Source organism: Lycorma delicatula, chromosome 2 (genome assembly GCF_047948215.1).
Source record: "Lycorma delicatula isolate Av1 chromosome 2, ASM4794821v1, whole genome shotgun sequence".
In the NCBI taxonomy this organism is placed as follows: Eukaryota; Metazoa; Arthropoda; class Insecta; order Hemiptera; family Fulgoridae; genus Lycorma; species Lycorma delicatula.
In genome coordinates, this window is record NC_134456.1 from 215,476,419 (window position 1) to 215,548,507 (window position 72,089).

Here is a 72,089-nt window from a genome sequence, read left to right on the forward strand (position 1 = left end):
TAATATTTTCTTCTCAGATACTCCGATCGTCCAAGTTTCACTTCCATATAAAGCGACGCTCCAAACATATATTTTCAAAAATCTTTTCGTGATGTTTAAATTAATTTTATATGTAAAAAAATTATATTTATAACTGAAGGCGCGTTTCGCTTGTCCTATTCGGCATTTTATGTCGCTCCTGCTTCGTCCATCTTTGTTATTTCTACTACATTTATATGACATTAGGATATATATGACATGTAAATGATCTGTAGTCTTGTACAGACTTTGGTTGACCATTCCTGAGACGTGTGATTATTTAATTGAATCCCAACCACCAAAGTACTCCGGTATCCGCTGTCTGCTATTCAAATCCGTGTAAAAGTAACTAAACTAATTTTTACTAGGATTCGGCCTTCAGAATCTTCGACTTCGAAATCGGCTATTAATCAAGTGATTTGCAACGACAAATTTACTACTAGATCAGCCCGGCGGGCTATTTGTAATATAATGATTCTTAATATACAAATAAGTTAATGAAAATATCAGATTAATTTTGTTTTTATAATTAAGTTTTCAACAAGGGTATAGAAATTTTAACAAGTTAGTACAAGTAGGTGAAAAATAGGAATTCTTGCTAAAATTCTGACTTAGATCAACTTATCTAGAAACCGGCGTACTCACAAAAAATAAAATTGTTTTGTTTTTTTTTAAATTTAATTTTTTCTTTGCGGGACATATTTTATAATTCTTGCGAACGCAGTGGCAAATTGCCGAAGTACATACCGGTCACCACAGTTCCCCAAAAATCAAATTATTCCTCAAACATTTTTCTGTGAATGGCACCTGAGACTCATATGTTTCTCTCCCCGCCTGAACAGGGTACACTAATGATAAATCAGCGTAGATTTTAACTATTAATCTATACGATAACGATACCCGAATCTTTTATGTGTATTCATACGCGACTAAGTAGCCGAAGGTGCACTAAACTATTGTAGAGATTTATTGTTAAACCCTTTACAAGCATGAAAAATGGACTCTTAATCTAATTACTTTTCTGCAAAGAAAAGTAAAGTAAAGTGCTAATCAAAGTAAAATTAAATCAATTAATTAGCCAAAAGTGTTTAAATTTTGGGAAAGTTTGTGCGTATTCAGGTTGGTTGTTTGTTTCTTACTTTTCACAGACATAAAATCATTTAAATATAAAGAGTACTTGGACACTATAGTTTTGTATGTTGGATTGCGTGTTTTTTGAAGCTGATTATATTTTTTCTGAGCGTATTATTTTTTAAGTTATTATCTTAATTATATAATGACAAAAAAAAAATTAACTTCATAAAATTTACTTAAAGATTTAGAATAATTATGCTAATTCATTTAGATAAAAAATTATTTTAAATTAAAACATTATTTATTACTTATACTTGCTTACTTAGTTTTTCTAAAAATATTCATAAACAGCTTAGTTAAATACATCACTTAAATAATTATTTGAAAATTATTTTTTACATTTAATTAGAAAATTGTTTAATTAAATATTAATTATAAATTAATTAAAATTTGATTATTAAGAAAATTATGGTTTTAATATATCATATGTACATTAAAATATATGTATAAGTATATACAAATGAACAGCTACGGTCATTAGCCAGGTGGAAATAGGTAGCGTATGAAAAGAAACCACGCCTGAACGGGTTTGCGAACCTGGGACCCCCGCAATAAATCCCGAGATAGATATTTGAAATATAATGTATTTTGAATTGAGATACAACTTAATAAAATAATTAATTGTAATACACAATTCATTAAAATTATTAAAAAAAGACCTCATGAGCACGGTGTAAAAGGTCAAAGCCGGAACAGGGGACCTAAAGAAAGCGACACTAAGATTTTCATAATCTTTCAGTTTAAGTCTGCAATTTATAAAACAGATAACTAAGGATGTAATTTGCTAAATTTTCTAAAAAAGCAACATAATACTTAAGTTACAGTTTGTTATCAGCAAAAAACAAAACGAAAGAGAAAATAGCATCAAACCAATTAATCGATTAATAACTCAAAAAAAAAAAAATATGTAGGCTTGGCATGCCGGTTTGCAACGGTATATTTACCGGTATCCTAATAAAAAAGGCAGTTGGAAACACTATTTTACTATTAATTTTCCCTAGTAAGCCAGACATGGGAAGTTTCTTATTCTTGAGAAAAAAAAGATTGTAGCAAAACAACTATCTATGCTGTTTTTGTAGTCCTGTCAGGTCACCCACCTACTACAATTATGCTCATGAGATCTAAGAGACCAAGTTTTTATCTTGTATCCTATAATATAGTATATTGTGGGGTTTGTTGCTAAACAACAGAGGAAATAATTTAAAAGGAAGTATCCAAGTTAATAACTGAATTCAGAGATATTCCATTTCCAGTTAGCCGTTTCATACTAATGTTTTTAAATGCTCTCCACAAATATTTGATTTAAATGATTGTTGTTTATCCTAGATTATTCAAGATAGAACAACAGAAATGTTTAATATTTTATTACGCAATTAAATTGTATTGTAAAATTCTAACGGTTTTCTTTTCAATATTTCAGGACAGGTTGCCCTATTTAGTTTTATCCGACAGTAGTAAAAGTTCCTAGTATGATTCTACACTTAAATTTACAATTCCTCTCTACAACAATAATTCAGGAGTTGCTATCACTGCAGATTGTTACAAGTATTTATTTTTGAAAAAAAAATTAAGAAATAGATATGATTACATAAAAACTCTATGGGGTAAATAAAATAAAACGGGGATAAAATTCCCGGTTCTCGGTTTCCTTTTTTTTGTCCAGGCTGGTGCGTCTTGTTTGGGTGGCTAGCTCGGTTTCCTATTTTTTATGTTCCTATTTTTTTGCGCGTCTTGTTTGGGTGGAGCTATCCATCCAAACAAGACGCAAATATATATATATATATTTTAATTTTATTTATACCGTTATTAAATAATCTGTGTATTATCAAAGAAATTGATAATTCTATTATGAATTGATGAAATATGTTTATAAGATGTCTTTTGTTACACATCAGTTATACATCTTTCATCTGAAAAAAAATTAAAAAACACATTAAAATATTACAGATTATATTTAACTGTTATTAAAATTACGATTACATTAAAGATAAATAAATATTACCTAGATACATTTTTTACAATATAGACAAAATTCAAATATTTAAAAATGTTAGGTATGCAATTTATTATTCAGTTGCCTTTTTTTAAAAATAGGACTAAACAGTGTATATTTCATAATAATAAAAGCCCTTACTACTATGTGCGAGCGCTGGGTTGTCGGTATAGCGGTTCATATAGTACCTGACTCCCCGGCTTGGATTAAATTTGTAGGAAGCAGCTGAGTTGGGGAACTCAGGTTCGATGAATGATCCTGGGCATATCGAGACGCCTCTTAGCCCGCATCTTGTGTCATACTGAAAAATGGTGTCGCTTTATTCATGAAAACTTTAACTTTCACGATTTCTGTGGCAGATAATTCACATAAAAATGTTCATCTAAGAGAGCCTTTGGCTCCGCAAGCGAAGCGAAGGAGCGTTGAGTTTGATGATATAATATTTGGAGATAAAGAGGGAAGGAGATTCTAAAATCTGAATCACAGAAGCTGCAGGAGGACCTGTAAGGAAACAAAGAATTTTGCTATGAGTCTGTTCGTTGAAACCGTTAACGACCTCAATCATCACCACTACTCAAGGCCACGAAGATGGGACGTGTAAACATTGAAGTTGTATCGCATGGTACGTTAAATACCTTCAAGGGAGTAATTGTGTGAAGGGATTTGTTGATCACCACTGAAGACGAAATTGTAGAGGAACACTACGGGCAAGGAATTGTTGCATGTTGTCGACTGAACACACGACGCAATGGAGAAGTATGACAAAAATAAAGGCTGGTTTTCATTAACAGATGTTTGTCCATTCATTACTATCGCATTGTTTTCTATATCAGAATTTATAACATACAGCGGCCCGTGCAGGGATCCGCCGGTTTATGTCTACTCCCATGGGGATCACTCTGCGAGATCGTGAAACTGTACAATTTGTAAGGAGGAATTAGCAATCAAAGAGATAAAGACTATTTAAAACATCAACTGCTTCGAAGCTAGAAAAGTCACCGAATGTTGCGCCTTATGCTCAAGTTGCTGCAGCTTCTGCAGATTCCTTTAAACTAAATTCGCAATCTCTGAACTGGCCCCAGATTTAGCGAACGTGGTGAAACGTATCGTCAACGAAAAGTTGAATACAGAAACTATTCCAAAACTGACACAGAAAAAAAGAAGAAGTCTCCAAATAAAAGTTGTTCTTCCGGATCTGAGAATGAGCTCTCGACCGGTCAAAATGGAAGGAGATTAAATTAAACAGCACAAGTCGTTTAAACATAATGCACCGACGGTTAAAGTTGAAATAGAGAAACTCTCCTTCAGAGAATCAGACGACGTGATGATGATTGTTGGAAGAGAAAGTGATGGGCAAACATCAATGGAGCCCCAGAATGCTCGGAGGCCTCTAAAAGAAAGAGCAAGCTTTTTAGCCGCACACATAATATCACATTCAAGAATATGGTACACTGTTTTTAAGCACAATGTGCTTAAATAGTCTGTTTAGCCGAATAAATAATAAAATGTTAAATAAAACGACGACTTAGAATATTAAAAACACTATAACGCTTAAAATTGCTATATTCCAACGGTGATTAATTTAAATTTCTATGTACACAGAGACAAATACGTAATTAGTTTATACTAATTTTAATTGTATTAAAATTGCTGTAACATATTTTTCAATAAAGACAATTTAAGGCAAGACGTCTCATTTTACAGGAAATTTAATCATTTTTAAGTGTATTTGTAATATTTTTCATATAAATCGCTGAAGGAATCTATATAACAAATTAACAAAAAAAAAGTTTTTCTTTAGGTTAAATAAGTTATGAATTAATCCTGCTCGATTTTTCTACCAAATCGTTGCAAAAGGTTCATGTATATTAGTTAATAGCATGCATTTTTATTATTTTTTTCTGTATTTTCCCCTCCCGCTGGAGCCGGTCCGCAGCCAAGCATAAACTCAGCTCCGTAGGGTGCCATCGCCTCAAGCTACCTCAATGGGGCCCCTCACCAGGATTCCGGTCTTTACGCTCTGCCTCTAATGAGGAATCCCCAAAGGGATCCCCCACCGGGACTACGGTCTTCATAGCCTCCCCGAAGGTGCTGTGAAGAAGTCCGCGGCCAATCATTGATGGTGGGACCCCGGAGCTTCAAACTCTTCCTGGACGGAGCTGTCCCCCACAGACACCCAACAGCGCTAAGCAGACGCCGCATATTATGGCGTAGTTAAAGTCGTACATCCCCGCCCATCGGGTGCATGCTCATGAGAACTGCAGTAAAGAAATCGAGCCTCCCGCCGGTAGTCCTTCCGCAGGTAAAACAATGGCCACTACGGTCTGGCCCAGTACAAGAATTGATTCTATGGTCCTCCTTTCAGGAGCAGAAAGAAAGGTCGTCAACCGAGCGCTTCATGACTCTGCAAGCACCCATCCCAATACGAACACGTCCGTCGGCCAATAATTTGTCTGCCAGGATAGGTGTCACGGTCACAGCGACCAGCTGCGTTTCACCATAAGCCGGTCGCATGGACAGAACGTCTATCGACACCGACTCCCCCGTAAACTTTCGAAGTTCCGTCACGAACTCATCCTGAGTATTAAAATATCCATGTCTTTGACAAGGACGTGAACCCTCCTGCCGTCCCTCCATGTCAGGGCCGTAGTGGTGGCCTCGACCTTTGCGGAAATATCCTTACTTATTCGTTCAGCCGCACCACTATCGGCCCGCAACCGCATATGAAGGTCCTCTCCCTGCCACTTACGTGCGGAGAGGACCACAACTTCACCTGGGGACACAGCTCCTTTCACTGAGCGGAGGAAATCGGCGTAGGTTTTCCTCTCTAGTTTAACCACCACTGTCGTCGTCGGCGGGCCTACCGGTCGTTCCCTGACGATATCATTTGGCGTTGACCCCAACAGGTGCACAAAATAACTCTCCCTAACCCGTCGACCGAAATACTCGACTGAAGGACGTAAAGGTTGGTTGACTTTTCCGAAAGTCCTGAGAAGCACACCGCCTTACTGTGACCATCCTTCATAACTCGGGGATCCGAACGACAGACAATTGAGGCCACTTCCTGGTCCCAGGCAGCCGTTAAATTAAAAAAAAGTATACACAGTTAAAAATAAAATCTATTTACAACAATTTCTGTTTCATAGCAACCATTCAAAAAGTAAGATTAAAAAATAAACATTCATTATACAATTTTGAAAGTAGAATACATGAGGACATAATTTGGAGAAATATTGAAAATAAACACAATTAGTTAACAGTGGATAGAGGTTTATAATTATTTTATATTTTGGATACTGGACGTAAAATAAGGTAAATTTGAAAATATTGTCTTTATAAATTTACAAAAGAATTCTATCTTTGACAGAATTGTCTTTATTTAAATTTATTAAATATATATATATATATATATATATATATATATATATATATATATAATGTATATATATACCTTTTATTAGAATTCCCTTAATTTTAGTTTATAAAGTTTTCTTTAGATATTTTAAGTTGTTTTTCAGATAATATTTTGATGTTAAATAGATTTTTTTAATACTTTTATTTACAGTCTCATCAACAATTAGCAGTCAGCAACTTATCAGTGTAACTGTTCCAGTAAATGTGTAATCTTGAACAACCTCAGACCGACCATTCCTGAGGTGTGTGGTTAATTGAAACCCTACAACTAAAGAACACTGGTATCTGGTGTTAAAATTAAAAATTTTAAATATGATGAGTGCAATACAAGATCTTCCGACTAACCAAGTTCAAGACTTTGTTGTAAGATGTGCATTCTAACAGAGCCAGTTAAAAACAATGTTAGATTTTCATTCTAATGATGTGAATCCATGACTAAAGAAAAATTATATAAAAAACAAAGGCTTCAACAAAATATTTCTTTGAATAACTGCTATTCATGGAATACATACTAGTAATAATGCTTAGGTACACTAACTACTACATTCTAACTCCTCCTTCCCCAAATAAAAATTTCCGAGGGTTGCTGATTATCAGGCTCAGATTGTCTTTGTTTAAATATGTTACGATACATTACATAAACAATAATAATTACTAAAATTAAATACGATAATAAAATTCAGAAAGATACTTGATTTTAACAATCGTTTGTTTTCTAACAGATGACAAATTATTGAAATTTCATTTATCTAAATCTAATGTTTTTATTTTTTCAGTAAGTTCATTATTATCCAAAAATGTTTTGTAAGACTAATAAGGTGTATTCCTTGAAGTGTTTTATCGGCACAAGTGTTTTGAGGACATTTTATTGCCACATTTACTATCTAAACCTATATTTTTTTTTATTTTTCTAATTTTAATTTTTGTCATAACAAATTTCTACTTTTGGTATAAATGTCATATATTGTGATTGTTTTTTAGTCGGAACAGAAATCATTTTATACAAAATACAATCTAATTGTTCTACGATTGGCAACTTAAGAAAATACGCTACATCCTCAGAATTAAACTTACAACTAACTTTGAATAAACTTTCGAATTCTCTTATATTTTCTAATCTTGGTTCCAATGACAGTTGATTAACGTAATGCGGAAACCTTTTCTATTTTATTAAATAACTTTCTAATAACGCTATGCTGCAGCATTCCTAATTTAAAAAATGCCATAGAATTCTCAATATCTTGAACTAAACTTAAAATAATATTATAAAAATTATTTATCTCGTTAAAGAAATCAGTTAATTTTCTAATTTTTAAAAAAAATCTTTATTATTTTTATTCATTATTAATATCTTACTGCGTAATTTCTTAAAATTATCTTCATTTATATTAACCGTTTTATGAGACCCGTTTATAATATTTGTACGAAAAGTGTACTGTTCATTAATCTGATTTAAAATACCTTTTTGTTTATATTTAATTTGTTCTAACAATTTTTCCTATTTCTCTCCAAATTACTATTAAAGAATTTAACACCAGAACCGAGGCCCTTAATAATTCCTCTTTTATTTTTTACTTTATTACTTAACAAGGCTATTTCTTCTAACTTTTCATTTATTGTTATTTTCGTTTGATTAATAAATTTAAAATAATTACTTATATCTCTAGAATTATGACTATAATCAGTCACAAAATCTTCATTTTTACTTACATTATACGATCGTATAATTATGATTATTAAAACTATTCGAATAAATACTTTATCTAAACTATAATAATGAATAAATGTATGTATGGTAAGAGGCTTCCAATTTGTCAAAACCTAATTCTATCGGGACTATTTCCAAATTAATAATTTTTTATTTTAGCTGCTCCAGGATGAATTCCTTTTAGGAACAGGAAGGATTGCAGCAAAATTTAAATAAGGATTAGTTTCTGTAGGGGAGGAAGGTTTTTTCTTTTATATCTGTTTAATCTTTCGAGGTCATTTAATTTTTTACAAATGTATTTTACTTTTGTATTATGTCTTGCTTCTATTTCTGCTGTTTTTCATTGTTTATTTAGTGAACTGACTTTTTATCGTATTTATTTTTAGCTTTACTTTGTTTATGGACAGTCTTAACATAAACATCTGGTGGTATTTTCTTTAAATCTTCTTTATTTTTTCTTTAATTTTTAATTTTGATCTTTCATTAGTTTCCTTTACACGTTAATTTAATTTTTTCACCTTTTTCTTTATTATTAACATAATCGTTTATTACCTACTACTACTACATATCTGCTTCTATAATGAATTTGGGTTAATATGCCCACAAAAAAACAAACCGTGTTAATTTTTGATAATGGAATGAATTAATTTTTGATAAGATGTACCTGGTAACTTAATAGTCTTCTTTATAAATTCTGGTTAGTTATTAAAAAATCTAATATGTTCTATTTGTGTAGAATGAAAGCTTTCACATATTCCATTAGTCGGTGGATGTTGTGTGCTAGTAAAATGTATTTTAATTTTGTATATCTGCATCAGTTCTTTAATTATACTATTATTAAATTCGGTACCGTTATTAGAAATAATTGTTTCAAGGATTCTGCGATATGTAAATTAATTTAATAATTTATCGGCTACTTCGATAAATACAAATACTATATACAGTTGACACAAATATTTGTTTTTCAAAAAAAGCACTGTCGATATGAACTAATCCTATTTGCAGTAGTTTAGATGGTGTAGGAGTCAGATTAATCTTTAAATTAAAGGAATTCTTTCATATTTTGGTTTTAAATGAATTTCACATTTATATAATTTTGGATATATACTTTTAAATTCGAGTTATAATATTTTCGTTTAATTTGTAGATAGGTATCTTGTATTCGCCTGTGATTAGTTTTTTCTACATAATTATTGATTTCATATAATTCTGCGTTACAGATATCAAAAATTTATTTGTGCATCTTATTAATTGTAATATTAGAAACTTAAAATATTCGGTGAAAACCGGTGCAGATCTTTCGTAAAAATCATTTTCAAAATACAAATTATATTTTATATTAGGAACTAAATATTCTTCTATAAAATTAATTTCGCCAAAAAAATTATTTTTTGATATTTCCACTGTTAATCTAGTTTTATTACTACCAAATGATTTTTGTATTTTAATTTTAGGTGGGTTATTTTATATTAATCTTAATGTTACTTGATTTTTTCCAAAATTGAGTGATTCATCAATTAATTATTGGTATTTTTACACGTGTTAATTTGAACGCATTGTGTGCTCAGTATCTTCCTCGACTTGACCTTATTCTTGTGACTATCTTCAATCGGTTGATTTTCTCCGTGATTTTCGCCGTCATCTACATTTGCAATCATCGACTGGTCATCTACTCACAGTTCTGGAAAATATAAACTATCAGTTCATTAATAATTTTGTCTTTTTCATCTGTATCTACTGGCACGGTTTCAACATTCTTATTTGTTTTTTTTTCACTTATATTTAATTGTATTCTTAATAAATCCGGATTTTGATTTTTCTTTCTTTTTTTGTAAACTATTTTGTGGTCAAATTCTTCTAATTTTAATCGTCACCTTAAAAGTTTGGAGTTTGGTTCCTTAATAGAAAATAGCCATTGCTATTTATGATCGGTGAATATTTAATATTTTCTTCCGTAAAGAAACGGAGGAAAATATTTCGTCGCTCAAACTACGGTAATTCCTTTTCTATTGTGGAATAATCTATTTCAGTATCGCTGAGGGTCCGAATTGCATATTCGATGGTAGATATTTGCCGTAATATGGCTTAATTAACAGTTCCGATAGCAAAATTGCTGGCATCTATGGTAAGTTTAATAAAATACATTGTAGTATCGGCTCATTTAACAAAATATTTTTACACATTTCAAAACATTTTACATAATTTGGGTTCTCAATATATATTTCGCGTTCTTTTTTAAACATTTAGTATGTGATTTTGTTATAGTAACAGAATTTTTTATAAATTTTCTATAATATCCTAATAACAAAAAAATTCCTTTTTAATTTCTTTAGCGGTTCTTGGTATCGGATTACTTTTAATTTCATTCATCTTATCCGGATTTGATCTAACACAATCTGCTGTCACAGGATGTCCTAAAAAGGCACCTCTTTTCGTAAAAATTCTATTTTTATCTAATTGAATTTTGAAATTAGCCTATCTAAATCTAACAAAAACGTTTTTTTGTTCCTTTGAACTAGTTGAATAAATAACATCAACATAACCAAGGCAAGTTTCATTTTTAATTCTGCGTGGTACATTATTCATTATTCAATTTGTTGGAAGGTTGGTGAGCTTTTTTTTTAATCCAAATGAGTTCCTTAAAAATTCATAGTGCCCTGTTTTTGTGGAGAATGCTGTTTTCTCTATGCTATTGGGATCCACCTCTACCTGATGAAATCCTGAAGTTCTGATGGAACTTATTTTTTTAACAGATGTGCTCTATTTGCATTTCTTCAATTGTATTAAAATAATATATAGGCACTACTATACTTCTACACGTTAATTTATTATTTACAAAATCTAAACCGATTTTCATTTCCTTCAAATCATCTAGTCAATAGCAAATAACATTTTTTATGAAAATCAAATAAAAATAATATTTAATTATTACTTATTTATAAAGTTATATTTATAATAATTATAAATCTATATTATTGGTAACTTCTTAATAATGATATTAGAGTAAATAATTCTTCTTTCGACATACCATGGCCGTGGTTACTTCGAAAGGATCTTTACTTAGACACTCTGAAGCCAATAAATTTCTTACAAAAGATCTGATATCTCCGGTATCGATTAATATCCTACATCTACTTCGTGCACCGATGTTATGACAGTCATTAATTTCCGAATGTAAATTCATAATTGACAAACGGTTCCTGAGTTCATTTACTCTAAAAAAATGATCGGTTTCAAATTCTTTTACTGTTTTATTATTTTTTAAACTAATTTTATTTTATATATTGAGATTATCTATTTCTCGTGAAAGGTCATCATATTGTTCCGCTGTTTGATGCAGATACGTCGTTCGTGCGTTACTAATACTATTTCCTGGCATAGATATAATTTAGATTATTTGTTTGGAGGTTCTACTGAATTTTTTTGTAATACTTATGACTATTTCTTGAGTTCTTTTAAACTGAGGTCTCTGGTTCGGATTGTGTTTTGAAAGAGTAGTCGTCCGTTGAAATTTTGTTTTATTTTTTTAAACTGCGATCTTACAAAGGAATTGGGATTTATATAAGGTAATTTCTGGGTATTGAATTTTTCGAAAGGTAATTTTTTTTGAATAAAATGTTGCAGGATTCGGTATCGGTTAAATCTAAAATTATCTTGGTTTTTGTTTGGAGTACGTTTTCTTACAAATTAATTATTATTATTGCTATTAGGATTACATTTACTTATTTTAAATTGAAAATCATTTGTTAACATGCTTAAGCATCTTCAAGTGAATTGCGATTTTTAATATGTATAAAGTGAACCTACCGGTTTTGCAAACCTCTTAATAAAGACTCTTAAAGATAATTTTCTTAATATATTCCCATAAAACATTTGCTATTAGAGGTCTTCTGTTTGAAAATTTAATCATTTTTAGATTTTTTCATAAAAATGAAAAGGTGTTTTGTTCGTTTTGTTTTAATTTTGCCATTTCTAAAATTAATCTGACACAGAACCATTCAATATCATTTTTCTCTAACATCGGACCCGTTTAACGATTAATTTCGATTAATTCTAAAACAGGCGATTTTATTTTGGACAAATTGTTAAAAAAAATGTTCATTCTGAAAATCTGGGTTACTGTTTACGTATAATCTTGTTACAGATTTGTAGCAAAATGGTAATAAATCGATTTAATAAAGTCGGATCACATTAGAATTCAGAGATCACGTCAAAATACAGGCTTTCTCGACACTGTCGTCATTTTGTCCAAATAAGATTTCTTTCACCCAAAAATTACGAGAATTAAAAGCGACTAATAATAGAATTTAAACCTGATATTATAAGTACCTTTCTACTTACCATAAAAGTATTTTGTAATCGTAGACTATTTTGTACTACTTTATTTTTACTGATTCACACCGATTTAATTTTTTTTCTGCAACTTTTAATAAATTTACTTTATAAAAAATATAACACAATATACACTAATAGAATAACATACACTAGTTCATTACGCTCCTTAGAATAATATGCTTTTAGTCTCGTTGTGTTTGTCGCCTTCACGAACTGTGGAAACCGACGAAGAATTATGTTCATTAACTCCTTGAAGATGTCGAACCGACTGCGTCAGTTGTTTCTTAGCGATGAATATTTAAAAAAAAAAAAAAAAAAATGTTATACATATAAAATAATTATTTCACATACAGATATTCTTTCTATGATATATTGGATATACCTTCCAAATACAAGACTTTAATGAACTATGTTAGGTGTAAAAGATAACAGAGTACGTTTTAAACAACTGAATAAAATAATGTACTTCAACGTATTATTTCTTAGAATTACTACTAATCCAGGAAAACACCAGTAATAATGCTTGCATTTGCTAAAGAATATATTCTAATGTACATGTGAGTGTGTGTTTTATGTGCTTAAAAATATACTTTATGAATAATTGTATGCTTTGAAATTAATGTGAAAATTATTCATTGTTATAAATTATGATTACTTAATATTAAACGTTAGCGGTTTAGTTGTTTTTCACAAAAATTTGACTACGTTAAATTATTATTGAGAATCAAGTAATTCAGTAGTTTTGTGATTGTTGCACTATAAACTGTACCTACATTTCACCAATTTAAAAACTGGATTTTTAAATTGAAACTGAATTTAAAAAAGTGAAATTCTGTTTGAGTCCTTTGTTTTGAAAAAATACCGCATCGCTCCACTCATGCAGAATACACCGATATGATTTTAGCGTACGGTTTTTGCGATGGAGATACTGCAGCTGCGGTGGAAGAATACTAACGTAGGAATCCTGGACGAATATTTCCAAACCGTAAAGTATATTTGTAGAATTTTTAATAATATTCGTGAAAATAACAGTTTCCAGTGCACATGTTTCATCTGAGCGTCAACCGATATACGTTAATAGCAAGAAAAAACATTCTTCAGGTGCTAGAACCGGCTAACTGACAGCTTAATCCTACTAAAAGCACGTGAAGAATTTCTACACGACTCAATATTCCACAAAATACCGTATGAAGGGCATTACACTATAACGGATTGCATCCATATGTTCAGAAAGTTCAACATCTCCTCTTGGTGCCCGTACCAGACGACTGCAGTTTTGTCATCGGGTTAACAATAATTACCAGGTAATTCCATTCATTCTATTTTTGGACGAAGCTACTTTTACTCGTAATGACATAAACAACAAACGCAATACTTTACCGTTGGTCTGAAGAAAACCCACATGCTGTAATCGAATTAAATTTCCAGAACATATTTTCGGTGAACGTTTGGTGTGGCACGATCGAAAACCAATTAATAGACCCTTTTATACTAAAACCAGAAGAGAAATTATACGGAATATTTAAACAATTTCTTATAGTGCTTGAAAATTTCCGACATATCCATTAATCACCGACAAAATATTTCACGAATGAAGCAAGACAATTGTTAGATGAAAAATTTACTGTGAAATGGATTGGACGTAGAGGGCCGGTAAATTGGCCACCTAGATCACTTGACCTTACTTTCTTAGGTTATTATTTATGGGGCTGATTATATGTTAGGTATGGAGGCAAAAGGTAGACACACGCAATGAACTGACCGCTCGCATTCTCCGTGCCGCTGCCCTCATCAAGAAGGCGGTTGAGGGCGCCCTCATCAATTACTAGTTGGAGATAGAGAATGTAAGGAAACGCCTTGAAAAGTGCATCGATGTAAGTGCTGGAATCTTCGAACATTTATTGTTAATTAATGCAGTATAAACCACGATGTGTATTTTTTTTAAAGAACAGTAGATTAAAAGTATTTTAATTTTTCGAAGGTCTAAATTTATTGACAAAAACGGCTGTTTTTTTATTTTTAGATTCATTTTTCTGCTATCATTTGTTAAACATTTGCTAACATTTTTCTGCTAAGTTGTTTTTTAATAATAAAAGTGAATTTTTTTTTGTTTTTCTCAGGTTTTATTAAAACAGTTTTCTCAGAATTTCTCTACAAGTTTTGATAACAAAATTGACTCATTTATTACTCATTTAACAAAGATGCATTTAAACCTAAAAAAAGTATATATCGTCACCGAATGTTCGTTTTACATTGGATGTGAAAAAAAACACGAAATACAGACAGTTGTTGGACATGCTGTTTTATTTAAAAAACATAAAAACTAACAACTTTATTCTTATACAACGCCGTAAAATTCATTCAGTTTGACTTCATTGGTCATGTTATATTTGTAAAACCATATTATTTATTATATATTCTTTCTCATTTGATAATATATATATATGTAATATTAATAATAGATGAAATGATAAAATATTACACCAAAACCTTGACATATAACAATTGGTTGTTAGCGTTTGAATTCTTAAAACTTGATATCTCGTGATATATTGAAAAGTATTATTTATTTATTTAATTTTTTAGTGTAATAAATTAATTGATATTCACAATATATTCTTAAAAACAATAATAATTAAATTTACAGGAATATTTATTTTTTTATATTATAAAATAATCATTTTGTTAAACCTAATTTTCGTAACTTTTTTAAACGATAATTATATACATATGTGTAATAAAATCTAACTAAGATGCAGTATGAATATTTAAAATACCATCGAATCTTTTATATCCTAAACGGAAGATAAAACTGAAATAAAATATATGATAAAATTTTTGTACCTATCATAACGGAATATTAAGTTCTAATGTATTTTGTTTTTATTTTCAGGGAGTTATATCAACAGAGAGGAAACGCCGGAGAAGAGAATGCAGCGAGTTCTATCATCCCAACCCCGTATGGGAAGACGCCTACCTTGAGACGATTCCGGTCGCCACCACTCCCGTTCCTAGCCCTGCTGGCCTTTAACACGGGAGTCGTCTTATAGACCATCAACTGATTACACGTCACAGTAATAAGGAAGCCTCGGTTCGGATGCCACCGATTTAAATGCCTCGGTAGACATTTACATGGGTGATTTTTTAAATCTGCTTTTGCCTTCGCTGCAGGCCCATACGGATATCTTGAATGTCCTACATCGTTGCGCTCTAATTTAGCTGACCGAGTTCGTGGAAGCACGAACCCCGCGCCTAGTTCTACATTTGTAGAGCCAATATGTAAAAGTCGCTTAGATTGAGGCAATAATATTAATAACATGCCACCAGAAATGTTGTTCGCTGCAACGGATTTTACTCCTAGCTTTCTTAATGAACTCATTTTTAGTTCATACCCCAGATATTGGAATAGTTAGCCTCCTGTCTGGTCTACAAGGTAGAGGCGGACAGACCGCCTACTCCAACTCAGCTCCATCGCAGAGTCCCGCGAGACATTTACTTCACTTTATACTATCGAGATGTCGCAACATTAACGGCCGCATGGAATCCATGCCCCCGATACCGCAGTCGCAATTCCGCCGACATCCCCACACCGTAGGGGAAGACACCCGCCTTGTGACGCATCCGATCGACACCACCCCCGACCCTGTTCATAGGCCTGATGGGCTTTAACAGGAGCCATCACGCCGACATCTCGATTCCCCCCCGAGGCGAGAAGATCTTACCTCGTAGCGTGTCCGGTCGCTACACCACCCCCTCTATTCATAGCCAGTAGTGGCTTTAACGAAGGACATCTTCTCGCCCTCAAACTGATTGCGAACCACAGCTTTCAGTTCAGGACCCGCAGAGATGCCACCGATGCAGATGTCCCTCGGGGCATCTGCAAAGTAAAGTTCACAGTGATGTTTGGTCGTTTAAAGTGCCCTCGTCGAAATGATGCTACGCCACGGCTGAGAGGTCACACACACAACCGGTACCACAGTCGCTGCTCCACAGACAGCTTACAATCAGTTTTAAAAGTAAATTCTATCAGAGGAGAGGAAAAGCCGCAGAAGGGGTGGTGATCAGCGGGTTGTGTCAGTAAATAGGAAACACCACAGAAGAAGAGATCAGTGGAGAGGAAACGTCGCAGAAAGGAGTGGTGATCCGCGGGTTCTGTCAGCGGAGATTAAACGTCGCGAACGGGGTGGAGAGTGGTCGGTATGGAGATATTACACATCCGAAGGGCACCAGGAGGGTGCATGGGTGGCAGGCCGTGAGTAGAATATCGATCGGGGCACGTTGAGTGGGGGAAGCGGCTCATCCAAAGTGTGCTAGACGTGTGGTAAGGAAAAGGGGATGCTGTCGAACGGGATAGAGGTTCGTTGGGATAAGGGATGTACACATCCGACGGGCACCAGGAGGGCCGCTGGGAGGAAGGGCGTTGGTGTGGTATCGGTCAGGGCGCGTTGGGTGGGGGAAGCAGCTCATCCAAAGTGTGCTAGATGTGCGGTAGGGAGACGGGGATGCTGTCTAACGGGATAGAGGTTCGTTGGGATGAGGGATGTACACATCCGACGGGCGCCAGGAGGGCCGCTGGGAGGAAGGGCGTTGGTGTGGTATCGGTCGGGGCGCGTTGGGTGGGGGAAGCGGCTCATCCAAAGTGTGCTAGATGTGCGGTAGGGAGACGGGGATACTGCCGAACGGGATAGAGGTTTGTTGGGATGAGGGATGTACACATCCGACGGGCGCCAGGAGGGCCGCTGGGAGGAAGGGCGTTGGTGTGGTATCGGTCGGGGCGCGTTGGGTGGGGGAAGCGGCTCATCCAAAGTGTGCTAGATGTGCGGTAGGGAGACGGGGATGCTGTCGAACGGGATAGAGGTTCGTTGGGATGAGGGATGTACACATCCGACGGGCGCCAGGAGGGCCGCTGGGAGGAAGGGCGTCGGGTGTGATATTGGTCGGGGCGCGTTGGGTGGGGGAAGTGTCATCCAAAGTGTGCTAGATGTGCGGTAGGGAGAGGGGAACCCTGCCGAACGGGGTAGAGAATCATTGGGATGAGGGATGTACACATCCGACGGGCGCCAGAAGGGCCGCTGGGAGGAAGGGCGTTGGTGTGGTATCGGTCGGGGCGCGTTTGGTGGTGAAGCGGCTCGTCCAAAGTGTGCTAGATGTATGGTAGGGAAAGGGGAACGCTGCCGAACGGGGTAGAGAGGAGGGATGTACGCATCCGACGGGTGCCAATCGGGCCGCTGGGTGGAAGGGCGTTAAATGTGGTATCGGTCGGGGCGCGTTAGGTGGGGTATTGGTCTGGATGCAGATTGGAGGCGAAACTATCTAGTCAAGTTCACCATACTCAGCCTACGAGGATCTCAAAATTCATCGTAAGTAACACTTTTGCAATGAATATATTTACTTATATATTACATCTAGACTTCCTAGTTATCTTTAATATTGAATATATCTTTCAGTTTCATCTCTTAAAAAAATATTTCTATTAAATATGTTGGTACAACTTCGAAACCTGGCAACATAATTCCTAATATTACCAAAATCACTTCTTTTAATTTTTTTAGGAGCTAATGGTACTGTATATGTGTGAATTGGGAAATGATGGAAAAAGCCTAATAGCTGTAAAAAGTAGTATGCTGTAATGTATAATAATAATATTAATTGTTGGTATCTGGATTATCTGTCATAAAGTACTTTGCAAAAAAAAAAAATAAATAAATAATTGGCAATCCTTTTTGATTTTCATCAGTTAAGATAGATTTGCTTTTTAAAATATAAACTTTAAAATAAATTTTAAGTGAAATCAGTTTCCATTAATTTATGCTTATCACACAGAATATCATTAGCGCCTTGAAAACTATAACAAGTGATTTTGGAAAACCTAATGATACTAATGTACCATTTTTCATGAACATGTTACAAAGGAAAAATTTTAATGAAAAGTTAATGTTTAAACGATTTACAGTTTTCATTTTTGATAGCGTTATGTATCTTCATCTACATGTGTAAATAATAATTTCACATCGGATGTGAAAAATTACTTCTATATCATATATTCAGTATCATCATATCTAGTTTATAACTAACAGAAATAGAATTAAGAAAATGATTATTTGCATCAAAATAAATTTTTTTATCAGAAAGTTCAATTAACTTTGTTTTCAAGTTTTTAATATTCAAATGCTAACAAACAATTGTAATGTCAGTAGTGTTTTGGTGTAATATTTTCCTTTTACAACTTTTATAAATATATCTGTATTCATATTTATATTGATATAGATGTAATATTTCTATATACAATTTTATATATATTATCGATTTTCGTTGCGAATAGGAAAGACTTTTGGTTAGGTTATTTATTAACTCAGTGTCAAATAAAGGGCTAGCAGGAGTAAGTTTTGTAATGAACAAAAAGATAGTGAAGAGAGCAGATTATTTCAAAAAGCTTAGCAGTAGAATCATTGTAATTAGGATAAAATTAAAACCTAAGCCGACAATGATTATTAACATGCATGTAGATGTCTACAAGTGCCCATAATGATGAGTAGTGCGTATATGAAGAAATTGACAAAGCAATTAAACACATAGAAGGAAATGAAAATTTAACAATACTTGGAGATTGGAATACAAGCATTGGAAAAGGCAAGGAATGAAAATATTGTGGGTAAATATGGGCTGGGCAAAAGGAATAAATTAGGGGACCAACTCATTCAGTTTTGCACGAAGTATATTTTATTAATTGCCAACACCCTGTTGGGCGGGTGATACTACAAGGTATCAGGTAGATTAAATCATGGTTAAGCAAAAATTTAGTAAAAACTCATTGACTACAAAGCATATCCAGGGCAGACATTGATAGCAACCATAATTTATTAATAATGAAATGTAGCTTGGGGTTTAAAATCCTAAAGAAAAGATTACAGGTGATTTGCTGAAATTTAGAGAAACTTGAGGAAGAGAAGATAAAAAAAGTTTTTAGGAGGACATCACAAGAGGTTTGAGTAAAAAAGATGAATTGCAATATATAAATAATGGGAAAATGATAAAAAGGAAATTATTAAATAAAAAAAAAACGAACCTAGGCGGATGATTGCAGCTGATGATTAACGTAGAAAGTATAAGAATGCTAGTGATGGTAAAAGGAACTATCAACAGTTAAGAAATATTATAAACAGGATGTGCAATTTAGCGAAAGAATGGAATGAAGAAAAGTGTTCAGAAGCTGAAAAAGAAATGATCATTGGTAAAATAGATGGAGCATACAGGAAAATAAAGGACAATTTTTTTGTACATATGTTAAAATCTAATGTGCTAAATAAAGATAGTAAATCGATTTATAATACGAAAGGAAAGGTTAATAGTTGGGCAGAATATAATGAAGAGTTATACGGAGGAAATGAACTAGAAACTGCTGTTATAGAGGAAGAAGAGGAACTTGAAGAGGATGAAAAGGGAGTTGCAGTACTGAGATATGAATTTAATAGAGCATTAAAACATTTGAATGAAAGAAAGGCTCCTTGGGTAAACTGGATACTGCAAAATTACTGCACAATGTAGGTGAGGAAGCGATAAGGCATATTATAGTAATACAAACTGGTGTGCAATATTTACGAAGAAGGAAGTTCCATCAGACTTCAAAAAGAGTGTTATTGTCATGATACCAAAGAAAGCAGGAGTAGAAAAGTGTGAAGAATACAGAAAAATTATCTTAATTACTCACGCATAAAAAATTTAATTAGAATTCTGTACAGAATAATTAAGAGGAGAGTGGAAGAACTGTTAGGAAAAGACGAATTTGGTTTCAGGAACAGTATAGGGACAAGGAAGCAATTTTAGTGCTCAGATTAATAGTTGAAGGAAGATTAAAAAAAACTAACCGTCATACATGGCACATATAGACTTAGAAAAAGCATTTGACAATATAGACTGAAATAAAATGTTAGCATTTTAAAAAGTTTAGTATTCAAGTATAGTTGTAGAACAAATGCTAACAGTTATAGGAACCAAAATGTAACAGTAATAATCAAAGAGCATAAGAAAGAAGCAATAATAAAAAAGGGAGTCTGACAAAGATGTTCCCTATCACCACTAATTTTTAATCTTTTCATAAAACTAGCTGTTAATGATGTTAAAGAACAAATAAGATCCAGAGTAACAGTGCAAGGTGAAAAGATAAAAATGCTAATATTTGCTGATGATATAGTAACAATTTGCAGGTGATATATTGATTATAGTTGAGACAGAAAAGATTTTGAAGAAACAATGAATGGCACGCATGATGTCCTTCGCATGAACTACCACATAAAAAAAAACACAAAATAAAAGTAATGAAATGTGGTAGAAATAAAGTAGATGGACCACTGAATATAAAAATAAGATGAGAAAAGGCTATGGAGGTAGAATTTTGTTATTTGGAAAGTAGAATTACTAAAGACAGATGAAGCAGGAGCCATATAAAATGCCGAATGCACAGGTGAAATGAGCTTTCAGTCAGAAATAGAGTCTGCTTTCATAAAAAATTAATTTAAACGCCGGGAAACCATTTTTGAGAATATGCTTAGCTACTTTACATGAAGGCGAACGTAGCTTTATATGGAAGTGAATCTTGGAAGATCGGAGCACCTGAAAAGAGAAGATTAGAAGCTTTTGAAATGCAATGCTTTAGGAGAATGTTAAAAATCAGGTGGGTGGATAAAGTGACAAATGAAAAGGTATTGCAGCAAATTGATGAAGGAAGAAGCATTTGAAAAAATATACCTTAAAGAAGATAGACTTAATATGCCACATCTTACGGCATTCTGGTATAGTCTCTTTGATATTGGAGGGACAGGTAGAGATGGGAAAAATTGTGCAGACATTTTACATTTGTTATATGTAAAATAAATTGATAGGGATGTAGGTGGTATACTGAAGTGAAATGGTTGATACTAGGAAGAGAATCTTGGAGAGATGCATCGAACCAGTCAAATGACTGAGGACAAAAAAAAGTCTGTTTTTCATTTAAACTTTTAATCATCAATATGAGAAAAAATTATTATTTATCAAGGTTTAATAATTCTCAATATATTTCTGTTTTGTAGTGTATTATAGAGAATATTAGAAATTAAATGTAATTTTATAAATGTATTAATGTTTTTGTTTGTTTGTTTATCACATCTCCTAAAAAAGCTTAGCAGTAGAATCATTGTAATTAGGATAAAATCAAAACAGAAAGCAGATAAGAAATGGGTTAAAATTTACAATTACTATATTAAGGTAAAAGATAAAAAAGAAAGACAACGCATTTAACTAGAATTGTTTATTAATAAAGTGTTATTTTACAATTAGAAAGGCTATATACATATACTGATTTGATTATTTACTTTAAAATTAAAAAACTAAATAAATTCAAAATACATAAATTTTTACAATATCTTATATCCAACCCTCATTGAGATTTACTAACCGAATATGATGGTTAAATTTTGATTTGTTATATCGAATCAAGTAGTTAGATAAATAAATCAAAATATGTGTAACTCGTAGCTGTATTGAAATGAAATAATGCAGTCTTATTTAGTTTGTTCCCTCAACAGGACAAGATAGTGGTTGTTTGAAAGAATTTAAGTATTTCTATAAGCCACCTATTCACAAATATCCATTCCGAGATATAGAGTGCTGCCTATTCCATGTAAGTCTTTACAAAGAAGACAAACATTTACTTAATACATCAGGAGCATCGTTAATCCGATTACTATAGATTTTAAACATTAGCGTATGATTAAATGCTACAGATTACTATCTGCAGCATATCTGTTGAATTTAGATTAGGATGAAGACATAATGCGATTAATTAACCAGCTTGCCCACACATACTACTGATGGGTGGCTTTAATGTACACAACCTTTTATGGGGATATTGGAAAGGTTCCTTTTAAAATCTGACTTTGTTGTATTAAATAATGGTTTTGAACTTATTTAAATGCCAGATAAAGATTGATGTCCTGTTACAGTTAACATTTATAACTGCATCAATGGCACTGAAATATACTTTCAAGGTTTTAGAAATTTCCACGGAAGTGACAAGTTTCAAAGAAAGTGTATTCCATCTCCAAAGGCAACTGTATGATAAGAAGATGGATGAGCTTCACTCCTTGAAACAACTGAAGTTACTGATAATGATGTTTGCTTTAACCAATGTTTTATTTAACTCTCAGATTTATAAAACGTACAAATCCTGACAACAATACTTGATGTACACTAATAGAAATACTACTACAGCAGACATTTGGAAGATAGTGCAGGTCATCTGTGGGCGTACAAATTTTATTTCCATATTATGCTGTTAATCTGAACACGATCGAATAGATTCACCATACAAAATCAGATTATCAGATATGATGGGACGGAACTTATCTGTAGCAGTGGAAGAAAGCATATATATTATTCCAATCCTAAAAAAGATAAAACTCCAGCACATCCCATTAGTTAGTATCCTAATTTTTTGACGTGTACTATTGCAAAAATGTATAAATTTTTGCAACTTGGCAATTTCAGCATCAGTCAATCTATTCTTCCTCCTATTGGTAAATTATCCCTCGGTAAATGTCCTTTATATTTTTATTTTTTTTCCTTTGTAATCTAGCCCCCATACTCTTCTGGATGTGGTGCAGCACTCCAGCATTTTGAGAGTTACATCACTGTAATTTTTATTAAGTACTGATTTATATGAGTTGCTACCTCTCACCACCTAAATAATTGAGTTAGTGCACATCATGTTTTTGTACTGAAAGTCTAAAAATCCGACACATCCGCCACCTCCATGCCACCACTACTTTCATTTTAGTTAGCTTTACAATTTTCTTCACGATGTACCTTAATGCATAAACAATACTTGGACAAAAAACATTCATCAATAACTTTGCCACAATCAACGTGGGTGGCAGAAACGTCATTCATTGATTGGTGGCCTCACTTCTGCTATGTCCCATCATAAATCTGTTTTCTATGTCACATTCATACTGTTTTCTATTACTACTTCTAACATTGCATCTTCAGTAACACGGTTTACTGCTGGGCCTAATATATCATCATATTTATTAAATTTTTCTACAGGTCTAGGTTAGTTCATAATTCCACAAAACACTCTGCCTGCAGTAACTACTTTTTCAAAGCACCTAAGACCATACCCTAACCTATTAATTCTCAACCTGAGAGTCAAGATCACCACAGGAATCACGGCGATATGAAAGGGCGGCGGTGAAATTAGGCCTACAAATTTAAACGCAAACAATAACCGATAATGAAATCATTTCATGAGAAAATAATCATTATAAACATTTTACTTAGAAACACACTAAAGGAAATTATTTTCAAGTGATAAAAGAAGATTCCTATATTTATGTTTTAGCACAACCATAGTATTTGAAAAATATTGTCATGAAACATCAAGAAAGGGATTTAAAAAAAATTATTCTAATATATGTATGGTATTAGTTACCCCTCACGTTTCAGAATAGATCTCTTGTGCAATTTCCAAAATTTAAATTTAAATTTTATCTGCCTTAGAAGTAAGTAAAAAAAATAGATGTCTAAATAAATTATTTATTTAGGAAGTGTCAAAACGCATATGTCTTAAGGAGACAGTCATACCATATGTTGATGGAAAAAATCTAAGTGCTCCAGACCAGTTAAGAATTAATTTTGAGCGACTAAGGGCGCACATATTTAAATTTATTAATAATGTAAAAAAATGTTTGAGACGACAAATTTGAAAAAAAAACTTACTTTGTAAGTAATTCTGTTTTAATTTAAACCATGTTCAAAACCGCACCATTCTTTTATGATAACCCTGTATTCAAACGTAGTAATAGCAAAGCATTGCCAGGTCCAATAGTTATATAATTAAAGTTTATTATTCGTGAGTTTCATACAAAATCAAAAGAGGGCCTTTGCCTCAATGTCTTTATGTTTATTTCAATTACGGCGTTTTTCCCTTTATGACGATTTGTGTACTTCTTTCGTTTTTATAGAGCTGTACATGATTAATATAGATATTAATGATTAATAAAATTTTAAGAATAAACGTTTACGACAATGAAATTTAGCATTATATGCCATTTTTCAAAATATTTATCTGTGTGCCTCTTGAATAAAAATAGATTTTGGAATAGATTCTCGAACACATAAAAGTAATATACTACATTCTTATCTATTAAATTGTTAACAAATGAGTAGTGGAGTCTGCGGTTCTAATTCGGATATAGTGAAAGAAATCGTTTTGAGTTACTACTACTAGTTTAATTATGTGAGAAATTTAATCGTTTGTTTCTGTTAAAAAAGAAGAGCTGATTTACTTGTAATTTTTATACAGAGAAGGAACGGTTGAATTAAACATTTTTGACATGTAATCATCGACCAGACCTGCATGATCTACTTATTTATACAGATTACATTTATTATAAGCGTAAATATAAACGGCAAATAATTTGTATAACAATAAAATAAAATTGTTCACGACAGAACGCTTTAAAACGAGAAAAAATTATCTTATAAATTATTTTTACGATATACAATAAAAGTACATGTATTACCGATTTAATGCGGGTTCAGTAGAGATGTAGTTAATAGTATTAAAGTGGTTGACCTCTGTCTAGTCAGTACAAAATACTGTAATGTTAAACAAAGATTGTGTAATTGTAACAAAGAATCCGATTAAAAAAATGGTGAAAAGAATAAAAACTACTAAAAAACATTAAACCTAAGAGTATTTACATTTAATTAATTTTGCACAGCATTTATGTCTAATTTATTTTAATTGAGCTTTTTTTTATTCTTTAAAAGTTGATGAATTTTATGAATTTTTGTTCGTAATTGTACTATATATATAATCAATGTCGTAGCATGTCAAATAAATAAAGATTAATAACTACATTTTGAGTTCATGGGGTTAAACTAATTAAATTTCCCATTTTTTATTTTTTTAAGTTTTATAAAAATTAAAGTAAAACCCCCAAAAAAGTGTTTTCAGAATTTTTGAAGTGTATGAAATTAATATAATTCAGTATTGAGTATTTATAGAGAAAATTGAGATGTACTCATAACGGGAAAATAAAAAATTCAGCAACATTCTTCTTAAATTTTAATAATTATAACAGTTGTGTTAAACGTTACATTTTTATACGGCAAACTTTCTTTTTTTAAAAAGTTAATTAAAAGTCATATATTTCTGTTAAAGGTAACTAAAAAAACTCCTTTCAATTAAATTGAATCATCTCTTTAAAGCTTTAAACTTTTTATATACCTATTAAAATTGTATAATAAAAATAACTATTTATCCAACAAAAATTAATTATTATTAAATTTAATTGTTATTAAATCAGCTGACTTGGGAAGACGCATTCACCACTAGACCAACCTGTTGGGTATCGCAGGGAGTGACTATTCTATTTTTGCGGAATGCAAAGTTGGCGGGAGTTTATAGATTCTCCCTACGGATCCCAGAACCTGGAAAGAGTCCCTTGCTGCTGGATGATTCAATCGGTGGTGTTTTTAAAAGGTTTATTTTAAGTGACGGGTCTAATTTTTCACGTTTTGTCTTATTTAATATTTAGTATTTTTAAGGATGGATTTAATTGCATTCCAATCCGTTGTTATACCAGCGTTATCAAACCCATTTTATGGGCCGACCGCGGAAGGCTAGGCTTATGAAACCTGTCCTCCCGACGTAATCCCCTTTAGACTGTCCACTGAAGTCCTTTCGGTGCTAACCCTTCATAGAGGAATACGCCCCAACGGGACACTATATGGAGGGACACTATAACTATATGGAGGGAGCAATGCGCCCCCTTCTCCGGAGGAGTCGCAATTGCTGATTTAAGTTAATATGTAAGTTTTAAAGGAAGGGTTGTGTAGAAGCTCTTCATCCACTTCTGTTATGGCTGCCTTTCAGGACGCATCTCTGCTGGGATCTGTTACGGACTCCTGTCCGTGATGTTGGGACGAGTAGAGGGTCTTCCTTCTTCTTCATCTTCTTCTTCCGATGACCTCTTCATTCTTCTTTGGCCTGCACTTTCCGAGAATTGGCAGTAACCGAAGTTACATACCATTAACCTTAGTATTCCCGTGGCCCCGAGGGCTGAACGGGGGCTGCTGGGCTCGTTCCCTCATTCTTCTTTCTTGAAAGGAAAGGGAATAGGGAACTTACAAATTTGGTGATACCTATTCGCGATCGCGGTTTTGGGGCGGCAATCGCCTTTTCAGAAGCAAACAGAAGTTCTTTACTCTACATAATATTAATCTCCAGACACACGTGTGTCCGGGAAGGGGTTGGGGGGACCGCGTGGCCGCAGTGAAGAAACCATTTGTTTATTGTGGTAGCTGTAGGTATCTGCAACAAAAGAAACAGAACACACACACGAAAAAAAAAAAATTTTGGGATGACAGGATTAAAGGAAGGCCGTTTCCCTCTCTGTGAGCGCTTAGTCAGAGACCAAGACGGCACGACGAGTCGTTCCATACCCACGTCTCTCCCGTTTCTAAAACAAGAGAAACAAAACACACGCACGAAAAAAAAACCGCGTTTTTGCTCTTACCCTCAATATTGTTGTGGCAGAGTAGTTCCACGTTTGCGGAGCGGTAGTTGCTCCGCAAACTTCCGCTCTTTTTGCGTGGTCACCTTAAAAGCAGTGTTCTACAGTAGACCTGCTACAACGGAAGAACTGAAGGCAAAGATCCAAGAAAAAATCGCGGAAATTCCAGTTGAGATGAATTCCAGTCAAACCACGAACAATTTAACGAAGAGACTTCGTGAGTGTTTACGTAGAAGATGTCATCACCTGCAAGATGTCATCTTTAAAAAATAAACTAAAATGTATGTATCCTAAAATGGCAACATTTGTACAATTACATACATGTGAACTAGCATGTGAAATAAAATTCATTTTCTAAAAAAAACTTTTCATTAACGTTATTTAATTTTTTTAAATTTCCCGTTTCTTTGAATCACTCTGTATATGTAGAAATTGTAATTTGTAGAAACTACAAATTTAAATTCTACATGAAGTATTCAATAATTATAAAACAGCTGACGATGGACGGTACTTCAAATAAAAAATTAACGAAAAGGTTTTGGTGTTAGGGTTTTGTGAAACTCATCTACAGGTCATGTATTAAAAACTTGGGCCAGAAATTATGATTTTGAGGAGTAGAGAAAGACAAATTAAATTTTTTTCATTATGATATGAATCGATTGTTATAAATAAAAATTGTATTCCTACGGAAACAAATAAGCGATGAACGCAGTTAATGTAGTTTTCTATTTCTTTAAGATTACATCCAGCACTTTTATGTAGATATATACATATATATAAAAACAGAAATTAAAGTTATTACAACTCTCACTTAAACTTAACATGTTAATGTACTACATTTATTTTACGAATTCATTTATCGCATTTATTTTATTTTTTTTTTACAAATATAAAGATGAACATCAAACTGATGGAGTAATGTTAAAACAAAGTAATTCGTATTTTATTTGCTTGACATGCGGTTATACAACTACAAAGAACAGTTAGTTATTTGTTACAAAAATTAGGTAGGTATCATTTGTTGTCTATGAACAAAACGTTATATCAGACTGAACAGTGACGGGGTGGGGAATGACTGAAAGCGCGCTGTCTGACGGATTCTTATTATACTGCTGAATTAAACAACGAGACGTGCGTGTTGTATTACGTGTTTGTGGTTTAATTTTTGTAATGTTTAATATGTAATAGAGTTTAATGTATTTTCTCGTTTTATGTGTGTTGTTGATGTCGAAAATTGTTTAGCTTAGTTTCGTTTGTTTATTTTTAAAAAATTTAGTATATAAAATATTAAGTTTTATAAACGTTTTAAATAATGTAATTTTCTATAGACACAAATTGTAAGGCTGAATGTTATCAACTACTACTTGGCATAAATTCAACAGTTTAACTCTTCAGGTAATGTATGTTAAATTAACTCATTTCATTAATGAAAATTAAATTGAATAAAAAAAATAATCAGTTAAGAATTGTTAAAAACAAAAAAAAAAAAAACTATAAATTTTAAGATTAATTTGGTTGTATTTATGGTAACTTGGTACTTTGTACAGTTGAATTAGTCTAATATTTTACTACTTAACAAATCAGTTAAAATTTTGTTATTATATTATTTAAAACTTTACTATTCATATGCTAATTTGTAAGCTTTATCCAATTGCCGGTAAGTATAGCAACTTTATTGTTTCTGTAACTTCTATTATACTGTACATATATCCAAATATTTTGATTCATTATTAACGTAGTAATATTATAATATTTTATCCCTATAAGTTTTTACGTGAATTTCTTCCACAAGTCTTACTATTTCGTTCTTTCTTTCGTTTAATTTTTCTTGTAGATAATTGTGTGAACCAACGCACATGCAACTGCAATATCACTTGTGTATTCATATGTACAAGTTGGTACATATACAGGTTAACACGTGTATATCGCTGAGTTAGCTGGATGTAATGGATGCAATGTTATAAAATAACCAGTATGTACGATAGGTTTCTGAAGTCGATTAAAAGTTCTACGAGTACATTAAATAACTCGCTGTTTCTTCAGAACACAAAATTTAAATACTATTAAATATATTTAAAAAATATGTATAAAACAGTTTTCCATTTTAAATCAACATCGGTACAGTTTAATTTTAAGGTAAAAGTTATAAAATTTTACATCAGTCGTATTTTTTTAATATAAATGACTTTTGAGGCTACCGTTTAGAGTCTTTTTAACACAGTTAGATATGACACTGATGGGTACTTACGAATTAACGCCACAGCAGCTACAGCTTTATTTAAAAACAAAGTAGTCAATCGGATTTCGGTGGAAAATGAATAGTCTCTTTATCAATTTTAATATATGGTTATTTATATTTATTTATTTTATAAATATAATTTAACCAAACTTAACCTACGCTCGCTTCGCTCGCTAACCTTGGTGACTAATTAATTCAGTAATTATTGCAATTATTTATTATTTATAAATAATCAAAACACTTCTGTTAATTAGTCAAGGTTAGCGAGCGAAGCGAGCGTAGGTTACGTTTGGTTAAATTATATTTATAATAATAAATAACCATTTATTAAAATTAATAAAGAGACTGTTTTGAATCTATGTTAAACTCTATATCGGCCTATTTTCCACCGAAATGCGATTGACTACTTTGTTTTTAAATGTTTTTAAATAAAGCTGTAGCTGCAGAGGCGTTAATACGTGAGTATCTATTGATGTAATAGATTTTTAAAATCGTTGTTTTTATCAATGTTTCAAAGATTTTATTTTTTTAATAAAAAAATTTAACAAAGAGCAAACCATCTGATCATTTATGATCTAAACATCTGATCTTATTCATATTCGTATGGTTATCGTTCATCCATGCAGTTAACATCTTTATTTGCATCCTGCCTGATTAGCCCTTTCAATTTATTAAATGTTGAAATTTTGATTAATTTTTTTTATAATTACCGTGAATTTGATTAATCGTCTCCAGTATTGGAGAGTAGCATATAAAATTTGTATATTTAACGTTAATTAGACGAGTTTAGGGATCGATGTTTGACTTTAATTTTAACTCTCTTTTTTTTAGAAGATTTTCTCGTAATCTATTCACCTTAGAGATTGGTACTGGGTATTTTTTTTTTTAATTTCTAGTTATCGTTTTGACCCCCACCAGAGCTTATCTGTGTTTGTCGATATATACCGGCGAAGGTCCGAATAAGCAAATTTTTCGGCCTTTCACCGACGTATTTGGTATGCGTCGACATTCACCGGAGAATATTTACAATTTTCCAGGTATCGGTCATTCACGGTAACTTATACGTTTGAAACTATGTAACTTAACAAGGCTGCACCAATTTTTTACGAGTAATATATTAAACAATTTGTCTTTTTTTTTTAAATTTAATGACTAGTTATTTAATGCCTGGGTAAAATATGATTAACAGGTTTTTGGTTAAGAAATTTCCAACAAAATACACTATGCGGTATATTTCTTCATTCTTTCAAAAGATATATTTTATTTACTCTTCTTTCTACACTATGTAAATTTTATTCACTAAAGGTCAAGTGAAACTTTTTTTAATTTTTACAATAATTACCTCCATAACGGTTTTGTAAAATACGAGTATTTCTTTCGACAGTATATAGAAAGTATTTATTTAATTTACAACAAATTTCACTAACCAATGTACCTCACATATGTAATCGATGTACGTTCGCATATGTACTATGATGAACATACGTACCTCTACTACATAAATGAAACAGATTTTACGTGAAATACCGATTTACGGTTTTTAAGGGTTAGAAGACTTGACACAAACTAGTATCTCTTTATTCAAGTAAAGAACGGTTATATTCATGGATTTAACTTTTTGTTAATATAAAAGCGTTAATATAAAATAATAAGACTTCATTAAATTCCAAAATTAAGTTTAATAAGAGGAGAAGTAACACATGTATTTTAAATTATTACATAAGAATACAAAATCTACCCGTTTAATGTCTAAATTGAATGTGAAAACAAAGAAGTATACGTGTTTTAAAGAATGATAACAATTAATTGTTATAGGTTATATCACATTGTTTGTTAAAATAAGGACTGTAACGGCTGTTTCACTATAATCGGTTCAATTAGCGCCCATTTAATTCTTAATGCCATCAAAATCTATTGCTCTTTTAATTAGTGCTTAGGAACATTCATTATAAGTCTTTGTAGCTCATTATTTTACACCATCAATTTTTTTTTCCTTTGTTTATTGTTATTTTCACAATACATTTAGAGATATTTTTCATTTAATTTTCTTTTTATACGGTTACATAATGATGAAAATTTCTAATTTGTTCAACGTACATTATGAAAATATTTACTGTCACTATGTTGTATCAATATTTAACACCGTAATGTCATTATCTATCGTTTTTTAACTACTTAAATTTTACTAATTCCTGTTGAACTTTTAATTAGTATTAACATTTATTTTATTTTTATTTATTATTTTATTAATTATTTAATTATTTTTTATATTATTCTTTATTTAATTATTTTTAATCTTTTATTTAGAGTTGCTACAATTACAGTCATTAGCAACTCGTTAATATCTATGTGAATGCACCGGTAATAATGTAAGTTTTGAACAGACCAAAGAACATCGTTATCCACGATCTAGTAATCAGATAATAGGAGTGAAAGCAATTACCTTTATTAGTATTTAAATCTTAGAACTCTGAACTTCGAAATCGGCTGATCTACGAGGACAAGTTTTACTAATTTATTATTAACATGAATTTTTAACATTTTACATTCCGGCGAATACAGCTGGAATATCTATATTAAAGGGGAATGTATGATGATCATTTCAAAAATCGGGTATCGGATTTTTTACAAATCGTTACGTTTTGAGTTCCGAATAGTTCATCTAGAACAAAAGTAAAAAAAAATATGTATGTATGTGTGTAACAGTGCTTTGGGGCTTATATTTCAGGATTGACCAAACCGATTTTTTCAGATTTGACTCGAGTATTTCTATGTATGGGGGGTTGTTCATATTTTTTTTTTTCAAAATTCTTTAATAAAGGGGAATATCGCGATGAAACAACTTCGACTTTTTTCAGAGGTGTTTTACAAAAAACTTTATTAAATTATATTTGTTAGTGCATATGTAAATAATCCAAAAATTCTTTTTCAATAAATCAACCCACACCTCTTAAAATTGATATATATATATCTTTACTTTATCTATCTTCGGTTTAAATATTTTTCAAAAAATTTTTTTAAAGCTTACACTTCATATATTCTCTCAAGAAATTTCAACAATTTAAAAAAAGTTAGATCCCCGACCCAAAATGCACGAAAAATTAAAATTTTTTTTCCTTTTATTGCTCTTTATTGAAGGCGGTGTTAGATTTAGAAAAAAGTTTACTTAAGCAGATTTATTAAGCTTAACCTATATATTTCCCACCTCTGTGTTCAACAGAAGAAATATAAATTGTACATACAGTTTACATAAATTTAAATGAAGTGGATTTCAGATTATGTTATTTTTGCCTTTTATGCTACACAGTAATACAGAATAGTAATGTGATTGACCCTCTAGATTTTTGTATATTGGACGATTTGAAGTCCTCTCGTTTCAGAAGTACTGGACTTGCTTAAAATATTCCACGTGTATACATAAGTGTTTCCATCTATATTTGTGAAACATTTTTCAATCATAAATATATATAATAATGAGGATTATTTGTTGACAATCATATTTTAACAAATAATCCGGTTAAGATGGGAGGTATCTCGAACGGGATTAAAAATATACATATTTCATTTAGAAGTGTTAAGCTTATAAAAAATAAAACGATTAATAAAAGGAATTATTTCTGACTTATTTCTCACTGTTTCAATTAATCGATGTAAATTCTTTTTAATTATATTTCTCTACAGCAGTTCTTGAGTAAAGATGTTGCTTCACCGACATCTTGGATTGGCTTTTCTCCACCATTATTGACTTTTAACCAATCGTAATTCAGAATGATGTTATCCACCTTTTTCCATCATACGTAGGTCATGTGAAAGTTGCAATTTTTCCGTATGTTTTTTTTACTGATCTGTGTCTACGCCGAACGTTCATCAGAATATTTCAAAAACAAAATTGATATCTACAGTAAAGGTAAATTGAAATTTACAAAATTAAACAAATGTATGCTTGTGCATATTTATATGTACGAGTGTATATATATATATATATATATATAAGAAGAGACAGACTTATAGGCCACATATTAAGGCATCCTGGAATAGTCACTTTAATATTAGAGGGTCAGGTAGAAGGAAAAAATTGTGCAGGCAGGCAACGTTTGGAATATGTAAAACAAATTGTTAGAGATGTAGGATGTAGGGGGATTACCGAAATGAAACGACTCGCACTAGATAGGGAATCTTGCAGAGCTGTATCAAACCAGTCAAATGACTGAAGACAAAAAAAGTATATATATGTCTACACACACACACACACACGTGTGTGTGTATATATATATATATATAAAACTATTCATCAAGAATTCGAGTAGGCTGATTAACTATCTTCTTTTTGTTGTAGGCCATCGAGTATGTTTATGTTAGGTCAGGGTAAAACGACCCTCATCCCCAACATCAAGCCATGGTTGTCGAGAAGATTTGGTGAGGTTGATCATCACCTATCGCAGTTTTTTACAGGACATGGTTCCTTCAATAACTACCTGCACAAAATAGGCAAGAGAGAAGAGCCAATTTGCAACTACTGCAACGAGATAGATGATGCTGAGCACACCTTTTTTGAGTGCAATAGGTGGGACACACTTAGACATAGTAAGGCACTCACAGGTATAACTCCAGAGACAACAATAGACTACATGCTAAGAAGCGAGTCAAACTGGAATAATTTTGCTAGTTTTGTTAGACAAGTTGTTCTACAGAAATACTCCGATGAGAGAAGACATGGTGTTGGCTAGAATAGGACTGGGTGGACAGTCTTGCTGGTGGGGTCGAGCATGCTGCGGTGTGTTGGCACTGATGAGCCACCAAGGACTCCACGGGTAACAGTCAGGCAACAGCACACTGAATACTGAAGGGACCCGGTACCGCGTCGCGGCGAACTGGGTCTGGCGTGGTGTAATAATGTGGTGTATTAGTATTGCCCTTTTGGGTCCCCAAGGGGGCAATATTGATAAAGAACTCTCAAAAAGAGCTAACCGGTAGGCCGACCTGCCTTGCCGGTATATAGCCGGTAGGTGGGGAGGCCTATTTGAGTTTAAAGACACTCCCCTGGGCGGCGTAATACCAACAAGTCTATATACCGGCCCAGTCCGGTATACCGGTATACCGGCCCAGGTCCGGCCCAGGGGAGCTGAGAGAAAAAAAAAAAAAAAAGGGTAAAACGATACCTATGGATGACTGTACAACTGTACAACTGTATAAAATAAAGTTCCACTTACCAACAATTATAAAAGTATATATCTGAGTACTTTCGGAGCCGTTACTTCATCATCAGGAATTTCCCAGAAGATGTTAGTTCTAATTCAAATGTATAATTGTATTTAAATTAAAATTTTTACATTCATAATAGTCGGTCGGCAAGAAATAAAATTAAATTGTACGTCAATAAGAACGTAACGTCATGTTCGTGAGATGTTTGCGACTATTATGACCATTTAATAGATAATTCCTGATGATGGTGTAACGGCTCCGAAAGTACTCCGATATATACTTTTAAAATGATTGGTCGGTGAAACATTATTTTATACAATTGTATTAATACTAACGGTGCCAAACGCTTAGTAAATTAAATCTAAACTGTACAATATAATAGTAAATTCAAAATCGGTATAAACAGTTGGCCTACTAATGACATAATCGGAAATCGTTTCTTTCTAATTAAAAATGAGTACAACGACGAGGGTGTAAAAGGGAATACAAATAAAATGAATACAATGTTTATTGATTTTCCGAAATCGTATTTCACCAGAAAACATAACGAGCTAGCCTAGTTATTCAGATTTCAGGAATACTGAAATATGAGCTCTGAACGTGACTGACTGTTTGAAACGAAGCGAATAAGTATACACTCGGATCGTTAGATTTAAAATCTGCATTTGAAACTACGGGAACATAAATACAACATCTACAAAGTACATTCTTTTTATTTACGAACCAAACACTAATACTGACAATACAATATTCCCTATCTAGTGCGAGTCGTTTCATTTCGGTAATCCCCCTACATCCTACATCTCTAACAATTTGTTTTACATATTCCAAACGTTGCCTGCCTGCACAATTTTTTCCTTCTACCTGACCCTCTAATATTAAAGCGACTATTCCAGGATGCCTTAATATGTGGCCTATAAGTCTGTCTCTTCTTATACATATATATATATATATATATATATATATATACACTCGTACATATAAATATGCACGAGCATACATTTGTTTAATTTTGTAAATTTCAATTCACCTTTACTGTAGATATCAATTTTGTTTTTGAAATATTCTGATGAACGTTCGGCGTAGTCACAGATCAGTAAAAAAAGTATACGGAAAAATTGTATGAAATTGTATTGTATGAAATTTTAACAAGAAACAAACGCTAACTTACTCTGTTCTGATTCGCTTTTGGGAACGAGGAAACCTTCACCCTCCCGCACTTTAGCTCCATCACCGAATTTCTAACTTATTCTACTTCTGTCTTGAAGACGAATAACTAAACTAACCGAGGCTCGATGCCAAAACGCCTACCTTGGTGAAGTAAACGCCCAAACCGGCCCCTAGCCATCCAGGTTTCACTCTGTCTATTAGAGCAACAAATTCCTTTAGCCATCCTCTGCGAGGCCAGAAACCTAAGGAAGCGAGCAACTTCATTCTACACCCTTTGGGTTTTTCATTTTACAAATCTAAATTATAATTAATTCTCGGAAGTTCTCTTAACTATTCTAGAACGTTCAGATTCGTACTTTGGACAGAAATACAGCAAATGGTTACTTATTAAGAACATTTTAACTTTCTTTTTCCTGTTTAGCATCCGGTAATTACCGTTTAGATAATACATCGGAGGATGAATGAGGATGCTATTTATGAGTTTCAATGAAGTGTAGTCTTGTACAGTCTCAATTCGGCTATTTCTGAGATGTGTGGTTAATTGAAAAAACCAAACCACCAAAGAAGATACACCGGTATCCACGATCTAGTATTTAAATCCGTATAAAAATAACTGACTTTACTAGGACTTGAACGCTGGAACTCTTTACTTCCAAATAAGCTGATTTGGGAAGACTCGTTCACCACTAGACCAACACGGTGGGTTACTAACTTAAAACAACATGAGGTAAACTGTTTTTGTTATACAAATCGGTTACAGTTTTGAGATTATTTAAAATCTAATTTCTGTTAGACATCTAGTCATAGATATCAGTGTGACTTATTTGTGAAAAAGGATAGAGCTATATATGAAAACTTTACAAAAAACTCTTCTGTTGTTACTCTTTTGGTTACTGACGATTGGCTGTTAGATGGGAGAATGTTTAGGTCAAGTGATGGTTTAAATTTCGTACATGGAGTCGATGCATCGCATGATGTTACTGTTCCCAACTTTGAGGTACGTTTTGCGATTCATTATCTGTGACCTAGCAGAAGTTGTTTAATTACATAATCTGTCGCAATCACAATGCGGTGATGCATATAAAGCACAACAGATGCAAGAAATAAAATTGCTTTCGCTTTCATTAAGAATATTGATTTACATACGCGACCGGTCCCAGTGTTGAACAGAGTGAAGGTGTCAGAAGACAATGGGTAATCGCTTCAGCCCTCGCTTTCCTTATTATGCCCGGCGTGAAATGCTTTTTTGTTGAGAACGGCAATGCCGTTTTGTGGGACTCGTATCTTGTCGCATTCGATCCTTTGTTTACGGCAAATGAGCAAATGACATATATAAATGTCTATAATTATTTTATTGACTTTTTTTTTCATACTACATTTTCTTCCTAAGCAAGTAAAAATAAAAAAAATTATCGTATCGGCTGCGGTTCCTCTATCGTGTTTTAAAATAAATATCTAAACTTCAATCGGGTTTAATGTAATTCTTAATTACAAAAAATTGTTCGGCTCTTCTTATGCGATGTTAGGACAAACGGATAAAAACCGGCAAGTTTTACTTTAGTAAAAATCTAAAGCTATCGTGAAAAGTCCTTTTTCCTCAATATATAGACAAATATAGCATGTTCATGATTTCTGGTAATAAAAAAAAACAAAAAAAAACGGTGTCTAAATATTTTGTTATTTGGATCGCTATATCTTACAAACATATCTGCACTAGACTATCGTCTAGTCGCTTTCCACTCTCCCACTCAAGGGTTCTTGTTGCACCGCAACACCGACTTTTGTAGAAATGAATTTTGAAATCCACCACCCGTCCATTTCTGAGCCCCTTGTTAGTTCATTATACCGATTAACAGACAAATCTTTACCTCAATAAAGAGAAGGTATTCAAACAGTGTCCAGACAATAAAAATCTCCAAGTTAAACCGACAACTAAAGTCTTTAAGTGGCCTACAAGGTAAGATTATGCATTTTCATTCAGACGAATAACAGCCATCGAGAGCAGCCTGCACCGTTTGATTTGTTTAATATCCTTCAATCCTTCAATTCATAATAAGATTCTGATATCGCTGCAGTCTCCCAAGGTCCATCAATTCTGTTAGATTCTTTTGTTCCCAAAATGTTGCGACAATCGTTTTTCAGTTCAATAATATCATCTGAATCTGTATGGTTCACTTCTCTCTGATTTTCTGGCGTCATGTTTCTCATAATATTAGTATGAACATGAGATTATCATCTACCGATTTTAGTTTCACTGTACGCTTGCTCACAAAAATGAATTACAAAACACAGAATTACAAGTTGGAAACGACGATATCATCGTGTCTTTCATCAATTGCTCCTTTACCAGCGCTAAACAGAATGAAGAAGCGTTTGAACAAGTGATTACATTATAAATTCCTGATCTGTGACTTCTGTGTTATACAAGTCGTGCAAGATATATAAGTGATAACATATAAAGTTGATTTCTTTACGTTTATTATGACACGATATAACCGTTCGATGCGATGAACAGAGTAAAAAGACCAAATTCAGGGCTGAATATCAGCTATAGTTTAGTCGGCTTCGTGCTGGTATGCAATAATTTTTGAGGGAAAAGCATCAGAAAAAAATTAATATAATATAAAATTAAATAATATCATAAAGCTTTACTTAGATAAGTTTTAAACCCTTATCCAAAGAATAGTAAAAACTTTTCGATATTTTACTTAATAAGAGAGTTACAGCGATATTTTGTTTTTTCGAAAGGCTCTCCCCCATTTCCAGTCCCATGATCCGATTTTGGCCGTTAACGAACTAGACCGAGATTTTCTGACGAGTTATTTTTAAGGAACAATTTGAAAAATTACGGCAGTTATCGTGTTCACAAGAAAATGAAATATATATATATAAACTTTTGAGTTGACGTTGGTTTTGGGGTCTGAGGCTGTGAAACGCCAAGATATGTCGAAATTTTCCTGAAGTCAAATCATTGTATCCATTACAATACGTAGCTATCTTTTGAAATCTACTTAAAAGATTAGATTGCAGAAAAATATACTGAAATAAACCGTTTTCTAATTCGAGGGGTTGATAATTCATTCGCTTCGAAAAATAGATATTTTTCGTTTAAAACATCGTTTTAAACGATGTGTTTCGCGACACATCGTTTAATTTCGCTCTGCTATTCAGGAATGGTGTGAGGATGAGTTTTGTAAGCGGCATCCTTAAGGTATCCCCCCCCACAAGAAAAAGTCAGGAAAGGATAACACAGGAGACCGAGGAGGTCACGATCCCTTCGAAATCGATTGTCCACGAAAACACTGATACAAGAAAGTCGGCTAAATGAGCCGTAGCATTGTCCTGTTAAAACCACATGTAATCTATCCGGTCTGCAGGTATAGTGTTTACAAATTGTTGCACCGTCTGTATATAGCGCTCATAGTTCACAGTGCCGTAAAGAATGTCATGAAGTTTCGACTACTGATATTGTACGCGAAACTCCCATTTTTGGTCCGCGGAGAGGAGACTAGTGCACTGATGTGGATTTCTGTACGCGAGATGCGTGAATTCTGTGCGTTCATGGTAGTTCCATATTGCTTGAACCGTGTCTCGTCGGATCGAAACGGATCGTCGAATTTGACCCCCGTCCGAGTTATGACATGAACCGCTGACAGAAAGCTACACCTTTACCAGTGTCTTCAGGTAACAACTCGTGAGCGACAGGAATTCTGTGTGAACGCATCTTTAAACGCTTGCTCGATGCCGTGCCGGCGTTACCAAAAAAGATCGGACCGGTTAGATAGACGTCGCACAGATTTCTTGGGACTAACAGAATATAAAGCTTGCACGTCGATCGGCTTTTCTGATGCTACCGTTTTCGGTCGAGCGCTTTTGGCTGCGTCTATCGCATTCCCTGTTTCTTGATTCTGCCGTTTGATGGAGAACTACTTTTCTATGAAGGCGTTCTGGGTCTGGGCGTAACTGGCACATCTAATGTATCGGGAGGCGACGAATATATTCTGCTGCATTTTGTAACCCGTTTTACCTCGATTAAACTTGCAACAAAAGAAGAAAACATTCTTCCATGAGAGTGTGTCGTTCTTTGAACCGTCTGTATTTTAAATAAATCGGCTCTAAGATTTTTTAAATCGTTTGATAATTTATTAAAAACGGCAAAGTAAACGTATGAAGTATTTTATAAAACTTTAAGCTTGACAACTATTAAATATGTACTATACTTATGTATATTGCCATTTAAAGTATAGTAAACCTCTTGCGGTTTCCCCAAAAAGTTAAAACAAATTTTCAAAATGCATAAATAGGCTGTTAGAAAATTGTTTGGCGGCAATAAATATGAATCGTGTAGATTGATATTTAGAAAATTAAATATTTTTAGTTATCCTTGAGTTTATATTTATGAATGTGCATTCTTTTCCAAAAATAGTCCCTTTTTTAAAAAAAAATAACAATATCCATGATATCAAATCTGATAATAGAACTCTCTTTTTCTGATTAGCTTCTGGAACTACTGTAAGGTATTACTTCAGAGGATGATATGTATGAATGTAAATGAAGTGTAGTCTTGTACAGTATCACATCAACTATTCCTGAGATGTGTGGTTAAATGAAACCAAACCATCAAAGAACACGGTATCCACAATCTAGTATTCAAATCCGTATAAAAGTAACTGCCTTTACTAGGGTTTGAATCTTAGAACTCTTGACTTCGAAATCAAATGATTTACTATGATAAGTTCACCACTAGACCCCGACCGGTTAATGCCGATAAACAACTTCTTTCTTTTTCTGTTTAGCCTCCAGAACCACCGTAAAATATTACTTGAGAGGATGAATGAGGATGACGTGTATAAATGTAAATGAACTAAAGTCTTTAAAGTCTCTGGTCAGCCGCTCCTGAGATCGGTGTTAATTGAAACCCAACCACCAAAGAACAACGGTATCCATGATCTCGTAATCAGATCTATAGCCGATATTAGAACCGGTTTCATTTAACTCAGCGCAATACTTTGGCTTACGGCAAAGGGCCTTATGCTTCTGTTGCGATTTTAAATAGATTACCAAATCGTTTAAAAACTTCTCCCGACAATTTATTTTAAATAGAATTAAAAGATTTTGTTTTACTAAAACATAATATTAATTCTGAAAATAAATTTCTAAATAATAATTGAAAATGTTTAAAAAACTCTGAATTTTCTGCACCATATTCAGCTTATTATTAATATGTACGTAAATATGCAGTAAAATAATTTTCATTATGCCTTCTAAATTTTTAGTTATTTTTTATACTTTGTATCTCCATTAAAATATCATAACATTATTTCATGTTTTTATTTTTTGCATTTAGGCCGACTACAAACCACACAAATGTCATTTCTTCCGCTTTCGTTTTCATTTCCTTCAACATTCTTTTGTTCTTTCTATATGTTTGGCATTTATTTTTTTTGACCGTCTCTCTTTGGTAAGTATTTTCCTTCATCGCACATTTCTAACTCAATTTTACGTATTTTTTGTCAGATTAGCTTTCTATCTTTCGTTTCCTGTTCACGGATCCCTAAGTTCTGTAATTCTTTTTTCATCGTTATAAGTCCCAAAGTTGCTCTTTTGTTCACAGATTTTAATGAAAATCTGTTTATTTAGTCGCTGTTCGCCCATTCTGTACACACGACCGAGGAATTTCAATCTCCACTTTCTTATTTAGAAACTCAAAATATAAATACATGTAAGTGATTATTTTGTGACGCTAATCTTATGGTTTCACCTTGGCTTTCTACGATTCATCCAGCAAAGGCTGACACAGTTCCTTTTCTTTATATATGGAATAGTATACGAGTACCGTTTATGAAATAATCTATATAATGTGTTATGAATCGATCAGGATAAAAATTTTATTTAATTATGATTCAATTCAACAGAGGATTATACTGTCTTTTTAACAAGATTTCTACAACAAAAAAACCTCCTTAATATTGCATAATTACAATGCGCGTATTAAATCTTATAATTCACAATATATTACAAACAAACTGAATTATAATCTTTTTTTTGCAGATATGTTTTTTAAAGAATGTAATTTAACTCATCTTAACGATTGCTTTATTACAATGTAATAATTCAGAAGAGGATATTGCAGTCTGGTATGGAATTGACATATTTACACACTGGGGAGACCCTCGGACCTTTCTTTAGAAATTATATTAGAAATGTTATGATGCCTGTATATCAACATCCACTAGCTACTATAAGGTCAGTAATATATTTGTTTTTATATTATTTACTACCTTTTTTCTTAATTTTTACGTAAATATTAGAATTTCCTGTTTAATTATATTATATTTTCTGTAAAAGACCCTGAAAAAGATATTTTAATTTTTTTATACTGTTAACACCCTATGATTATCTTTGTGATTCTCTTGTACTTCTCTTCATTATTCTGTTTTCTATAATTTTTCTTAAATTGTTCCCATTTCCCAACAGATCTTATTTTATTCATGTATACACATATACACACACACATATATATATATATATATATATATATATATATATATCTTGATCTATAATTTTGTATCCTATTTGATAGCTTTAATATATAATAATCACAAACATCTTACAAACATGATGTTACTATCATACTGACGTACGAATTAATTTTATTCTTGACGACCGACTATTATAAACATAATAATTTTGATTATGGATTATTTGAATTTAAATTAACATCCCTGAAGATGGAGTAACAGCTCCGAAAGTACTAGGATTTACACTTTTTAAATTGTTGGTAAGTAGAAATTAATTTATACAAAAATAATTTTCATTACAAAAATACTGTAGCCAACGTGATATAATGTGTTGATTTCCGGGACCGTTCGACTGCAGGGAAGTCCTGGATTTTATAAAATTGATTAGTTTATAAAGTTAAAGCCAAATTTTGTGTTGTTAATCTATAAAAATGGTGAAATTAGAAGGTCAGATCAGAATGTCAAAGTAACGTATTATTTACTGCTAATAGATCAGTCGAGTGGCTGAAAACAAAATAAAACTAACTTAAGAAAACTAATAATGAAACCGATTTCAAAAGAAACACACTAGAGATAAAAAATTGCGCTTTCTTAAATCATTCAATTTTAACGTATTAGAAAAGTTTTAATTATTTTATTTTAACGTTTTTATAATTTTTTTTTGTATTTAAAATAAAAATATATCTACAATAATTTGTCAGAAAAGATCAAAAGAAGCCAAGAAACTGCTACCTTCTGAGTTTGACATATGGTTCTGGTGTGTAGAAATCTGTATTATTTTTCTATTGTACTAATTTTCTTGAATTTTGTTTGAAAATATATCCGACCGAAAATGACATCAAAATGTAACATTCCAGTATTAAGTAATGTTAACGATAAATCTTATGTACAAAGCCAAAATTTTGTCTGTTTTAAGAAAAAGAAATTCATTCATTATTATACGAGGGTTATTTTTTTTCAAGGTCCGATCGGTCACGAAATTAAAACCACAGTGAAAATAAAAAAAACTTTTATTTGTAACAAGTACTTACATAGTTACGCTATTTATCTACGTAGTCGCCACTCCGATTTAGACATTTGTCGTAGCGTGGTACTAACTTTCCAATACCCTCGTCATAGAACGGAGCCGCCTGTGTTTTCAGCCGTGTTTCTACGCCGGTCTGCAGCTCGATGTCTGTGCCAAAATGTTGTCCTCCTAGCCGGCGTTTCGCGTGAGCTAAGAGGTGAAAATCGGACGGAGCCAAGTCCGGGCTGTATCATTATTGGGTGATCAAACACTTCCCGACGAAAACGCTGCAGGAGCTTCTTTGTTACAGCTGCAGTGTGCGGCCGAGCATTGTCATGGAGAAAGACAATGCCTGATGAAAACATTCCTTTCCGCTTATTCAGAATCGCCCTTCGTAGACGTTGAAGAGTCACGCAGTATGAGGCTGCAGTGATGGTCGTGCCACGTTCCATGAATTCCACCAAGAGAATTCCATTTCGGTCCCAGAATACAGTAGCCGTACGCTTTCTGTTGGAGAAGGTTCGCTTGAACTTCTTTGGTTTACTGGGGGAATGAGAATGCATCCGCTGTTTGGATTGTTCTTTTGTTTCTTCAATTTCGAAATGGACCCGTGTTTCATCTATTGTGATAATTTTGTTCAAAAAATCTTCTTCTTCATTGCGGTAGCGCTGGAGAAACTTTAGGGAGGCGTCCGTTCTCATTGTTTTGTGATGGTCGGACAGCATCTTGGGAACCCATCTCGCACACAGTATACGGTACTCAAGTTTCTCACTCGCAACGGTGTAGAGAGCTGACCTTGAAATTTCAGGAAGCGAATCGCTCAATACAGAAATTGTGAACCGACTATTTTCTCGAATCGCCTCATGCACTCGCTCAACGAGATCATCGGTTGACACTCGCTTCCTTTCCAGACCACCTGCATCATGAATATCTGTACGTCCTGCTTTAAAGTTACTGCACCATTGTCGTACTTTGCAAAACGAAGTGACGCGGCGTGATTGAAGGCCATACTAGAAACGCTGCGTAACAGTATGCGTGTAAACATTATATTTCAGTTCGGTTAGATTAGTAATAAAATAATGCTTTCAAAAAATACCTCGAATTTTGTTAGACAACGTTTTTTTTTTCCATTTGATAAACCTTGGGACTCGAATATGTCATTTTATTAATTTTTTTATTGTTTCTTTATGAATCGCGCCGCTAGATAGCACTACTTGGTAGTAATAGGTAACTTGACAACTGTAAATGAAAGTACTGAAGATAAATAATTTTTTTAATTCCCATCGGTTCTTTAAAAAAAATAAAAGTATTAGTTTTAAAAATAATAATAATAATATTATTAATAATAAATTAATTAATAAATATATAAATAAATATAAATTTATTAATAAATAAATTCATAAATTATTAATATTAATAATAATAATAATATTATTCATTTTAAAAATAAAATTAATACCAAATATTAAAAAATGAATAAATAAATTCGATCGGTAAAATCGAATTTAACGATAAAAATCGAGGATTACACTTACAAAGTAATAAGTGCAGTATTACATCATTGATTTTCGATTCGTGAAGGTGATAATACTAATTTTATTAAAAAAGGAAAAATACGGTATGAAGTAAATATAACTACCGACAAAAAAAATTGGCCTTGAAATTCAATTTGTTTGTTCTAAGGCGATAAATTTTAATAATAAAATAAATAATAAAAAAAAATTAAGTAATTATAAAAAAAAATAAAACGATAATCTAACAAAACACAGGGATATCAAAAAAAATAAATGAAATTGTAAATCGCACGGTAAGAGTTTCGCAAATAACATTTTTTCTACTCGAAAAAAAAAATTTCTTTAATATAAATAAAACTGTTTTTCCGGAAGAATGGAAAACCGCAATAATCCACTCTTTACATAAAAAAGGTGATAAAACCAACCCTGACAACTACAGGGGAATTTCCTTACTAGATTGCACTTACAAAATTCTATCGAGAATAATTTACAACAGAATCAAAGACCGACGGGAAGAAGAACTAGGGGAATACCAAGGGGGATTTAAACCATGGCCAGGCTGCCCAGAACAAATTCTAAATTTAAAATTAATTATAGGGTATCATAAACTAAGGAATAAACAACTGGACTTTTATTGATTTCAAGAAAGCATATGATTGTGTACATCGAGAATCCCTGCTAAAATTCCTGAGAAATTTAGGGCTTCACCCAAAACTAGTCAAAATCATCGGACTAACACTAACGGATACCAAATCCAAGGCTAAATTCAGGGGAGAAATATCTGATCCATCCGACATCAAAACAGGACCGAGACAAGGAGATGGACTGTCACCGCTTTTATTCAACTGTGCCCTTGAATTTATAATACGGGATTGGAAAAAATTAAATAAAGATAACGTTAAAATAGGAAAAGATAATCCTCCAAGAAAATCCAAACTGGAATGAAAGAATAAATAAACTCATCAAAGCCACAATAAAAACACAAAACGTCTATAACAAAAAATGCAGGTCCATAAACACAAAAATAAGACATTATAACTCGGTTATCCGACCGGAAATACTTTACGGATGCGAAACCATATTTGGACCGTACCAGACGAGGTTTACCGACAAACTGGAAAAGATTGAAAGACAATCAACGACGATATACGACGATGCATCGGGAAAAACATTAAAAAAGACGGGTTTTGGAGAATTATTCCAAACGAAGAGATATTTACAAAACTATCATCCCGATAACTAATAAATTTAGAAAGAAGAGAATTTCCTTTCTAGGATGTATTTTTAGAACGGAAGAGACCAGACTTATCATACGGATAATCGAACTTTTCTGGAACAAGAAAATCAGACCGAACCGGTTATACGAAGTACAGAAAGGATGGAGGAATTAGACGTAACCCGTGAAAACCTAAAAACGAAAACCGGAAACTATGAGAAATTAAAAAATAAAGAAACAAGATTCCTATCAAAACCCAAGAAAAATAAGCCGTGTGTACTCTGAACAAGAAAGGGCAAGAAGATCTGAAACCCTCAGAAATTACTGGCAAAAAAAAAGCTGAAAAACAACAAATCAGCAAGAAAAGAAAGGAACTTGCTAAAAAAATAACTAAAGTGATCCATTATGGTCTTAAAACTAAAAAAAAAAACAAAAACTGATTTTAAAAAAACGATACTGATATCAAAAAAGATAAGACACTACATTTCTATTATCAAAATCTGTTATTAATTTGGAATTTTCTTTAAAAAAAAAATGCACGATAAACATATGTAATAGGCAAAAAATTTTAAGCGTTCCATATAATAAGCAAAAAATAAAAATTTGTTACAAAACTCTTACCGGTCCGATTTCATTTACATGCAATATATATTTGATTTACGGAAATAATACAATTCTTATAATTATTGCTTATTTAGTAAATGAAATCGGGCCGGTAAGAGTTTTGTAACAAATTTTTTTTTTTCTGCTTATTATGTGGAACGGTTAAACTGTTTATTATCTGTTCTGTTATTATCTACCATCAGAATACCGTTTTTTGCGGTTTCTACAGAACTGTAGTGTTGGCTTTAAAAGAATCAAGTGAAACTCGCTTATCATAATTTTTCTTTCAGAAAACAGGAACTTCTACCGTGGCCGGATTATAATTTTTTTTTGAAAATGACAAAAGTTGTGTAATACAACGGCATATATTTTATTTAATAAACTTCACTTGATGTAAGAAAAAAAAACTTGTTTTACTGTTTAAATAAAAGTTCATCCCAACCCAATAAAAATCTATTTTTTTCTTTTCAATATGATCGTCGGTTTTCATGAATTCAAGTTTGTAAAAGTTGTGATGTATTCGTATATTAAGCTGCAGGATATCTTACGAATTAAAATCAACGATTAAGGTATCCGTTACATTTTTCTTTTCCTGTTTAGTCTCCGAAATCGCTTTAAGGTATTACTTTAGAGGATGAATGAGGATGATATTATGAATGTAAATGAAGTGTAGTCATGTCCTGAGATGTGTGGTTAATTGATCTGCCAAAGAACACCGGTATCCACGATTTAGTAAAATTTTGCCTAATATCGGTTCGTACTTTTTGAACATCTTGTGTTGTTTGAAAATGGTGTCCCTTGACCGCCAAATTGACTCTTGGAAATAGAAAAAAGTCGCACGGAGCGATATCTGGTGAATAAGGTGGCTGTGGTAGTACTGAAATTTGTTTTGAGGTTAAAAATCGCTGTACTGACGGAGCAGTATGGGATGGCGCATAATCGTGATGCAGAATCCAATTATCAGCAATGTTGGCACAGACACGAAGAACTCGTTTACGAAGTCTTTTTAAAATTTCTTTGTAGAAATATCGGTTAACTGTTTGTCCAGGAGGCACCCGCTCTTTATGAACAATTCCCTTTTTTTCTTCTTTTTTTTTGCCCTACATCCCCGAGCCGGACATCCAATTAAGTATACTCGACTCGGGGACGTGTCCTTTACGGATCTTTTAATTGCCTGCCTCTAATCTCCGACGGAAGAACCAGGCCCGGCTATGCCGTTCCCAGCCTCCCCGCCGGAGACCGGGTCTCGGTCTTTCATTTTGGCAGCCTCAAACCGACGGCGCAGGAGCCGAAGCCGCCAAAGCGTATCCGGGAACCCACACCGCCGGCCGGGTCTCGGTCTTTTCATTCATTCGCACCTAACGGACCCCAGGAGTCTCCGCTCCATCACGGGAACTCACACACTAGGGCATGTGAGCTCTCAGGAACGGGGCTGTCCGCCCAGCCCTACTATAAACTACACCCCTCAGTATCCCAGTCGTCTTGCCTCTACTTCTTTTATTCTGATAACTGTTCTTGCAAATATTGCAAAATTATTCCAGTTTTCGGACATCAAGAGCCACTCCGAGAGCTGCTCCGGTCGGGTATGCATCAGTCCTGCATTTATACGTTGTTCCTCCCATCGTCTGCTCTCAAAAATAGTGTGTTCGGCATCGTCAACCGCATCGCAGTAACAAAAGATTGGTGACTCTCTCCTGCCAAACCTATGCAGGTATTGTTCAAACGCACCATGTCCCGACATGAGTTGCGTTGTGTGGTAATCTAATTCACCATGAGAGCGATCTAGCCAAGCATCTAGGTCCGGGATAATTCTTCTTGTCCATGCGGCCACTGCTGAACCCTCCCACGCCACCTTCCATTGTTCTCGTATAATAGAACTGGCCTCATCTTTGGCTACAACGGACGCCCTTAGTTTTCGTCCTTTAATCTGCAATTCTATCGGGGGAACCGAAGAAAGCACGCACAGTGCATCATACGATAACGTTAGGTACCCCGAAACTACCCCCATAAGCGACTTCCTATGACTGCTAGTTAGTTTTCTTCTGTTGCGCTGGACATTAACCGCATCAGCCCATACCGGGGCGGCGTACAACAGAGACAACGTTATCACCGAGGTGATAAGTCGCCTCTTCGACGCACGTCGAATTCCTTGTCCCACAAAGAGACCTCGCATGGCACGGATTGTTGTTTCCACTCTGACGCAGATCATGACCACATGACTGGAGTATTTGAGGTGTTTATCCAGTAACACCCGTAGATATTTAGCCCTTTCCGCCTCGACAATTGCCTCTTCTCTCAGGCGCAGATTTAATCTTCTGAGTATCCTCCTACCAGTGAAGAGGATACCCTTGCATTTGGAAGGAGAGACCTCCAAACTGTTGTTGACGAGCCATTCATTCACTATTTCTAAGGTAATATTCCCCTTGTCCTCCACTTCATCAAAGCTACTGGCCTCCACTAGTAGCGAGATGTCGTCCGCGTATCCTACGACATTCACCCCCGGCGGGAATTGAAGTCGGAAAATTTCATCATAGAAGATGTTCCGAAGTAGGGGTCCGAGTACAGACCCCTGCGGGACTCCACCGAAGATCTGATGACTTACCACACCATCCACCGTTTTGATTTCAGTTCGTCTCTCGGATAGGTAGCTGGCTACTTGCGTCACTATGTACTCGCTTATATTTTTTCTTTGAAGTGCCCTCAATATAACTGGCCAAGGTACCGAACCGAAAGCGTTCCTTATATCCAAGAGTATCATTAGCGGGATTCGCCTGGTTCTCCAAGTCCCAGCCCTCACCGCAGCAGCCCATGAAACTACTTTGTTGATGGCGTTAATAGTTGACCTCCCCCGCCTAAAGCCAAACTGATTCTCATGGAGGAGGTTGTTGTTTTCCAGCTCCTCAACTAATCTATTAGCGATGAGCCTCTCCATGACTTTTCCCATATTATTAATGAGACTTATAGGGCGATATTCGAGAGCCCCTGGAACAGTTTGGGCAAGAAAACAGTTCTTGACGCTTTCCATCAAGCAGGAAAAAAGCAATGCTGGACCCCATAACTCGCAATATCTGTCATCTCCCACGGCATGACGGACATCAGACCCTTTATGACTGCAGCTGGCACACCATCGGGTCCTGGACACTTCTTATTTTTTAGTCTTTTAACCGCAGTCGCCACTTCATCCTGGGTGAACCTGCCGCGTTCACCAGGTATTAGCTCCGTGACGCCCGTATCAACCCGCGGGAAAAGCGCTTCCATGATTCGTGTAGCTTCTATCTTATTAAGAACGGGCAACCGTCTTCCCAGTCTCTTCATGACTACCTGGTAGGGTGATGTCTGGTAGCTCTTTCGAGGAGCCTGGCCAGCTCAGTAATCATGATCTGTTGTAATATATCTGGCGTGACCGGTCTGCCATCCGTTATTTTTGTAGCAACTTTGCGAACAATGGCCTCTACCTGACGTTCCGAAAGTCTAAAGCATAGATGCTGATTTCTAATATGAGTCTCAGTATCAAGGATTTCAACAGAAACAGCCAAATGATCACTTGCAGTCTCGACTTGCAAAACCTGCATGCTCACCATGTCTTGTGGAAATCTACCGTCGATCAATACCAGATCCAGGATAGAGGAATGCCCGCGAGCGTAGAAAGTGGGCGACCCATCATTGATGCACACAAGCCAAGTAGTTCCTAGTAGTTCTTCTAGCGCTAGTTCTCTGTTGTTCGAGGAACCAGCCCCAGCCGCTACGGTACGGCAATTGAAATCACACACAACAATTGTCCTCTTTGGTTTGAGGGGGGCGGTCGAAAAATGTATGATCCCGAATCTGTCCTCAGAAAAATTCGGGTGGTTGGGGGCGCGGTCGAATATGTATCCGACCAAAAGTGCCCCCCAAAAAATTGGAGGCGTTGGGGGGGGGGAGGGGGTCTATGGAAGGTATTGGTCTCGGATCGGAAAGATCCGAGAGGATTTTGGAAAATATTGGTCAGGGAAGGAATTATTAGGAAAGGAACATCCCCTTTATAAGAGCCTCAAACACTTAGAAAAAAAATTCTACTAGTATAACTTATTTTGTCGATAATTATTCTTGTTTACGATAATTATTCTTGATAATTAAGTTGTTGTTTACTACAACAGCCGTGACATCACAAACTAGTGGTTTCTTGTCTGTTGACTTAACTTATTTTCACTAACCTCAACGGCCAATTTAACATTGGCTCTTATGGAGAAAAAAGTTACAAAAGAAAAAAAGTAATTACAGCACAGTCCGGTCACCAAAATTCACAAAATTTAACACAATTGTCCGTTACCTCGAAATAATTCACTACTTGTCCAATAAAAAAGCCGCAAAAAACCAAACCAAAAACGCATAAATCGCAGAGCATAAATGCACACAAGCGTGCACTTCACTTTTGACTTTGACATGCGAGATTTTTTTGGTCTGAGTGATCCGTTTGAGTACCATTGCGAACTTTGGCGTGTTGTCTCTGGATCGTATTGAAAAAACCAACCTTCATCACCAGTGATAACACGGCTCAACAAATCTGGATTGATTTCCGTTTGCTCTAACAGATCGGCTGCCACATTTTTCCGTGTTTCTCGCTGTTGTGTGAGATTTTTGGGGACCATTTTTGCACAAATCAAATGAATTGAGATGTGAATAATTAGGTCGCTTGTTCTAAATACCCAGACTTGGGCAAGAGTAATTCCTTAACGTATTTAAGAATTTTCTTAGAAGATAATATTTTGAAGATTAAATGATGGATTAACTCAAACGTTTGTAATTCTTCCTCGCTTTTATGAGGAGTTATAGAAGTTCCAAGGAGTGGGAAAGCGGTTTAAGATGTTTAAAGACATTTTTTTCTTCACGTTATATTAGTTTTCTGGACATGAGCAGACACAAATTTTGTAAATGAAAGGTTGACAATAGATTGTAACACATATTGACCGTGGTCTTTCCAATGAGTAGGTTCTGACTCTGATGAGGGAGCAGAACACCGACTAGGACGAGGCTACGTTCAAAAAGGAGTGTAGGCTGTAGGATAGATCGTGGATACCGGTGTTCTTTGGTGGTTGGGTTTCAATTAACCACACATCTCAGGTATGGTCGAACTGAGAATGTACAAGACTACACTTCATTCACACTCACATACATATCATCCTCATTCATTCTCTGAAGTATTATCTAAACGGTAGTTACCGGAGGCTAAACAGGAAAAAGAAAGAAAAGAAAGAAAGGCTGTAGGATACCTGGCACTCTTTTTTACAAGAGCAGGGAAACAAAGACCCCTGCAACTGGTGTTGTCTATATAGTACTTGGTCATAAGTGGAAAAAAGACATTCTTCTGTCGGCTCTCTCGACCCAGGATGGAGTTGTTAGACAAAGATTGTTTCCTCACTCGTCTATAATAAATATTTGTCATTAAAATTTAAGTAATTTAACCGAAGTTAATTTATTTTTGTTTTCAGGAGAATACACAGAAATTGTAACTTCTGCTTGGTGAAACCGGTCCTTACAATAACATACCTTTTTTCTTCTTCATGACGAGTTCTAAATTATTGTAGATAAAAACAATCAGAATTTTAATAACGCAGAAAATTTAATCGCTTTATTTATTAATCCATTACTCAAATTCTTTTCTTTTTTCAGTTTTTCTTTTCTTATATATTATTTAAAACGAAGTTTAACCTTGCATTAGGTGGAATAAATCTCTGTAGCCTGTTTTGAAATTTGCTTTTATTAATTTCCTTTTTTTATCACCATCTTCCAACATAATGTTTGCTATTAAAATACTCTATTTAGGTCTACTTGAATAGATGCTATTGCTTATTTATTAATTTCTGCTTTATATTAAGACAAAAAAATGGACATGTATCATATTTCTAGTTACTTAATACTTTTTTTTCTGTCATCATGTCCAAAAATTTGTAAAAAAAGCCAGTAAATCTGAAGAAAATTACATTTAGTTTGAAAAAAATTATTTATAAAACAATACCGTTTATAAAAGATAATATCACTGCAACACAACCTTCTTGTTGTTTCAACCGATAAACAAAAAAATTATGCAATAAAAAGATTGTACAATATCGTAACACAGTTACAATGAAAAGAAAAAGGTAATCTTAAAAAACTAATTATTATAAAATTATTTTGCTCGTAAAAAAAAAGTGTAATACTAAATAAAATATTGTTACGGACACTCAACAAAAATTTACAAAGAACTAAAAAATATAATTTCTTCAGTCGTAATATCTATTGTACAATAAAAATTCACAAAACATTGAAAATTAATAATAAAAAATGATAAAATAGCAGAAAATCTATATCCATCAATTTTATCTGCAGTCTTCATCACTTTCTTCTTCAGGGAAATCATTTACTTTACTGCAGTTACATATGTTTTGATAAAACAGATGACATTATTTAAGTAAAATTAACAGGTCTTTGTATTTTAATTGTGATATCGGTTTTGGATCGACTAATGACATCAAGTACATCTGGAAACTTGACGTCATTCTTTCTTTGTCGTCATCTTCATATTTATAAAATAATTCTATCAGCGCATAAACATTTTCTGCTTGCATGTACGTATGGCCTTTTAACAAGAATTTATGACACATTTTATCTGTGGATGTAGATAAACAATAAAGGTAAACGCATAACAAAATTTTTGTTCTGGCCATAGCAATTGTCTGACCGTAATATTTCTTCAGTTTTTGAATCGGTAATGCTTTGTTCAGCCCATTTTAGAATCCAAGACGCTATTTCATTCTCACCATGTCAAATTGTGAAATTAATGTTCATAACTTCCTGCAGTAGAAATTGTCTATATTTGTTAACAGCGATGTCTGTAAACATTTTTGTAAATCAGCTGTCAACACGTTTACTGTTCTTTGCATTTTGAGTATCTTTACTGTTTGGTCATACAACTTTTATGATTCCTTAAGGTGCAATCATAATCGCTTTAAATAAATTTTTTACCGTCTGAAGTTAATTCACCGTTTAATTTTGCTAGGTACGAATCTCATGCGAACTGCAGTAAAGAAATCGAGCCTCCCGCCGGTAGTCCTTCCGCAGGTGACCGGCCTCACCGCAGGTAAAACAATGGCCACTACGGTATGGCCCAGTACAAGAATTGATTCTATGGTCCTTTTTTCAGGAGCGGAAAGAAAGGTCGTCAACCGAGCGCCTCATGACTCTGCAAGCACCCATCCTAATACGGACACGTCCGTCGGCAAATAATTTGTCTGCCAGGATAGGTGTCACGGTCACAGCGACCAGCTGCGTTTCACCGTAAGCTAGTCGCATGGAGAGAACGTCTATCGACACCGACTCCCCCGTAAACTTTCGAAGTTCCGTCACGAACTCATCCTGAGTATTAAAATATCCATGTCCTTGACAAGAACGTGAACCCTCCTGCCGTCCCTCCCTGTCAGGACCGTAGTGTGGCCTCTTCCTTTGCGGAAATATCCTTACTAATTCGTTCAGCCGCACCACTATCGGCCCGCAACCGCATATGAAGGTCCTCTCTCTGCCACTTACGTGCGGAGAGGACCACAACTTCACCTGGCGACGCAGCTCCTTTCACAGAGCGGAGGAGATCGGCGTAGGTTTCCTCTCTAGTTTAACCACCACTGTCGTCGTCGGTGGGCCTACCGGTCGTTCCCTGACGATATCATTTGGCGTTGACCCCAACAGGTGCACAAGATAACTCTCCCTAACCCGTCGACCGAAGTACTCGACTGAAGGACGTAAAGGTTGGTTGACTATTCCGAAAGTCCTGAGAAGCACACCGCCTTACTGTGACCATCCTTCATAACTCGGGGATCCGAACGACAGACAATGGAGGTCACTTCCTGGCCCCAGGCCACCGTTAAATTAAAAGTATACCTAGTTAAAAATAAAAACTATTTACAACAAATTCTGTTTCATAGCAACCATTCAAAAAGTAAGATTATCAAATAAACATTCATATTCATTACACAATTTTGAAAGTAGTATACATGAGGACATAATTTGGGGAAATATTGAAAATAAACACAATTAGTTAACAGTGGTTAGAGGTTTATAATTATTTTATATTTTGGATACGGGACGTATAATAAGGTAAATTTGAAAATATAATTGTCTTTATAAATTTACAAAAGAATTCTATCTTTGACAGATTTTAAATTTATTAAATATATATATATATATATATATATAATGTATATATATACATTTTATTAGAATTCCCTTAATTTTAGTTTATAAAGTTTTCTTTAGATATTTTAAGTTGTTTTTTCAGATAATATTTTCATGTTAAATAGATTTTTTTTAATACTTTTATTTATAGTCTCATCAACAATTAGCGGTCAGCAACTTATCAGTGTAACTGTTCTAGTAAATGTGTAATCCTGAACAACCTCAGACCGACCATTCCTGAGGTGTGTGGTTAATTGAAACCCTACAACTAAAGAACACTGGTATCTGGTGTTAAAATAAAAAATTTTAAATATGATGAGTGCAATACAAGACCTTCCAACTAACCAAGTTCAAGACTTTGTTCTAAGTAATGTTAGATGTGCATTCTGACAGAGCCAGTTAAAAACAACGTTAGATTTTCATTCTAACGAAGTGAATCCATGACTAAAGAAAAATTATATAAAAAACAAAGGCTTCAACAAAATATTTCTTTGAATAACTGCTATTCATGGAATACATACTAGTAATAATGCTTAGGTACACTAACTACTACATTCTAACTCCTCCTTCCCCAAATAAAAATTTCCGAGGGTTGCTGATTATCAGGCTCAGATTGTCTTTGTTTAAATATGTTACGATACATTACATATTACTAAAATTAAATACGATAATAAAATTCAGAAAGATACTTGATTTTAACAATCGTTTGTTTTCTAACAGATGACAAATTATTGAAATTTCATTTATCTAAATCGAATGTTTTTATTTTTTCAGTAAGTTCATTATTATCCAAAAATGTTTTGTAAGACTAATAAGGTGTATTCCTTGAAGTGTTTTATCGGCACAAGTGTTTTGAGGACATTTTGTTGCCACATTTACTATCTAAACCTATATTTTTTTTTATTTTTCTAATTTTAATTTTTGTCATAACAAATTTCTACTTTTGGTATAAATGTCATATATTGTGATTGTTTTTTAGTCGGAACAGAAATCATTTTATACAAAATACAATCTAATTGTTCTACGATTGGCAACTTAAGAAAATACGCTACATCCTCAGAATTAAACTTACAACTAACTTTGAATAAACTTTCGAATTCTCTTATATTTTCTAATCTTGGTTCCAATGACAGATGATTAACGTAATGCGGAAACCTTTTCTATTTTATTAAATAACTTTCTAATAACGCTATGCTGCAGCATTCCTAATTTAAAAAATGCCATAGAATTCTCAATATCTTGAACTAAACTTAAAATAATATTATAAAAATTATTTATCTCGTTAAAGAAATCAGTTAATTTTCTAATTTAAAAAAAAAATCTTTATTATTTTTATTCATTATTAATATCTTACTGCGTAATTTCTTAAAATTATCTTCATTTATATTAACTGTTTTATGAAACCCGTTTATAATATTTGTACGAAAAGTGTACTGTTCATTAATCTGATTTACAATACCTTCTTGTTTATATTTTATTTTGTTCTAACAATTTTTCCTATTTCTCTCCAAATTACTAGTAAAGAATTTAACACCAGAACCGAGGCCCTTAATAATTCCTCTTTTTTTTTTTACTTTATTACTTAACAAGGCTATTTCTTCTAACTTTTCATTTATTATTATTTTCGTTTGATTAATAAATTTAAAATAATTACTTATATCTCTAGAATTATGACTATAATCAGTCACAAAATCTTCATTTTTACTTACATTATACGATCGTATAATTATGATTATTAAAACTATTCGAATAAATACTTTATCTAAACTATAATAATGAATAAATGTATGTATGGTAAGAGGCTTCCAATATGTCAAAACCTAATTCTATCGGGACTATTTCCAAATTAATAATTTTTTATTTTAGCTGCTCCAGGATGAATTCCTTTTAGGAACAGGAAGGATTGCAGCAAAATTTAAATAAGGATTAGTTTCTGTAGGGGAGGAAGGTTTTTTCTTTTATATCTGTTTAATCTTTCGAGGTCATTTAATTTTTTACAAATGTATTTTACTTTTGTATTATGTCTTGCTTCTATTTCTGCTGTTTTTCATTGTTTATTTAGTGAACTGACTTTTTATCGTATTTATTTTTAGCTTTACTTTGTTTATGGACAGTCTTAACATAAACATCTGGTGGTATTTTCTTTAAATCTTCTTTATTTTTTCTTGAATTTTTAATTTTGATCTTTCATTAGTTTCCTTTACACGTTAGTTTAATTTTTTCACCTTTTTCTTTATTATTAACATAATCGTTTATTACCTACTACTACTACATATCTGCTTCTATAATGAATTTGGGTTAATATGCCCACAAAAAAAACAAACCGTGTTAATTTTTGATAATGGAATGAATTAATTTTTGATAAGATGTACCTGGTAACTTAATAGTCTTCTTTATAAATTCTGGTTAGTTATTAAAAAATCTAATATGTTCTATTTGTGTAGAATGAAAGCTTTCACATATTCCATTAGTCGGTGGATGTTGTGTGCTAGTAAAATGTATTTTAATTTTGTATATCTGCATCAGTTCTTTAATTATACTATTATTAAATTCGGTACCGTTATTAGAAATAATTGTTTCAAGGATTCTGCGATATGTAAATTAATTTAATAATTTATCGGCTACTTCGATAAATACAAATATTATATACAGTTGACACAAATATTTGTTTTTCAAAAAAAGCACTGTCGATATGAACTAATCCTATTTGCAGTAGTTTAGATGGTGTAGGAGTCAAATTAATCTCTAAATTAAAGGAATTCTTTCATATTTTGGTTTTAAATGAATTTCACATTTATATAATTTTGGATATATACTTTTAAATTCCAGATATAATATTTTCGTTTAATTTGTAGATAGGTATCTTGTATTCGCCTGTGATTAGTTTTTTCTACATAATTATTGATTTCATATAATTCTGCGTTACAGATATCAAAAATGTATTTGTGCATCTTATTAATTGTAATATTAGAAACTTAAAATATTCGGTGAAAACCGGTGCAGATCTTTCGTAAAAATCATTTTCAAAATACAAATTATATTTTATATTAGGAACTAAATATTCTTCTATAAAATTAATTTCGCCAAAAAAATTATTTTTTGATATTTCCACTGTTAATCTAGTTTTATTATTACCAAATGATTTTTGTATTTTAATTTTAGGTGGGTTATTTTATATTAATCTTAATGTTACTTGATTTTTTCCAAAATTGAGTGATTCATCAATTAATTATTGGTATTTTTACACGTGTTAATTTGAACGCATTGTGTGGTCAGTATCTTCCTCGACTTGACCTTATTCTTGTGATTATCTTCAATCGGTTGATTTTCTCCGTGATTTTCGCCGTCATCTACATTTACAATCATCGACTGGTCATCTACTCACAGTTCTGGAAAATATAAACTATCAGTTCATTAATAATTTTCTTTTTCATCTGTATCTACTGGCACGGTTTCAACATTCTTATTTGTTTTTTTTTCACTTATATTTAATTGTATTCTTAATAAATCCGCATTTTGATTTTTCTTTCCTTTTTTGTAAACTATTTTGTGGTCAAATTCTTCTAATTTTAATCGTCACCTTAAAAGTTTGGAGTTTGGTTCCTTAATAGAAAATAGCCATTGCTATTTATGATCGGTGAATATTTAATATTTTCTTCCGTAAAGAAACGGAGGAAAATATTTCGTCGCTCAAACTACGGTAATTCCTTTTCTATTGTGGAATAATCTATTTCAGTATCGCTGAGGGTCCGAATTGCATATTCGATGGGTAGATATTTGCCGTAATATGGCTTAATTAACAGTTCCGATAGCAAAATTGCTGGCATCTATGGTAAGTTTAATAAAATACATTGTAGTATCGGCTCATTTAACAAAATATTTTTACACATTTCAAAACATTTTACATAATTTGGGTTCTCAATATATATTTCGCGTTCTTTTTTAAACATTTAGTATGTGATTTTGTTATAGTAACAGAATTTTTTATAAATTTTCTATAATATCCTAATAACAAAAAAAAATCCTTTTTAATTTCTTTAGCGGTTCTTGGTATCGGATTAATTTAATTTCATTCATCTTATCCGGATTTGATCTAACACCATCTGCTGTCACAGGATGTCCTAAAAAGGCACCTCTTTTCGTAAAAATTCTATTTTTATCTAATTGAATTTTGAAATTAGCCTATCTAAATCTAACAAAAACGTTTTTTTGTTCCTTTGAACTAGTTGAATAAATAACATCAACATAACCAAGGCAAGTTTCATTTTTAATTCTGCGTAGTACATTATTCATTATTCAATTTGTTGGAAGGTTGGTGAGCTTTTTTTTTAATCCAAATGAGTTCCTTAAAAATTCATAGTGCCCTGTTTTTGTGGAGAATGCTGTTTTCTCTATGCTATTGGGATCCACCTCTACCTGATGAAATCCTGAAGTTCTGCTGGAACTTATCTTTTTAACAGTGTGCTCTATTTGCATTTCTTCAATTGTATTAAAATAATATATAGACACTACTATACTTCTACACGTTAATTTATTATTTACAAAATCTAAACCGATTTTCATTTCCTTCAAATCATCTAGTCAATAGCAAATCAAATTTTTTATGAAAATCAAATAAAAATAATATTTATTAATTACTTATTTATAAAGTTATATTTATAATAATTATAAATCTATATTATTGGTAACTTCTTAATAATGATATTAGAGTAAAAAATTCTTCTTTCGACATACCATGGCCGTGGTTACTTCGAAAGGATCTTTACCTAGACACTCTGAAGCCAATAAATTTCTTACAAAAGATCTGATATCTCCGGTATCGATTAATATCCTACATCTACTTCGTGCACCGATGTTATGACAGTCATTAATTTCCGAATGTAAATTCATAATTGACAAACGGTTCCTGAGTTCATTTACTCTAAAAAAATGATCGGTTTCAAATTCTTCTACTGTTTTATTATTTTTTAAACGAATTTTTTTTTATATATTGAGATTATCTATTTCTCGTGAAAGGTCATCATATTGTTCCGCTGTTTGATGCAGATTCGTCGTTTGTGCGTTACTAATACTATTTCCTGGCGTAAGATATAATTTAGATTATTTGTTTGGAGGTTCTACTGAATTTTTTTGTAATACTTATGACTATTTCTTGAGTTCTTTTAAACTGAGGTCTCTGGTTCGGATTGTGTTTTGAAAGAGTAGTCCGTTGAAATTTTGTTTTATTTTTTTAAACTGCGATCTTACAAAGGAATTGGGATTTATATAAGGTAATTTCTGGGTATTGAATTTTTCGAAAGGTAATTTTTTTTGAATAAAATGTTGCAGGATTCGGTATCGGTTAAATCTAAAATTATCTTGGTTTTTGTTTGGAGTACGTTTTCTTACAAATTAATTATTATTATTGCTATTAGGATTACATTTACTTATTTTAAATTGAAAATCATTTGTTAACATGCTTAAGCATCTTCAAGTGAATTGCGATTTTTAATATGTATAAAGTGAACCTACCGGTTCTGCAAACCTCTTAATAAAGACTCTTAAAGATAATTTTCTTAATATATTCCCATAAAACATTTGCTATTAGAGGTCTTCTGTTTGAAAATTTAATCATTTTTATATTTTTTCATAAAAATTAAAAGGTGTTTTGTTCGTTTTGTTTTAATTTTGCCATTTCTAAAATTAATCTGAAACAGAACCGTTCAATATCATTTTTCTCTAACATCGGACCCGTTTAACGATTAATTTCGATTAATTCTAAAACAGGCGATTTTATTTTGGACAAATTGTTAAAAAAAATGTTCATTCTGAAAATCTGGGTTACTGTTTACGTATAATCTTGTTACAGATTTGTAGCAAAATGGTAATAAATCGATTTAATAAAGTCGGATCACATTAGAATTCAGAGATCACGTCAAAATACAGGCTTTCTCGACACTGTTCTCGTCATTTTGTCCAAATAAGATTTCTTTCACACAAAAATTACGCGAATTAAAAGCGACTAATAATAGAATTTAAACCTGATATTATAAGTACCTTTCTACTTGCCATAAAATTATTTTGTGATCGTAGACTATTTTGTACTACTTTAATTTTTACTGATTCACACCGATTTAATTTTTTTCTGCAACTTTTAATAAATTTATTTTATAAAAAATATAACACAATATACACTAATAGAATAATATACACTAATTCATTACGCTCCTTAGAATAATATGCTTTTAGTCTCGTTGTGTTTGTCGCCTTCACGAACTGTGGAAACTGTGTGATATATTGGATATACCTTCCAAATACAAGACTTTAATGAACTATGTTAGGTGTAAAAGATAACAGAGTACGTTTTAAACGACTGAATAAAATAATGTACTTCAACGTATTATTTCTTAGAATTACTACTAGTCCAGGAAAACACCAGTAATAATGCTTGCATTTGCTAAAGAATATATTCTAATGTACATGTGAGTGTGTGTTTTATGTGCTTAAAAATATACTTTATGAATAACTGTATGCTTTGAAATTATTCATTGTTAAAAATGATGATTACTTAATATTAAACGTTAGCGGTTTAGTTGTTTTTCACAAAAATTTGACTACGTTAAATTATTATTGAGAATCAAGTAATTCAGTAGTTTTGTGATTGTTGCACTATAAGCTGTACCTACATTTCTCCAATTTAAAAACTGGATTTTTAAATTGAAACTGAATTTAAAAAAGTGAAACTCTGTTTGAGTCCTTTGTTTTGAAAAAATACCGCGTCGCTCCACTCGTGCAGAATACACTGATATGATTTTAGCGTACGGTTTTTGCGATGGAGATACTGCAGCTGCGGTGGAATAATACTAACGTAGGAATCCTGGACGAATATTTCCAAACCGTAAAGTATATTTGTAGAATTTTTAATAATATTCGTGAAAATAACAGTTTCCAGTGCACATGTTTCATCTGAGCGTCAACCGATATACGTTAATAGCAAGAAAAAACATTCTTCAGGTGCTAGAACCGGCTAACTGACAGCTTAATCCTACTAAAAGCACGTGAAGAATTTTTACACGACTCAATATTCCACAATATACCGTATGAAGGGCATTACACTATAACGGATTGCATCCATATGTTCAGAAAGTTCAACATCTCCTCTTGGTGACCGTACCAGACGACTGCAGTTTTGTCATCGGGTTAACAATAATTATCAGGTAATTCCATTCACTATTTTTGGACGAAGCTACTTTTACTCGTAATGACATAAACAACAAACGCAATACTTTACCGTTGGTCTGAAGAAAACCCACATGCTGTAATCGAATTAAATTTCCAGAACATATTTTCGGTGAACGTTTGGTGTGGCACGATCGAAAACCAATTAATAGACCCTTTTATACTAAAACCAGAAAAGAAATTATACGGAATATTTAAACAATTTCTTATAGTGCTTGAAAATTTCCGACATATCCATTAATCACCGACAAAATATATCACGAATGAAGTAAGACAATTGTTAGATGAAAAATTTACTGTGAAATGGATTGGACGTAGAGGGCCGGTAAATTGGCCACCTAGATCACTGGACCTTACTCTCTTAGGTTATTGTTTATGGGGCTGATTATATGTTAGGTATGGGGGCAAAAGGTAGACACACGCAATGAACTGACCGCTCGCATTCTCCGTGCCGCTGCCCTCATCAAGAAAGCGGTTGAGGGCGCCCTCATCAATTACTAGTTGGCGATAGAGAATGTAAGGAAACGCCTTGAAAAGTGCATCGATGTAAGTGGTGGAATCTTCGAACATTTATTGTTAATTAATGCAGTATAAACCACGATGTGTATTTTTTTTAAAGAACAGTAGATTAAAAGTATTTTAATTTTTCGAAGGTCTAAATTTATTGACAAAAACGGCTGTTTTTTTATTTTTAGATTCATTTTTCTGCTAACATTTGTTAAACATTTGCTAACATTTTTCTGCTAAGTTGTTTTTTAATAATAAAAGTGAATTTTTTTTTTTGTTTTTCACAGGTTTTATTAAAACAGTTTTCTCAGAATTTCTCTACAAGTTTTGATAACAAAATTGACTCATTTATTACTCATTTAACAAAGCTGCATTTAAACCTAAAAAAAGTATATATCGTCACCGAATGTTCGTTTTACATTGGACGTGAAAAAAAACACGAAATACAGACAGTTGTTGGACATGCTGTTTTATTTAAAAAACATAAAAACTAACAACTTTATTCTTATACAACGCCGTAAAATTCATTCAGTTTGACTTCATTGGTCATGTTATATTTGTAAAACCATATTATTTATTATATATTCTTTCTCATTTGTTATATATATATGTAATATTAACAATAGATGAAATGGTAAAATATTACACCAAAACCTTGACATATAACAATTGGTTGTTAGCGTTTGAATTCTTAAAACTTGATATCTAGTGATATATTGAAAAGTATTATTTATTTATTTAATTTTTTAGTGTAAATTAATTGATATTCACAATATATTCTTAAAAACAATAATAATTAAATTTACAGGAATATTTATTTTTTTATATTATAAAATAATCATTTTGTTAAACCTAATTTCGTAACTTTTTTAAACGATAATTATATACATATGTGTAATAAAATTTAACTAAGATGCAGTATGAATATTTAAAATACCATCGAATCTTTTATATCCTAAACGGAAGATAAAACTGAAATAAAATATATGATAAAATTTTTGTACCTATCATAACGGAATATTAAGTTCTAATGTATTTTGGTTTTATTTCCAGGGAGTTATATCAACAGAGAGGAAACGCCGGAGAAGAGAATGCAGCGAGTTCTATCATCCCAACCCCGTAGGGGAAGACGCCCACCTTGAGACGATTCCGGTCGCCACCACTCCCGTTCCTAGCCCTGATGGGCTTTAACACGGGAGTCGTCTTATAGACCATCAACTGATTACAGTAATAAGGCAGGGCTCGGTTCGGATGCCACCGATTTAAATGCCTGGGTAGGCATTTACATCGGTGATTTTTTAACTCAGCTTTTGCCTTCGCTGCAGGCCATACGGATATATTGAATGTCCTACATCGTTGCGCTCTAATTTAGCTGACCGAGTTCGTGGAAGCACGAACCTCGCGCCTAGTTCTACATTTTACAGAGTCAATATGTAAAAGTCGCTTAGACTGAGGCAATAATATTAATAACATGCCACCAGCAATGTTGTTCGCTGCAACGGATTTTACTCCTAGCTTTCTTAATGAACTCATTTTTAGTTCATACCCCAGATATTGGAATAGTGGTCTACAAGGTAGTGGCGGAGAGACCGCCTACTCCCACTCAGCTCCATCCAAGAGTCCCGCGAGACATTTACTTCACTTCATACTATCGAGATGTCGCAACATTAATGGCCGCAAGGAATCCATGCCCCCGATAGCGAAGCCGACATCCACACTCCGTAGGGGAAGACACCCGCCTTGTGACGTATCCGATCGACACCACCCCCCACCCTGTTCATAGGCATGATGGGCTTTAACAGGAGCCATCACGCCGACATCTCGATTCCCCCCGAGGGGAGAAGATCCCACTTCGTAGCGTGTCCATTCGCTACACCACCCCCTCCGTTCGTAGCCAGTAGTGGCTTTAACGGAGGACATCTTCTCACCCTCAAACTGATTGCGCACCACAGCTTTCAGTTCAGGCCCCGCAGAGATGCCACCGATTCACATGCCCCAAGGGACATCTGCATCGGTAAAGTTCACCCATCACGCCGACAGTGATGTTTGGTCGTTTAAAATGCCCTCGTCGAAATAATGGTACGCCACGGCTGAAAGGTCACACACACAACCGGTACCACAGTCGCCGCTCCACAGACAGCTTACAATCAGTTTTTAAAGTAAATTCTATCAGCGGAGATGAAAAGCCGCAGAAGAGGTGGTGATCAGCGGGTTGTGTCAGCAAATAGGAAATACCATAGAAGAAGTTGGGATCAGCGGAGAGGAAACGTCGCAGAGAGGAGTGGTGATCCGCGGGTTCTGTCAGCGGAGATTAAACGTCGCGAACGAGGTGGAGAGTCGTCGGTATGGAGATATTACACATCCGAAGGGCTCCAGGAGGGTAGATGGGTGGGAGGCCTTGAGTAGAATATCGGTCGGGGCACGTTGAGTGGGGGAAGCGGCTCATCCAAAGTGTGCTAGACGTGCGGTAAGGAAAAGGGGATGCTGTCGAACGGGATAGAGGTTCGTTGGGATGAGGGAAGTACACATCCGACGGGCGCCAGTAGGGCCGCTGGGAGGAAGGGCGTTGGTTGTGGTATCGGTCGGGGCGCATTGGGTGGGGGAAGCGGCTCATCCAAAGTGTGCTAGATGTGCGGTAGGGAGACGGGGATTCTGCCGAACAGGATAGAGGTTCGTTGGGATTAGGGATGTACACATCCGACGGGCGCCAGGAGGGCCGCTGGGAGGAAGGGCGTTGGGTGTGGTATCGGTCGGGGCGCCTTGGGTGGGGGAAGCGGCTCATCCAAAGTGTGCTAGATGTGCGGTAGGGAGACGGGGATTCTGCCGAACGGGATAGAGGTTCGTTGGGATTAGGGATGAACACATCCGACGGGCGCCAGGAGGGCCGCTGGGAGGAAGGGCGTTGGGTGTGGTATCGGTCGGGGCGCCTTGGGTGGGGGAAGCGGCTCATCCAAAGTGTGCTAGATGTACGGTAGGGAGAGGGGAACGCTGCCGAACGGGGGTAGAGATTCATTGGGATGAGGGATGTACACATCCGACGGGCGTCAGGAGGGCCGCTGGGAGAAAGGGCGTTGGTTGTGGTATCGGTCGGGGCGCATTGTGTGGGGAAAGCGGCTCATCCAAAGTGTGCTAGATGTGCGGTAGGGAGACGGGGATTCTGCCGAACGGGATAGAGGTTCGTTGGGATTAGGGATGTACACATCGGACGGGCGGCAGGAGGGCCGCTGGGAGGAAGGGCGTTGGTTGTGGTATCGGTCGGGGCGCATTGGGTGGGGGAAGCGGCTCATCCAAAGTGTGCTAGATGTGTGGTAGGGAGACGGGGATTCTGCCGAACGGGATAGAGGTTCGTTGGGATTAGGGATGTACACATCCGACGGGCGCCAGGAGGGCCGCTGGGAGGAAGGGCGTTGGTTGTGGTATCGGTCGGGGCGCGTTGGGTGGGGGAAGCGGCTCATCCAAAGTGTGCTTGATGTGCGGTAGGGAGACGGGGATTCTGCCGAACGGGATAGAGGTTCGTTGGGATGAGGGATGTACACATCCGACGGGCGCCAGGAGGGCCGCTGGGAGGAAGGGCGTTGGGTGTGGTATCGGTCGGGGCGCGTTGGGTGGGGGAAGCGGCTCATCCAAAGTGTACTAGATGTGTGGTAGGGAGTTAGGATCGCTGCCGAACTGGGTAGAGATTCATTGGGATTGGGGATGTACACATCCGACGGGCGCCAGGAGGGCCGCTGGGAGGAAGGGCGTTGGTTGTGGTATCGGTCGGGGCGCGTTGGGTGGGGGAAGCGGCTCATCCAAAGTGTTCTAGATGTACGGTAGGGAGAGGGGAACGCTGCCGAACGGCGGTAGAGATTCATTGGGATGAGGAATGTACACATCCGACGGGGGCCAGGAGGGCCGCTGGGAGGAAGGGCGTTAAATGTGGTATCGGTTGGGGCGCGTTAGGTGGGGTATTGGTCTGGATGGAGATTGGAGGCGAAACTGTCTAGTCAAGGTCACCATACTCAGCCTACGAGGATCTCAAAATTCATCGTTCGTAAGTAACACTTATTTGCAATGAACATATTTACTTAAATATTACATCTAGACTTCCTAATTATCTTTAATATTGAATATATCTTTCAATTTCAACTCTTAAAAAATTAAATATGTTGGTACAACTTCGAAACCTGGCAACATGATTCCTAACATTACCAAAATTACTTCTTTTAATTATTTTAGGAGCTAATGGTACTCTATATGTGTTAATTGTGAAATGATGGGAAAAGCCTAATTGCTGTAAAAAGTAGTATGCTGTAATGTATAATAATAATAATCGTTGGTATCTGGATTATCTGTCATAAAGTACTTGGCAAAAAAAAAAAAATAATAAATATTTGGCAAACCTTTTTGATTTTCATCAGTTAAGACAGATTTGCTTTTTAAAATATTTACTTTAAAATAAATTTAAAGTGAAATCAGTCCATTAATTTATGCTTATCACACAGAATATCATTAGTGCCTGAAAACTATAACAAGTGATTTTGGAAAACTTAATGATACTAATGTACCATTTTTCATGAACATGTTACAAAGGAAAAATTTTAATGAAAAGTTAATGTTTAAACGATTTACAGTTTTCATTTTTGATAGCGTTATGTATCTTCATCTACATGTGTAAATAATAATTTCACATCGGATGTGAAAAATTACTTCTATATCATATATTCAGTATCATCATATCTAGTTTATAACTAAAAGAAATAGAATTAAGAAAATTATTATTTGCATCAAAATAAATTTTTTTATCAGAAAGTTCAATTAACTTTGTTTTCAAGTTTTGAATATTCAAATGCTAACAAACAATTGTAATGTCAGTAGTGTTTTGGTGTAATATTTTCCTTTTACAACTTTTATAAATATATCTGTATTCATATTTATATTGATATAGATGTAATATTTCTATATACAATTTTATATATATTATCGATTTTCGTTGCGAATAGGAAAGACTTTTGGTTAGGTTATTTATTAACTCAGTGTCAAATAAAGGGCTAGCAGGAGTAAGTTTTGTAATGAACAAAAAGATAGTGAAGAGAGTAGATTATTTCAAAAAGCTTAGCAGTAGAATCATTGTAATTAGGATAAAATCAAAACAGAAAGCAGATAAGAAATGGGTTAAAATTTACAATTACTATTTTAAGGTAAAAGATAAAAAAGAAAGACAACGTATTTAACTAGAATTGTTTATTAATAAAGTGTTATTTTACAATTAGAAAGGCTATATGCATATACTGATTTGATTATTTACTTTAAAATTAAAAAACTAAATAAATTCAAAATACATAAATTTTTACAATATCTTATATCCAACCCTCATTGAGATTTACTAACTGAATATGATGGTTAAATTTTGATTTGTTATATCGAATCAAGTAGTTAGATAAATAAATCAAAATATGTGTAACTCGTAGCTGTATTGAAATGAAATAATGCAGTCTAGTCTCACTATTAGCCACCTATTCACAAATATCCATTCCGAGATATAGAGTGCTGCCTATTCCATGTAAGTCTTTACAAAGAAGACAAACATTTACTTAATACATCAGGAGCATCGTTAATCCGATCACTATAGATTTTAAACATTAGCGTATGATTAAATGCTACAGATTACTATCTGCAGCATATCTGTTGAATTTTGATTAGGATGATGACATAATGCGATTAATTAACCAGCTTGCCCACACATACTACTGATGGGTGGCTTTAATGTTCACAACCTTTTTTGGGGATATTGGAAAGGTTCCTTTTAAAATCTGACTTTGTTGTATTAAATAATGGTTTTGAACTTATTTAAATGCCAGATACAGATTGATGTCCTGTTAAAATTAACATTTATAACTGCATCAATGGCACTGAAATATACTTTCATGGTTTTAGAAATTTTCACGGAAGTGACAAGTTTCAATGAAAGTGTATTCCATCTCCAAAGGCAACTGTATGATAAGAAGATTGGATGAGCTTCACTCCTTGAAATAACTGAAGTTACTGATAATGATGTTTGCTTTAACCAATGTTTTATTTAACTCTCAGATTTATAAAACTTAAAAATCCTGACAACAATACTTGATGTAGACTAATAGAAATACTACTACCGCAGACATTTAGAAGATAGTGAAGGTCATCTGTGTATAAACTTTATTTCCATATTATACTGTTAATCTAATACAACCTAATAGATTCACCAAACAAAATCAGATTATCAGATATGATGGGACTGAACTTCTCTGTAGCAGTGGAAGAAAGCATATATTGTTCCAATCCTAAAAAAATAAAACTCCAACAGATCTATTAGTTAAAATCCTAATTTTTTGACGTGTGCTGATGGAAAAATATATATTTTGCAACTTGTTAATTTCAGCATGTCAATCTACTTTTCCTCGTATAGGTAAATTTATCCCTTGGTAAATGTCCTTCATATTCTAATTTTTTTCCCTTGTAATTTAGCCCCCATACTATTCTCAATGTGGTGCAGCACTCCAGCCTTTTGAGAGTTAACACCAGTGTAATGTTTATTATCAAGTACTGATTTATGAGTTGCTACCTCTCACCACCTAAATAATTGAGTTAGTGCACATCATGTTTTTGTACTAAAAGTCTGAAAATCCGACACATCCGCCACCACTATTTTCATTTTAGTTAGCTTTATCATTTTCTTCGTGACGTTCCTTAATGCAAAAACAATACTGGGATGAAAAACAATTAATCAATAACTTTGCCACAATCAACTTGGGTGGCAGAAACGTCATTCATTGATTGGTGGCCTCACTTCTGCTATGTCCCATCATAAATCTGTTTTCTATGTCACATTCATACTGTTTTCTATTACTGCTTCTAACATTGCATCTTCAGTAACACGGTTTACTGCTGGGCCTAACATATCATCATATTTATTAAATTTTTCTACAGGTCTAGGTTAGTTCATAATTCCACAAAACACTCTGCCTGCAGTAACTACTTTTTTAAAGCACCAAAGACCATACCCTAACCTAGCAATTCTCAACCTGAGAGTCAAGATCACCACAGGAATCACGGCGATATGAAAGGTCGGTGGTGAAATTAGGCCTACAAATTTAAAAGCAAACAATAACCGATAATGAAATCATTTCATGAGAAAATAATCATTATAAACATTTTACTTATCTTAAGAGCACATGTAAAGAAAATAAATTGAGATGTTAGAAATACACCGAAGGAAAATATTTTCAAGTGATAAAAGAAGATTCCTATATTTATGTTTTAGCACAACCATAGTATTTGAAAAATATTGTCATGAAACATCAAGAAAGGGATTTAAAAAAAATTATTTTAATATATGTATTGTATTAGTTACCCCTCACGTTTCAGAATAGATCTCTTGTGCAATTTCCAAAATTTAAATTTAAATTTTATCTGCCTTAGAAGTAAGTAAAAAAAATAGATGTCTAAATAAATTATTTATTTAGGAAGTGTCAAAACGCATATGTCTTAAGGAGACAGTCATACCATATGCTGATGGAAAAAATCTAAGTGCTCCAGACCAGTTAAGAATTAATTTTGAGCGACTAAGGGCGCACATATTGAAATTTATTAATTATGTAAAAAGATGTTTGAGACGACAAATTTGAAAAAAAAACTTACTTACTTTGTAAGTAATTCTGTTTTAATTTAAACCATGTTCAAAACCGCATTGCCAGGTCCAATAGTTATATAATTAAAGTTTATTATTCGTGAGTTTCATACAAAATCAAAAAAGGGCCATTGCCTCAATGTCTTTATGTTTATTTCAATCACGGCGTTTATCCCTTTATGACGATTTGTGTACTTCTTTCGTTTTTATAGAGCTGTACATGATTAATATAGATATTAATGATTAATAAAATTTTAAGAATAAACGTTTACGACAATGAAATTTAGCATTATATGCCATTTTTCAAAATATTTATCTGTGTGCCTCTTGAATAAAAATAGATTTTGGAATAGATTCTCGAACACATAAAAGTAATATACTACATTCTTATCTATTAAATTGTCAACAAATGAATAGTGGAGTCTGCGGTTCTAATTCGGATATAGTGAAAGAAATCGTTTTGAGTTACTATTAGTTTAATTATGTGAGAAATTTAATCGTTTGTTTCTGTTAAAAAAGAAGAGCTGATTTACTTGTAATCTTTATACAGAGAAGGAACGGTTGAATTAAACATTTTTGACATGTAATCATCGACCAGACCTGCATGATCTACTTATTTATACAGATTAAATTTATTATAAGCGTAAATATAAACGGCAAATAATTTGGATAACAATAAAATAAAATTGTTCACGACAGAACGCTTTAAAACGAGAAAAAAATATCTTATAAATTATTTTTACGATATACAATAAAAGTACATGTATTACCGATTTAATGCGGGATCAGTAGAGATGCAGTTAATGGTATTAAAGTGGTTGACCTCTGTCTAGTCAGTACAAAATACTGTAATGTTAAACATAGATTGTGTAATTGTAACAAAGAATCCGTTTAAAAAAATGGTGAAAAGAATAAAAACTACTAAAAAACATTAAACCGAAGAGTATTTACATTTAATTAATTTTGTACAGCATTTATATCTAATTTATTTTAATTGAGCTTTTTTTTATTCTTTAATATCATTAAAAGTTGATGAATTTTATTTAATTTTCATAAGATGTGAATTTTTGTTCGTAATTGTACTATATATATAAGCAGTGTCGTAGCATGTCAAATAAATAAAGATTAATAACTACATTTAGAGTTCATGGGGTTCAACTAATTAAATTTCCCATTTTTTATTCTTTTAAGTTTTATAAAAATTAAAGTAAAACCCCCAAAAAAGTGTTTTCCGGATTTTTGAAGTGTATGAAATTAATATAATTGAGTATTGAGTATTTATAGAGAAAATTGAGATGTAGTCATAACGGGAAAGTAAAAAATTCAGCAACATTCTTCTTAAATTTTAATAATTATAACAGTTGTGTTAAACGTTACATTTTTATACGGCAAACTTTCTTTTTTTAAAAAGTTAATTAAAAGTCATATATTTCTGTTAAAGGCAACTAGAAATAACTCCATTCGATTTAAATTGAATCATCTCTTTATAAAAGCATTAAATTTTTTATATACCTATTAAAATTGTATAATAAAAATAACTATTTATCCAACAAAAATTAATTATAGTTATTAAATCAGCTGACTTGGGAAGACGCAATCACCACTAGACCAACCTGTTGGGTATCGCAGGGAGTGACTATTCTATTTTTGCGGAATGCAAAGTTGGCGGGATTTTATAGATTCTCCCTACGGATCCCAGAACCTGGAAAGAGTCCCTTGCTGCTGGATGATTCAATCGGGCGTGTTTTTAAAAGGTTTATTTTAAGTGACGGGTCTAATTTTTCAAGTTTTGTCTTATTTAATATTTAGTATTTTTAAGGACGGATTTAATTGCATTCCAATCCGTTGTTATACCAGCGTTATCAAACCCATTTTATGGGCCGACCGCGGAAGGCTAGGCTAAT

General features: G+C 33.6%; 1 long non-coding RNA gene across 1 annotated transcript; it reads left to right on the forward strand.

Annotated features, from left to right (window-relative positions):
• Nucleotides 1–28,482: 28,482 nt before the first annotated feature.
• Nucleotides 28,483–52,140, forward strand: LOC142320366 (uncharacterized). The gene is made up of 3 exons (XR_012755359.1): nucleotides 28,483–28,555; nucleotides 41,823–42,017; nucleotides 52,100–52,140. It is a non-coding gene; the product is annotated as an uncharacterized LOC142320366 (long non-coding RNA).
• The last annotated feature ends 19,949 nt before the right edge of the window (nucleotides 52,141–72,089 follow it).